Genomic DNA, 72,089 nt, shown 5'->3' with positions numbered 1-72,089 from the left:
TCTCACACTCTATAGCATTCTCTGTTCCTTGCAACTTCGGTGGTTTGAATGACTGGAATCGTTTCAAAAGTTTCTCCATCGGATTAGCATCACTGAACTCATCAGTAGACGTACTACCCTGTCCATGTTCAGACACTGTCACTGGGACCTGTGCAGCATTTGTCTGTTCAGGCTAATTCGTAGCCAATGTCTGCCTAACTCTCGGTGCTGGTCGGGGAGGCATATCTGATAATCAAACAGATTAGTGTACAGTTCATCATATCATAACACATTTCTGTTTCAGTTCCTCAATGCCTTCTCAAAAGATCGAATCAGATTCAGTCGTATTATTACATGCTTTCAATAATATCAGATAACGGATAACATGCAATTCTTAAAGCTGTAAATCAAGTCAGATAATAAACATGCTTCAAGAATACTTAAATCAGAGTAAAAGACTCGATCTACCCCACTCATCTATTCTTAGTCCGAGAAACTTAACGCTCTGATACCACCTGTTGTGGGGACCTCGGGTTGCTAATCTCAAATCTTAAGGGCAATTAAAGAATAAGCAATCACCAAGCATCTGAAGCTGTAACAAACAAAAAAAAAATATTTTTTTTTTAAAAATAGGCTGCGCTCGAGCGGCTGAAAAGCGCCGCTCGGGCGCGCCCTGCCCATTTTGAGGCAGAACTCTCTGCCCCGGGCCGCGCTCGGGCTGCTGTTTTCTGCAGCTCGGGCGCTGCCCTGGGCAGGTTCTTGCCCACACTTGACAGCTCCAAAACTTGGCAATTGACAACTTCAAAACTTGTTTCCTTTGATGTAACACAAACTTATACATCTAAACAAAGTCTTAAACAAGTATACATGCATTTTATTATATCAACCAAGTCTCTAAAGAAACGATAACGATAACGACACAAACTATCTCAAGTTTTATACATGTATTCCAAAACCAACAAGTTCTAAAGTTCCTTGCTTCTAACATTCAAAACATCATCTACAACCCGAGTCCTCACGTGCTAGACTCTCTCCCATCTGTCAATGACGTCGATGATCAGCTCTTGCCCTCTCTGTTGTCATGCACACATACAAAACAAGACAATAGCCGGATAAACTCCGGTGAGATACAAATCTCAGTATAACCAACATATCGAAAGCGTTAAATAAATCATATTAACTCTATTTCAAACTCGACTCAACAAATAGAGTACTCAAACGCTTTAAATACAAATTGATTCATATAACTTCGAAGCCATCAAGATTCATAAATGATCTTGACATGGATATCCATCTAACGAATTCGTAAACGACTCGCAAATAAGGTTAACCGCAACCTTGTCTTAGAATCAATTCAATATAGCATCATATCAACTCAAATATAAAGATCCACTACCTGAGATGGATCGACAACATCACAATCAAATCAAAACATAAACAAGTATGTGATTTTTGCGGGCCAACTCAAAGATAATCGTTCTTGAGTTTCAAAGTCCCTACTTCGCGATGTCGTCAATATACCTTTGTTTATTGAGGTTCTGAATTCTTCAAATCTGTAAGATATAATCAAAACACATATATCAAACTTCATATCAACCTATCATTTCAGAAACGAGTCAAAACCATCAAGATTTCATCAATCAAAACCAATTCAAACCTCAATCAGCTTTCTTCGGTTCAAAGTCGGCGTCTCGTGTTGTTAAGCCTTCAAACTCAACTGAAATTGAACAAGACACATACTTTAACATTTACAACAGCTTAATAACAACTTCAACTCAGAATTCGGCTATCAAAACAGTTCCAAAACTCGATTAAACGACGTAGCGATTCAAAATCGGTAACCGACGTAATCCCGACTTCGAAACGTGTAACTCAAACTCATATATCAGCATATATCTTATCAAACTCAATAGCATAACATCATTACAGCAACTAAAGTCATTGATATACATGATACAAATCATCATCAATCCCTTCAATCATCCAACTTTGATCCGGAGTCGAAACTAGACGCAATACAAATTGCAAAACATGATCGAAAACTCAATATCTGATATCTGTCAATTTTCGAAATTCAAACCATGCTAAAAGATATAAAATCTTACACCAAATCGAAGCTCTTGTCGTAAGAATTCCAGAACACTTTTCGGAATCGAAATCGGACAACCGGTTCAAAAGTTATGGCAATTCGAAAATCAAACTTTCAAAGGCAAAATGAAGAAATCGAGCTCTGTTCTTATTTTTCTGAAAATCATACTTCATACACGTGCATAAGCTGATTAATCAAGCCAAAATCTGATAACTTTCACCAAAATTGCACTTTAGTCCCTAAATTCTTCAATAATTGCAATTTGGTCCTCGGCCCTTATTTTAATTTAATTTCAATCCTAAATAATTTAAGAATATTAGAATTTAAATCAAAACTCTAAATATTCCCAAATTAAATATACTCGGATTAAAATTAAATAAATTCGGATTAATATTAATTAATCCCGGGCCTTACAGCGTTCATCATTTCCTTCAAAGTTTGATTTTTCCTTTTGGCAACTCCGTTTGACTTAGGTGAGTATGGTGCGATCGTTTGATGAATAATGTCGGATGAGGAACAAAAGTCATCAAAAGGTGTTCCGTACTCCCCACCTCTATCGCTGCGCATATTCTTTATTTGTTTTTCAAGTTGATTTTCAACTTCAATTTTATAAGTTTGAACGCATCTAGTGCTTCATCTTTACTTCTTAAAAGATATACATAACAATATCTTGTGCAATCATCTATAAATGTCACAAAATACTTTTTGCCTCCTCTTGTTTGTACGAATTTTAAATCACATAAGTCTGTGTGAATTAATTGTAAAGGAGTTGTACATCTTTCGACGGAATGAAATGGCGACTTGGTCATTTTTGCTTCAACACTTATCTCACATATATGTGTTTAATTAATTTTGTACTTCGACAATAATTCCAAATTCATTAAACGTCTCAGTGTATCATAATTTATTTGTCCTAAACAAACATGCCATAAATCAGAACACTCAACCAAGTAAATAGAATTATCAACTTTATTGCCATCAATCTTGCGGTGAACCGCGATTACATTTAACTTGAAGAGACTCTCATCGAGATACCCCTTTCCAACAAAATTACCATTCTTGGTCAGTGCAAATTTATTTGATTCAAAAACCAGCCTAAATCCATGTTTCACTAGTGATGATCCCGACACCAGATTTTTCCTTATTTCAGGAACATGTATCACTTCTGCGAGAGTCACCTCCACTCCAGACGTCATCTTCAAGACGAATTTTCCAATCCCCACAATGTCCGATGTGGCACAGTTTCCCATAAACAATTTTCTCCCAGAATTTGGAGTGTATGTGGAAAACATCTCCTTATCGGAGCATATGTGACAGGTAGCACTCGTATCAACCCAGCACTCATTGGGGTTGTCCACCACTTTTGTTTCAAACACAACTGCGGTTAAATCCAAATCTGATATATCAAATGGTACTGAACTTTCTTGAGCCATATTGGCTTGTTGTTTGCCTTTCTTTGGAATCCTGCAATATTTTGCTTTATGATTTGGTTTTCCGCAATTGTAGCAATTTTCTTGAAAATTCTTCTTCAGATTTGATTGATATTTTTCTTTCACACCCACGAACTTTCTCCTCTTCCCTCTATTATTACTGGTCTCCATGATATTCACTTTTGATGCTAATTTCTTGTTGCTTTTCTCGATGTTTCGATTGTCTTATTCGATCCTTAGTCTCACAATTAGATCTTCCAGACCCATCTCCTTTCGCTTGTGCTTTAAGTAGTTCTTGAAATCCTTCCACAACGGAGGGAGTTTGTGGATCAAAGCAGAAACTTGAAAGGACTCACTTAGACTCATCCATTCCGCATGAATCTCGTGCAATAGTACTTGTAGTTCTTGCACTTGACTCACAACAGATTTGGAGTCTATCATCTTGTAATCCAAAAACCGTATCACAATGAAATTTTTCAGACCGACATCTTCCGCCTTGTATTTCTTTTCAAGTGTTTCCCAAAGTTCCTTTGCTGTTTTGACTTGACAATACACATTGTACAATGCATTGTCCAATCCATTAAGTATGTATTTTTTGCGAAGGAAGTCTCTTTGGTTCCATGCATCAAACACTGCTCTCCTACGAGGATCTATCTCGTCTTCAGAAATGCTTGGAGGATCTTCCTTAAGGAACCTAGCCAAACTCAAGGTTGTGAGATAGAATAGAATTTTTTGTTGCCATCGCTTGAAATCTGTGCCACCGAATTTTTCCGGTTTCTCCCCATGCGTCGCAGAAACATTTGTTGTTGAAGTTTTAGCCATCTTCAATGATCGAAAATTCGAAAAATTTCTTAAGCTTGTAGAAATATAGAGATTGTATATTGTTGGGATTGATTTGAAGATGGTAGTAAACAGAAACATAATGAATATTTGTTGTGGCTCGTGTTGAACAAGATATCCTTAAGAAGTTTTTGCCCCGCTCTTGGTGCTGACGGAATTAGGCAAAATTCTCCCAAGATACAACAACAACAAACTTGTGATAAAAGAACAATAAATCACAAGTTCAATAACCAGAAATGATATGAACTCTCTTTTGTAAAAAGAAGAAGAAGCAAAATATATGCAGAATGTATTTGAAAATATGAGAATCTGAATATTAAAAATGATGTTTGATTCTCATATTTATATTGTTTATATGTAAAGACAAAACTTTTCAATCATGTGGTATGTCTTTTGGTAAAAATAAATGACAAAAGTCACCAAAAAAAATAAAAAATATCAAAAAAATTGGAAAAAAAGGATGCAACTTTTCGTGTGGCTTGAAGCACCGGTTTAAGTTAGTTATTTTGAGCTGGCTCATCTAATTCAAAATCGGCTCGCAAAGGTAATAATTTAATTTTGTTAACTTGTTGATTTGGTTTAGATATTTTTGAAAATGTTAATCTAAAGTCCGTGATCACAAATGTATAATATTTTATGGCCTCACATTGTGTTATACTTGAATGTATGTGAAACAAAGCTAAATTATTTTGTATTTTTTTACTAATATAGGGGATACAAATTGATTTTTGTTGTTTATGCATTCATCTATCTCGCCAAGTTTATACTTCTGAATAATAAAACGACATCACTTTTGATACACTACTATTTAGTGGTTAAATGGTGAGTAACGGACATTTAATTTATTTTCTTTCTTATAACGTAATTATTTTTTTTTATGGAATCATGATTTTTTTTAAGGGAAAACGTACGTTGTATTTGAAGGAAAAAACCTTGGTGGGTAGAAACACATTCTGAAGTCAACAAATACAAATGTTCTTTCTATCAGAAGTACTCGAGTAGGGCAGAAGCAATAAGAGCATTTGAGGAATACGTGAAAAAGTGATGTCCAACTACTTCATTCAAGCTAAATGGCGAGGAAATTTTGTGCAACTTCTAGTTCAAGCTTGCAAAGAACAGTTCTCTCTATTTTTCACATTCTTCGTCCATATTTTCAAAATATAACAGATGGGCAAAACAATGACATCCATAGAGTTAAACATCATCAAAGTATTCTTACACAAAATTTCCATTGTCACAAAATATGACAAGTACACTTTATTTCTTGAGTCTACTTATTGAACAACACATACCTCACCCTAGAGTGTTCATCATGAGATTTTACTTTCACCTTGATCCAATTCCAATCATTACCATAAAAAGATGGTGTTTCAACAAATTTGAAATTCAAGGAATTAACCAATTTCATTTCAAATAACTGATATATGGAAATCGTATACACATCAACATGATGAATTAACAATGGATTATTTTTCAAAATCTGTACAGGCTTACCATGACGACATCGTGTATCCTCGGCCTTCTCTTTCTCCCGCCATTTATTTTGAATCTTTGCATAATTCATCACAAATTCATACAAAGAACCGATTTTGTTACCTACTTTTTTCAAAGCCCTATTTGTGTCCTCTCTCCTCGAAGTAGTCAAAATCCCCGCACTAAACTTTTCAATACAAAAAGCATTGGCTCATTTTTTCTAAGTTTATGCATCCCATTCAACCATTTATGACCATCCAAATTATATGTATCAATCAAATTTCTCCATGTTACTTCAAATTCATCCTCGGATTCGCAATAAGTGATGCACTTATACCACTACTTTTTAAATGCTGAATTGTCATTTAAACTCCCAAAGTAAGAAGGAGCATTTTGATTTATATGCCATTGATATAAACGATGATGTGATTGAGGGAAAAATGTTTCAATGACATTTATCATGGCATGAAATTGATTTGAAAATATAGTTTGAGGTTTCTTTCCATTCATATAATCAAGAAATGTGCTAAACAACCAATCAAAATAACTTTTGGTTTCTGACATAAATTCCAAGACAAAAATCACATTCTACATGTGGTGATTTAGACCAACAAAAGGAACACATATCAAATTATATTTATTTGTTTGGTATGTTGTATCAACCGACAAGATATGTAAGGTCCAAAAAGTCCACTAGCTTAATCACGATAAATTAATTTAAATTATATGATTTAATGCATGTTATTTAGAAAATTTAATTATTATGTTTAATTATGTGATTTATTGTCATGCCTGGAATTTATGTGTTATGATGTTACTTTAAAAGTTTTCAGGTTTGGTATTTAATTTTGGATCGTAGGGATGAAACTAGCCTTCGAAAAAATTTGAGAAAAATATTTTATTTAATTAAGTTTAAGCTGATGCAGTGTATTTTATTAAATGGAAAGAGTTAAAGTTTTTAAAAATTTTTAATTATAATTAATGAGCCGTGTTGGGAGCCCACTAGTCACAAAATTATAAGCGTTCAAATTTTTTTTATTCTCTCATCTGGAACGCTTACTTTTCTCTTCCCCAATCTTCCTCTCATGTTCAAATGCAAGGCTAGGGTTCTTCAAATTCTAGAGACTAGATCGTACGCACCAGGTTTAATCCAAGCAAACGTTTTAGGAAAGTTTTTACTGTTTTGAAACTCATTCAATACTATATCTATTTTAAAGGTTTAACTCTAGGTGGTTTTCTGATGATCGATGCATGTTTCTTGTAAATTTTATGAGTATGATGTTTGAACGTGAAGCGTGAGGTGTTCCTGATGTCTTTGGTGTAAATGTATTGATGTTTATTTTTTTTATGGATTTTGAAGCATAGTTGCAGAATTTTGATGTTGGTAGTTTTTGGGACAAATCTTTTTCAAGTTTTGAAATTTTCTTGTCTAGGAATGATTTATTTTCAAGTGTAAAATAATTGATGGTGAAAGAGAGTCGTTTAGAGTAGAAAAATTAGAAAGGAAGAGTGTAAGGGAGTCCCGGCAGCGAGCCTCTCGCTCGAGCGCATTTTTTGCCGCTCGAGCGAGAGCGTTCACGCAGGGCTCGCTCGAGCGGCAAGTTCCTGCACTCGAGCAAGCAGGTTCTATCCCAAAAATTTTAGTTTTCTTGTGTCGGTTCAAAATTTAAGTTTTTGACTTTTTAAGCTCTTTTAAGTGTTTTTAAGATGTTACATAGGTAAAAGTTTCAAATTCAAATTTCCGGGACGGATGAAACGACTCACGTGGATCGATTATGCTATGTATTACATGTTTATGTGATTTCTTCCCCATGACAGATATTTTACCATGAAATGTTTTGAAGTATGTTATGCATGAATGAGTCATAGCATCATTTTTAGTTGCATGATGTTTCTCACGAAGTTTAAGAGCATGGAATGATGAAGTTATGGAACGTGTGAGAAGTATGATGATATGAATGATGCACGAAAATATTTTGATGTTGTATGTGAATTTATGGTGGCAAAACGAACGGATAATACAGGGTTTTGGATTTATGGGTTGAGCTCCGGAAGCTCCTTCCTAAAATATGTGCTCAAGAATGCAGGGTTTCGGATTTTTGGGATGAGCTCCGGAAGTGCCTTCCCAAAATACGTGCTCAACGCAGGGTTTTGGATTTTCGGGTTGATCCGAAAGTGTCTTCTCAAATTATGTGCTCAAACGACGGTTGTCACAAATTCATGCACTTCATTACCTAAGATGTCAAGTTTTCACAACATGTTCATGTTATTTCATAAATTTAAATCTCAAGATTTTTATGAAAAGTTTTATATGCAGTTTTTTGCTGAGTCTTTAGACTCACTATACTTGAATCGTGCAGGTAACTATGATATCGATTCCTTCATTGATGACTTTGTTGGTGGACATGAGGTTGAGCAGGGGGTCGGTCCAGCGGGTAATGCATTACTGCGAGGCTTAAGGATGAGAGTTCATCAAACAATTATTTTATTTTGATGGTTTTGTTGAGGGGAAAAATAAGTTTTATTATTTCTTTTGATGGCCATGTTTGGCAAACTTTGAAGAATTTTTATTTCATTATTTATGTTGCACTTTTTAATCCCCTTAATTATTGAAAAAGTTGTTTGCTTCCGCAAAATTTTTAATTTCCATAAATTTTAAGTACGGATATTTGAGTGACGTTCCGATAGAAATGTTGGGACGTTACAAGATATCACCAAAACATTCATAATAATAAGAAAATAAAATAAAAATTTATAACTCAATGTTAATATTAAAAACGATAAATATAAATATAAAAAATAATTATATGGTAGATAATTATAAAAAATTAATATTAAAACAAAATATTATTTAAAAAAATTCTATTTTTTTAATTTAAAAATATTATTAATATATTCGGGTCGAGCAGAGAATCTCGTCGGGTAGAGTTGCCTATCCCGATCCCGAAATTTATCGGGCTCAGGTCGGGAAAAATACGGGACGAGAACGGGTTGGGAATCGGGAAGGGTCGGGAATTTTCTGAATTTTGCCAGCCCTAGTTGATCTTAACAAGTGAGCTTGATCAGGTGCAAACATCTCATGACTATGCTCCTCCAAAAATCTACTCACTCTCCATTCACCCCTTTTTTCCTTTTAATTTTTAGTTTGGCCTTACAGTTAGTTATAGTGACTGGTTTCTGATAAACTACAATTTTTTTACTAGATCTTTTTTCATCTTTTGAACCTTCACATGAAAAATTAAATACCTTTGATCGAAGTTTATTTGTATGAGAAAAACATCATTGATCACCCTTCCTCACACTAATTTTCTTGACATGTGCGTATTGACAATACAAAAAATAAGCATCTTCCACAGTGTTCACAATCTTACCCACTTCTAGTTTACTCTCTAAAACATCGATAATAGAGTTTTTAATTTGTACCTCAACATTCTCTTGCCCAAAAAATCAGGAACTTCACATTTGGAATATGATCAGTTTCGACTTCTTCACCTTAGTCTCCCTCCAACTCTTAAAGTTACAATGAGTTTTCATATTCCATTTTCAAACAAAAATTATAGCTGAAATGAAATAAATAATTTCTCCACTGTCATTTTCGATGACTACAACAATATTTGGAAAAACAAATTTCATGACTACAATAACGTTGAGAACATCATGCAAATTCAAACTCCACTAACATCATGAGGCAGAAAATAAAAATGCCACTAACATAGAAAATCAGCCAAACAATTCTACAATAAATTTGTGAGTTATCACGATGTTTAGTTACATTTCTTCCGCCTTTTTTTTTATTAGGATTTCAGACCAAATATTATGCACCCACTTTTTTTGACAGTTTAATTTATGAAATGCGTCACAAATATTTTAAAGATTAGTGCAACATTTATTTCTCCACGCAGAAAATAATAAGCTGCGTCTTGATAACCTACCAAGTTTCAGACATTTTCAGGAATTCGATACTCTATTTGAGATGAAGTCTGATACCCCGTAAATTATTTTAACCCAAACCCGTTCCTTATGGGTTAGGAGGGTTGGCCCAATTATGTGATTATTATTATTAGGTAAAGTCCAGCCCAGTTTTCTACCTGTTAGGTCTTGTCATGACCTGGGCTGCTGTTAATGGGCCGACCCGAGCTGGGGCCCAATGGGCTGGGCATACATTTCTAGTTCAAGTAGGACTCGGATGCCTTGAAGATAAGCTTGATCATTTTACATATATTCATGAGATAGGGATAAGTTCGAGGATGGTCCAATGAATGCAGAGTCCTACTACATGACATGTTATAATTTGACTAGGTAACTTACTTTATTAATCCCTATAAATGCAGGTATTGTTATGGTTGTATTCATTCATCAACACTCATTCTCACTTTTACATTCACACACTCATATTCTCTTGTTTTCGCATTCATCATACTCTCTATCTTTAAGACACTGACTTAAGAATCGGAGGGGTCACGCCGAAAACATCTTCGGCACCCCCCTGACCTAGTTGTTGCTCGTGCAGAATACACTGGTGCCCGACCCGACCTGCTTCATAAAGGAGTTGGAGGATCCATTCTACCAGATCGAACCCGAGGTAAAATTCCGACATCATCAATTGGCGCAGTCTGTGGGAATTTTAAGAAAAAGAGTTTCAATGGCTAATCAGAATGGAGATAACCCAAATTTGGATCAGTTGATAAATCAAGCCGTCCAGAGGGCTTTGGCAGAAAGGGGTGAGGTTAATCCTTTGCACCCCGATCAAAACACTCACCCGGAGGAGATCAAAAAGTTGAAAGAGGAGATGGAGCAACTAAGGAAGAAGCAGGCTGGGTACCTAGCTACCACAACCCGAAACATTCCTTTCACTCAGGAGATATTGGATGCCAACCTCCCTAATCATTTTAAATTGCCTCACGTAGGGGAGTATGATGGTAAAGGAGATCCTGAAGAACATCTAGCACGCTTCGAGAATGCAGCACTGTTGCATAAATACTCTGACCAGATCAAGTGTAGGGCTTTCCTCACTACTCTTATAGGACCATCCCAGAAATGGTTCAATATGCTACGCCCTGGGGAGATCAAGGAATTCAAGGATTTTAGTATATCCTTTTTGCATCATTTTGCTAGTAGCAAAAAGCATCCTACTACTACTTTCACCCTCTTTGCAACGAAGCAACGTGAACATGAAAATTTGAGAGCATATATTCGCAGGTTTAGTGCCTTGGCTCTCGAGGTACCCATGGCTACGCCAGATCTGCTTATCAGTGTCGTCATGCAAGGGTTGGATACAAAAGACTTTCTCAAATCTCTAATAAAGAGGCCGCCTGAAACATACGAGGAATTACTCGCCCGTGCTGAGAAATATGTCAACATGGAAGAAATACAGGTCTCGCGAGCAGCTGTAAAGAGGGAACGACCCAAAATTCCAAAGATCAATAGGGTCCCGAGCAGTAATCTAGGGATGAAACAATCATCTCGACCCGCATTGTTGGGTAAATTCACCTCTTACACTAATTTGCGCATGAGCAAAGCCCGAGCTCTGCGAATTTGTGATGATTGGAAACTCACAGAAAGGCCTCCATGGACTGAGAAGGGACCTCAAAATCGAGAATCAGATAAATATTGTCACTTTCACAAGGAGTATGGGCATACTACGGAGAACTGTCGTAAATTAGATCAAGAAATTGAAAGGATAATGCAACAAAATTCTGAAGTAAAGAATATATTAACTCAACTAGAGGGATATCACCCGAATAGAAGACAACGAGTAAGATCTAGACAAGGAGCCAGAACTACTCCTCCCCAAGAAGATTTCAATCGTCCTAATCAAGACCAGTCCAGGAATGACCGAGCTCATCAAAGACCAGCTCTGCCTGCTCGAGGAGTTATTAACATGATTTCCGAAGGGCCCACTGATGGAGATTCCAACATAGCCAGGAAAACTAGCAGTAGAAAATTAACAAATATGGGGATTGACAATCAAATTGTCCATGCTGGCCCGACCCTCTCTTTTGGGCCGGAAGATTTGAAAGGGGTTTCTAGAAACCATAATGATGCACTGGTAATAAGGGCCATGGTCGCAAATTATGATGTGGCCCGGATATTCGTGGATTCGGGCAGTTCTGTCAACGTTCTCTTCCAGGAAGCAATAAATCAAATGGATTTGGGGCAGTACAAGATGGAGCCCGTCGTAACATCACTTTTTGGTTTCATGGGTTATGCAATCCAACCTGTTGGATTAGTGCATCTACCATTAACTTTGGGAACCAGCAATTCTCCTAAGACCAGGATTGTAAGTTTCATTATAGTAGATGCCCCATCTACCTATAATGCCATACTAGGCAAACCTTCCATGACCACTTTTATGGCTGTCGCATTAGCTCTGCATTAGAAAATAAAGTTCCCAGTGGGTTATGAGGTCGGCGAGGTAGAAGATGATCAAGTTATTGCTCGCAAGTGTTATGTGGAGGAGGTCAGAATAGAACAAAAAGTGGCCAGAACTGATAGCGTTGACCAACCTGGACCCTCTGGAATGGAACAAGTCAACCTGATAGAAGACACAGCCGTCACTACTGAAGAAGAAGTCAAGGAAATCATGATCTCCCCTCCTTCTGGGATGGTAAAAGTTGCTCTCACCCTTGAAGCACAGTTGAAGAAACCCTTATTGGAATGCTTGGAAAAGAATAAGGATGTTTTTGCATGGTTAGTTGCAGATCTGGTCAGTGTACGTCGGGAGTTAGCGGAACATAAACTCAATGTAATAAAGATTGTCGTCCTATTATTAAAAAGAAGCGTCATTTTGGTCCCGAAAAAGATGCGGTAATAAAGGAACAAGTCGACGAGTTAATCAGGGCTGGACACATCGAGGAAATACGCTTCCGACCTAGTTATCTAACATAGTCCTAGTTCCAAAGTCTACGGAAAAATGGCGTATGTGTGTAGATTTTCGAGATCTAAATAAGGCATGCCCTAAAGATTGCTACCCCCTACCTAGAATCGATCAGTTGGCCGATTCAACTTCAGGACATGAATTACTTAGCTTCTTGGATGTTTATCAAGGATATCATCAGATCCCTTTAGCAAAGGAAGGCAAAGACAAGGTGAGTTTTGTGACTTCCACATGAACTTATTGTTATGTGGTCATGCCGTTTGGGCTCAAAAATGCCGGGGCTACATATCAAAAATTGATGGATAAAGTATTTAAGCACCAAATTGGAAAAAACATTAAAGTCTATGTGGATGACATCCTGGTCAAGACCCGAGCTGCCGACCAGTTCATTGCCGACCTAACTCAAAACTTTCAGACGCTGAAAAATTACCAACTGAATTTAAATCCTAGCAAGTGCACTTTTGGAGTTCGGGCTGGAAAATTTCTGGGTTACATGGTTACAAGGAGGAAAATCGAGGCTAACCCTGAGAAGTCCAAGCCATCATCTCTATGAGCTCCCCCAGGAATATACAAGAAGTACAGAGATTAACAGGAAGAATTACAGCATTAGCTCGGTTTATAAGCAGATCTACAGATAAAAGCTTATCTTTCTTTAAAGCATTGCGGAAGACAAAAAATTTTGAATGGAATGATGAAAGTGAAAAGGTCTTTCAGGATTTGAAAGCCTACTTAAAGCAATTGCTCGTACTGAATAAGCCCACTCAGGGGGAATAACTATTGGCTGTTACTCCTCGAGTAGCCAGCTCAGTCCTGGTCAGAAAGGATGGAATAAATCATCGACCCGTTTACTTTGTGAGTCATGCCTTGAAAGGGGCCGAACTCAATTACTTAACTCAGGAAAAGCTTGCTTTAGCTTTGGTCATCACAGCAAGAAAATTAAGGCCTTACTTCCTCTCACATCCCATCACCGTGCTCACTAATAGTGCTCTGGGAAAAATTGTAGCTAACCCGGATGCATCAGGCAGACTGGTCAGATGGATCACAGAACTGAGCGAGTATGATATTAAATTTGAACCCCGAGCAGCCATAAAAGCGCAGGCCCTAGCTGACTTCTTGGCCGAGATGTACAGTTCAGTTAGAATAAGAAGAGTTATGGAGGATTTTTGTCGACAGGTCATCATGTAAAACAGGAAGCGGAGCTGGAATTGTCATCATATCTCCTTGGGGTGAAGAAACTAATATCTCTGTTAGGTTGGATTTCCGAGCCTCTAATAATGAAGCAGAATATGAGGCATTATTACTTGGACTAAAAGCAGCACGGAACTTGGGTATTTCCCGAGCTACTATATACTCCGATTCCCAATTAGCCATCCAACAGAGCAATGGAAAGTTTGAGATCAAAGATGAGAAGATGATGAAATATGCCAAGGCATTAGACAAAGTCAAAGAAAGATTCATCGAGCTGAACTTGGAGCTCATCCCCCGCGCTGAGAATATTAAGGCCGACCCATTTGGCTCGCCTGGATAGTGCCTTGAATGACCGGTCTGACCCCATTGTTTCAGGTCGGGAGCTCGTATCCCAGTTAGAACTCTAGATGACATTATAACTCAAGTACCATAAGGGGATTGGAGATATGATATACACAAATATCTGACCACGAAAGAATTACCGAGTGATAATAAGAAAGCTAAGGTGATAAAATGAAGGGCACTTCGTTTTGTCATGATCCACCAAATTCTGTTCAAAAGATTTTTCTCTCAACCTTTGTTAAAGTATTTGGGTCCCGACGAGGCGAATTATGTATTACGGCAAATTCATGATGGATCTTGCGGAAGTCACCTAGGCAGTCTTGCCCTAGCTCGGAAAGTCTTTTAGCTGGTTTTTTTTTGGCCCACTATGCAAAAGGACTCATCAACTCTGATTAATTCATGTTATAATTGCCAGAAACATGCTAACTTACAGTGGAGACCCGTAGAGTACATGAAGGCAGTTGTGGCTGCCTGTCCTTTTGATCAGTGGGGGATGGATATTGTTGGGGCATTCCCCGTCAGCACGGGACAAAGGAAGTTCTTGCTAGTTGCAGTTGATTATTTTTCTAAATGGGTAGAAGCCGAGCCTCTAGCTAACATTACAGAAAAAGAAGTGCTCAATTATTTGTGGAAAAACTTGGTGTGCCGTTTCGGGATCCCGTGCAGGTTGGTGTCAGACAATGGGAGACAATTCTGTGGAGCTAAAGTCCGAGCATGGTGTCAAGAAATGAAGATCGAGCAAGTTTTCACATCTGTAGTGTACCCGCAAGGGAATGGACAGGTGGAAGTTACCATCCGGACAATAGTTCAAGCTCTTAAAACACGACTGGACACAGACAGAGGTAAGTGGGTCGAAGAGCTCTCATCAGTATTGTGGTCATACAGAACTACAACCCAATCTGGGACGGGCGAAACACCGTTCAGCATGGTTTATGGCACTGAGGCTGTCCTTCCTGCAGAGATAGGGCAGGAAAGTGCACAGATAATGGCATATGGAGAAAACAATCAAGAGCTGCGGGAAATGGATTTAGACTTGCTGGAAGAGCATAGGACACGGGCAGCAATAAGGCTTGCAGCTTATAGCAAGCGAATGACCCAGGCCTACAATAAAAGAGTATACCCTAAGGTCTTCAAGGAAGGAGACCTGGTCATGGGAAAAATCCAACATCAAGGAGAGAGAGGAAAACTGGATGCAAAGTATGAAGGGCCATTCAAGGTAGTAGTAAAGGCCGGGGTAGCCGCTTATTACTTGGAGGATGCTCAAGGCAAGAAAGGGAAAAGGCCATGGAATGCTCAACACTTGAAAAGATACTACCCTTAACAGCTGAGTTCAGGTCTGTTTTTGTGATACTGAGCTGGTCTCTGTCTATTTAGTCATATTTTTGTATTTAGCTCAAAAATAATTATTTTATCTAATTATGTTTCAAGAGTCAGTCCTGTTGCCAGAAGTTAGTATGTTTTATTATAACTTTTGAGAAACATTCTCTTATTAGCATATTATCACTTGAAACATAACACAAAAACCCACATCAGTGGAACTCAAAGCCCAGGCAGGTCTGGCACTCAAAGTCCACATCAGTGGAACTCAAAGCCTAGGTAGGTCTGGTACTCAAAGTCCAAATCAGTGGAACTCAAAGCCCAGGAAGGTCTGACACTCAAAGTCCACATAAGTGGCCCACATCATTGTGACTCAAAGCCCAGGCAGGTCTGACACTCAAAGTTCACATCAGTGGCCCACATCAGTGGAACTCAATGCCCAGACAGGTCTGACACTCAAAGTCCACATCTGTGGCCCACATCAGTGGAACTCAAAGCCAAGGCAGGTCTGTCACTCAAATTCCACATCAGTGAAACTCAAAGCCCAGGCAGGTCTGACACTCAAAGTCCACATTAGTGGCCCACATCAGTGGAACTCAAAGCCCAGGCAGGTCTGGCACTCAAAGTTCACATCAGTGGCCCATATCAGTGGAACTCAAAGCCCAGGCAGGTCTGGCACTCAAAGTTCACATCAGTGGCCCACATCAGTGGAACTCAAAGCCCAGACAGGTCTGGCACTCAAAAACCCACGTGGATGGTAATTATAAAGTCCAAGTTTGGTCGGATCTCAAAGATGGCAGTAAGGCTTACATAGCTTTTTTTTGTGGCTTTACTTGAATTCGGCCAATACGGGTACATGTAGGTCGGGCCCTCAATGATTTACACTTGATAAATTGTGGCTTGACTGGTAGTCGGCCAGTCCGGGTACATGTAGGTCGGGCCCTCAAGGATTAACAATTAATATATTTTGGCTTGACTGTCATTCACATTTATAATAGTAAAAGCATGTTAGAATATAAGTATCATTGTAGAAACCCAAATTGGGCAAAAATATTCATTCATGGAAAACAGTAAGCAATGTATCAGCCCGACCTGGGCAACAACAAAAATCAATGACCGTGCAGGGTCTATAATACGGATCATGTTCAAAAAAAATAATTAAGCAGAGGCATCATGGGGCTTAGAGCTCTGGTCAGGATCTGTTGTTTTCTTCGGCTCGGCCTCCTCCAAATCCTCGTCGGGCATGTCATCAAGAGCCTTGGTACAGTCTAGGAAAAGGGAGGGGTGCTTGAAAGAGTGGGTGCTCGGTGAGCCAACTTGTGGCTAAGGACTTTGATGACTCTTTGTATAAAAAATCTTTTGTTTAATATAATTTACACTTTTATTAAAGGCAATGACTTTATCTTTCTTCATATTGTTATATTGTGATATACTATTGTTGTTTTGATAAAGACCTTGAATATACTATAGTGTATGTAAGATGTGGTAGTACATGGGGATGTCTATCATGAAACACATCTTATAGTCACTGTATATTCTAAATGGTTCCTAGTCGATTGAGCCGTCCGTTAATAAGGATAAGGATCGCTCGAGATTGAGACTAGCATTTGCGATGCCGAGTACCACGTTTCATTGGTATGGAACATATAGATGTTCAAAGCATGCAAATGGATATTCATACGATGAATGATCGAACTACCCTATCCGGACTTTCCAAGTGGTTATCACTTATCGAGTGGATGAAGTCCGCGGTTTTGGTTGTACACCATTAGTCCTTACTACTTGAAACATCATTGAGACTCTATATGCTAGTACTGTGTTTTGACTCGTTTACCAACTCTATTGGGGTCATCAGATGTCGGGATTGGGTACAGTTGCGACACATATAGGAGTCGATGCTTTGTTGTCAAGGATTCACCACATACTTGCGAGTGTGGATATCCTATGCAATCTGAGGAGATATTAGTGTGACGAATCTCTGGCCAGAGTATATGATGTGTTTTAAGAAATGGTTTCTTAGTAGCACATGCGATGTCACTATTTGATCTTCAAGATGCATTGCATAGTTATCGAATCTCGAACGACTCTCGATTTACCAATGGTTGTTGATTCGATCGGGATATATGGATGAAGGGACCGTACTGTACGCTAACCAAAATCTATTGGTTCTTGCAGGCACTATCAGTGATACCTAGGGAATCATGGGGCGATGTTGCTAGGCGCTCTTACCATGATTCGATGGGCAAGTCGGAAATTGTTGTTCCGAGTCACAAGGAGTTGTGAGCCCACGGCTAGCTGTATTCCTGAACCATTGAGGGTCACACAGAGTAATGGATTTTTAATCCCCATTGAGATAGTTAAATTTAAAGAGTTTAATTTAATGAACAAAGAAGTTGGACTTCTTATTTAAGAGTAGAGGAGTAAGATTTTCTAAAATGACATAGGGATGGGCATTTTTGGAAATCACTGAATTCAGATTCAGAAAAATTTATCTTGACTTTAAAAGGTGCAGAAATGGTTTCTGTGAACATTGGTAAAATCGGTTTATCAATCAGAGTCACGATGAATTTTATATTAATTTCTGAACATGCGGGCTTTGCTTGTCGGGCTTGAACTTATGACTAATGGGCCCTAAGCTGTTAGCGGCCTACATTATAAATAAGTTATTGCAGTACAAAAATTACACACAACAGGTCACAATTTTCGAAAAACCCTAGTTTTCTCTCTAAAAGTGGCCGCCCCCCTCCCCTCTGCTCGGGAAAAATCCAGCCTGTGAATTTTGAATTACAGTCTGGTTTAACGGATCAAATTCGTTAATTCTCTTCGTAGAAACTTCTGATAGATTTTCTAGTGCAATCTATCAGAGGGATTAAATCTCTGTTCGTGGACCTGATTGAAGAACAGTTCGTCCATCAGTTCCTGGGAGATACAACAAGAGCAGAGCAATCTGTTGGTGTCAATAATCTCAATTCAAGATTGGAGGTAAAAATTTATAATTGTTATTTAATTTTTACACACACAATTTAATCGTAAAAGTTTTGATACCCATTATGGAATCGTTCCATATAAAATTTTTAAACTTCCGCTATACCGGGTATCAATTCTGATTGATCTGATCGCCGTTCTTCAACAGTGCTCGGTATCTGAGTACCCATTAGCCCTGAACTGGGATAGGCCCCCCTTAAAACCCTCATCAAATAAGGTAGCCCGCCTTCTCCGCTACTGAATTAGCAAAGTCCGTGGAATTCAGGACTCCTTCTTCCCGACCTCCTTGGCAGCCTCAAGTTCTTTGGTCAGGGCCCGCACTTGGCTCTCTAACTCGATTTTGTCCACCTCTAGCTCAGCAATTTTAGTATTAGCAATTTCCAGAGCAGTATGGCATGACTCAACCTCAGCCTTCATCCCGACCTGTTCTTTTTCGTATTCCTTCTTCATCTCACGAGTCTTCCGCGTGAGTTCAGAAATCCGAGCTACAAAGGCCTACTGGTTCATGGTGTGTTCCTCCCGGGCTTTGAAAGCTCGGCTGGTGATCTCCCCTCCCCAAGCTAGAGCCTTTGATACATATACAAGGATAAATACCAGCTTGGTGTGCAAGTTAGGAATTGAAAAATAATTACATACCTGCAGGAAAGCCAAAGCAAAGTTATGTTCAGCTTCCAGGTGGGGCACAACTTGTAGGATTTTTACGTCAGATCGGGAGATCAAGTTTTGCATTATGCCTAGGCTCCCTTGGGGGTCGGGCTGCGAAAAGAAGTACATATCGGGCGTCCCGGGCTGGAGAGCCATACCCCGAGGCACGACATCTGGTAGAGATTCAAACTCCTCTACAGGGCCTTTACCATGGGCTCGGGATGGTAAAGTTGGATGTTGTGGGGGGAGCTCAGGAGCCGCAGTACAACCTTGCTCCTTGTATTTGGAGGATTTTTTCTTAGAGTGTGCAGTGGTGTTCGGCTCGGGTTGCGAGCTAGCCTCCGCATCCTCGGGTTTCTTCCTTTTCAGATTCTTTAAAGTAGCTCTGAAGTTGGCAGGAATGGTGGCAGATATGATCCTGTCGTATGAGCAAGTAGAAATACAATAAATAATAAATAAGTTTACAAAAGGTTAAATAAAGGTAGTACAGGTACGGGGGTACTACCTACATCCCCTTGGATCTCTACTCCCTTCCCACTGAAGCCGTAATGACAGAGCAGGTCATCCTCAATCAGGCTCTCGATATCAAAGGTTTGCGCGGACATTGTGTTGATAAAGTTTGTAAAGTAATGAGTGGGCAGAGCTGGGGGTTCAGGAGTTGTGAAATTCATTGCCCAATTGGACCGGCATTCCCAGGGCTGGTTTGGTTTAACAAAAAAATATCTGTTTGTCCAGCCTTTGTGTGAGCTAGGTTTACCCCTAAAAAATGGGTATTCGGGTCGCATGAAAATATAAAAACGGCCCTGGGTTATTTTCTTAATTTGCAGAAATTGGTTAAAATTTTCTATGTCCAATGGAATTCGAAAGAAACAAAAGAGGACACCTAGTGATAAAATCGAACTAAAAGAGTTCGGGGATAATTGACTTGGACACATGCAAAAATATTGACATAGGTGTGACACGCAGCTCGAGATGGGAAATCTTAAACCCATTTTTATCTGATCTAGGCCGAAACTTAAAAAATCAGGAAGTGGTTTGTGAGCCCGGTCTTTACGGCTCGGGATTATAAGGTCATAAGTATCGGGCATGCCCGATCTCTCTCTAATTAAGGGACCTAGGTCGGGACTTACATGGGAGGCCAATACCTCAAACCATTGTTTACCCTTAACAGTTAATCTGGCCTTGTCCGACCTAAGTCTATGTAGTCGCTTCAATTTTTCCTCTCGAGATTCAGATAAATCCAAATCTGAGCTTGGATTATCAGAGTCGGAAGGCTCAGGGTTATTAGGGGGAGAGTTGGGTGCTTCAAAAAAATCTACTATTTCTTTAACAGACGTCTCATCCAGGGAAGACATATTAGCTAACCTAGTGAAATGAAGGTAGGACTTACAGGAGGAAGGGTTGCTGCTCGATAATGATGTAAACAGTACGGGAGCAGGCAGTCCAGGTCGGGAGAGCTCTCGAAATTTTGACAGCGTAACAATACAAGTGAAAGGTGAAAATAAAAATTTTTACTGACCTATTTATAGAGGTGGTGAATTGATCTAGACCGTTTATTGTCACCTCGATCTACGGCTCAGGACGGGACAAGTCAAGGCCATCTAGCTTCGGGAAGTGAACCGTCAGAAGGCATCTGGGCCGTTCGTTGAAAGCACATCACACGGATCCTGATCTGGGCCGTTCACATGAAACACATTGTGCGGATTCAAATCTGAATTGTCCAAAAGAAACATGAGGAGTTCGGGGTCCGGTCCGCATCATTGGTCTAAATTCATTCTTCTTTTAGACCAGTTAGGGAGGTACTATTGATACCCCGTGAAATTATTTTAACCCAAACTCGTTCCTTATGGGTTAGGAGGGTTGGCCCAATTATGGAATTATTATTATTAGGTAAAGTCCAGCCCAGTTTTCTACCTGTTAGGTCTTGTCATGACCTGGGCTGCTGTTAATGGGCCGACCCGAGCTGGGGCCCAATGGGCTGGGCATACATTTCTAGTTCAAGTAGGACTCGGATGCCTTGAAGATAAGCTTGATCATTTTACATATATTCATGAGATAGGGATAAGTTCGAGGATGGTCCAATGAATGCAGAGTCCTACTACATGACATGTTATAATTTGACTAGGTAACTTACTTTATTAATCCCTATAAATGCAGGTATTGTTATGGTTGTATTCATTCATCAACACTCATTCTCACTTTTACATTCACACACTCATATTCTCTTGTTTTCGCATTCATCATACTCTCTATCTTTAAGACACTGACTTAAGAATCGGAGGGGTCACGCCGAAAACATCTTCGGCACCCCCCTGACCTAGTTGTTGCTCGTGCAAAATACACTGGTGCCCGACCCGACCTGCTTAATAAAGGAGTTGGAGGATCCATTCTAACCGACCGAACCCGAGGTAAAATTCCGACATCATCAAATTAATTTTATGGTATATATAGTCTACCAAGTGAAGAAATAAAAAATTGAAGTATAAAGGAACTTAATTTGATTGTTAATTAAAACGATTGATATTCTTACAATTTCCATAAACACAGTTGTTTTTTTTTAAATCAGAGGTTAAATCTTAAATAAATTTGACCAGACATATGCCATTAATTAATCTTAATTTATTTATTTTCTTTTGCTACAAGATAATATGCTCGATGAGAGTTCTTTCTGAATGCCCCAACCTTCACTATTATGCACTCTAGAAGAATTTAATCAAATCAAGTTGTTACATGTAGAATTTTCATTATGTTATCATGTTGGCTTGATTCAATGTAAGAACTAAACGAGTAACATTGATTTCTTTACAGACAATGGCCCTGTTTGGTATCAAAATCCAGGACAGAAAAACATTTTTTTTAAAAAAGCACTTTTTAGGTCAAAATTAGAGATTTTTCAAAAGCAAAAAATTATAGCTTAAAAAATTTCATAAATCCACAGACCTTGCTTAAAATTTCAAGATAATATGCTCGATGAGAGTTTTTCTGAATGCCCCAACCTTCACTATTATGTACTCTAGAAGAATTTGATCAAATCAAGTTGTTACATGTAGAATTTTCATTATGTTATCATGTTGGCTTGATTCAATGTAAGAACTAAACGAGTAACATTGATTTCTTGACAGACAATGGCCCCGTTTGGTATCAAAATCCAGGCCAAAAAAGCATTTTTTTTTAAAAAATGTTTTTTCCGTTAATAAGCTGTTTGGGTGACCAAATAAGTGCTTAAAAAAGTACTGTTTAAAGTCAAAATTAGAGCTTTTTCAAAAGCCAAAAATTATAGCTTAAAAAATTGCATGAATCCATAGACTTTGCATAAAATTGCAAGAAACACAAGGAAATCAATTTGTTCATAATTAACATGGATCCACAGACCTTGCAGAATTGTTTGGGTTATTTGTGACTTTTTCCCTCGTTTTTTCGTAGTGCGGGCCGAAAATATGGCGGGACGGTGAGTGGACATTGACAGCGAGTAAAAGAGATGCGAAGAGAAGTGTGTTAGACTGAGGGCCGAAAATATGACTGGCCAGTGAGTGGATGTTGACGACGAGGAGAAGTGACGCAAGGAGAAGAGAAATCTTGGGCGTCAACAGAGAGTTTACCCAGCGGCAGAGATGGTGTCGGAGGCAGGGGCAGGAAATAAGCAGTCGTGGAGTGAATTTTGATGGCAAGACGAAATGACGCGAGAAGAAATTGTTTGGCGTTTTGAATATTTTATTGTTACCAGTAAACCATGGTTGGTGGTGTAAGAGAGTAAATCAAACCCCATCCTATTTGTTTTTTGCCTTTTAAAAAAATGTAAATCAATTTCCACGTGTCAAAAGATGTGTGGTTAAAGGCAGTGCCATAAAAGATGTGTGGTTAAAGGCAGTGTCTTGAACGACAACATCAAATTAGCCGACAGACAGGAAAATTGGGTTAATGAGATCCTAACTTATGGGTAATACCCAAATCATTTATCCGAGGGTCTACATATCAACACATATGCATAATTAATATTATAGGGTTGAAGTGACAAATCATGAGTTATTAGATCTCTTATTAGTGTAGTACTTGTTTTAACTAAATCGGAAAATTGAGATAGTGTCAGCAAATGCAGGAATGAGAAATGAGTGGAGTTATGGACAGATGGATGTCGTTAGATGGTCCACAGTAAAGGGTTAGACATCACACTGTTTTACAGATCAATAAACTTCTCAAATCATCAAACTCATATTCAAAAGTAGGGGCAAAACAAATTAAACCAATCAATTAATAATTTACTTGTCCTAAAATAAATCAAAGAATTCATTCGAGAAGAACCAACTATGTCCCTGCAAACCAAACCCACTTCTATTGTGTAGCCCACACCTATGGAGTTTGACGCAACAATGACCACCTCTCTAATCTCAAGCATGCCTCTTACTCTGTTGTTGTTGATGGTGGTGGTGAGTAAATAAATAAATAAAACAAAACTAAGTTTGGAAAATTTCATACGACCAACTAACCTCAACATAAAATCCAACTGATCCAGACATCTCTCCTTAGCAATAAAACATGAACTACCTGTGATAGATTGCAATAACGAGGGGAACAAGAAAGAGCATATCACAACTGCACTTTTGTTCTCCACATTTCTTCGACTACTTTTATTGCTTGCGGGTTATCGGGTCCTCTGTCTCTCTATCCAGATGTAAAATAGAGCCACCCATTCCAGAAGCCAGCCAATGTAGTTTTTATGCGATATGGAAGCTTTCCAATAATAGACCATTTCTATAAAATTAACAGGAGTTTGATTCCTTGCTCCAGCAACATAAATGCGCTCAACACACCATCCAAATCTAGCAATAAATAAGAACTTTTCCAGTGTATCCAAATGAAATTGAAAAACCTCCCCAACCAGTATCATTCTTTTTGTCACCGGGTGTTTCTCTGTTGTTCCTCCCACGATAATTATGGAGTTGTTCAAAACCACCCAAGAAGATTCTATATGGGAGTTTGGTTTCGGCATGGGGTCAAAGTTTTCCACTTCATTTCACCATCAAGCATATACACATCCTCATAGACCACCTAAAGCAGCATTTGGAGAAATCTTGAGAAAATTAACCAAAGAACAGTAGCAGCTAGCGTGTAACAAAAATATGTACCTCATGCCTCCGAGAACATTTGAATATAGGCGACCCTGGTTTTGCCATAAAATCACCCTCTTGACCACCAATAACATAAAGCTTCTCATCAACAACAACGCAAGCCCTATTGAAACACCAACAGTTATGTGCTATAACATAATTTTGATGGTGAGAATGAAAGAAATGATGTCTGTAATCTCTGATACCTATGTGGTCCACCTCGGGGTATAGGTACTTCTTTTCGCCATTGCCTCTCAACAGCCTTACCATTCTTAACCAAAAGACTCCAATGGTCTACTCCAGATGTATAGCGATTCTCTTTGCTTCCACCGATCACATGGATCCTTCCCCTCCAAAGTTGAGTAGCCGGAGCATACCTGAAATCATTTATTTCTGAAATTTTGGTTATATAAGTTTTGCGTTGCTTAAATTTACAAGTTATACTTTGTGCTGAGGTCTCACAAGACGGGATGCATGAAGTAAATGCAGCACATACCTAGGGGTTGGTAAAAGTGGCAAGCTCTTCTACTTTTTGGTGACGGTATCCAGTGCAAATGTACGAGCTGTAGGTCCACGACACTGTGGGCCAGGTTGCCCAGATATAACATATATATATCTTCCATCACTTGCCATTCCCAAATGTGAATTTGCCATATCTTTTGGTGTATCAAATTTTCCACTCCAAGTATTATCCGTAAAGTTGTAGACATTAACATGAGAATGCACCTATCATGAAAAAATATAACAACACTAAATTCAATTCATTTTTGAAGAAAAAATATACTTTCTTCCAAGCCTGATTGCATAAATATAATATGATAGAAAAGATGGACCAAAACCTTACATAATCAAGACTTCCATATCCGGAGAACACATATAAAAGTTTCTTGATCTGAATTGCAAAACCATCCAAACGAGGGACAGGTGCTGTTGGCATCTGCTCCCATTCTAATGATGGAGCTGGCAAATCGGCAAATGTAGCTGATATGTTTTCTCCGATCTGGAATCATCAAAACATAATGTATTAGAATAATCTACATACAAATATTATGAATAAAAAATCCGACCTTTCGGATTTGAATGTCGTCTGTGGCGTTTGGCGCTTCAAAAATATAGTTATTATGGCAAGCCCAGCTTGTGGAAATTGTTAGATATGCCAAGGAAGAAGAAGATGAGGCCTAGAGGTAATCAACCACAAGAGCCACCCCAACAAAACATACAAGCAATAAAATTATGGCCGCTTTGTATTCGCCGGCAGATCTTGACTTATCATGCTTTCAAAGAACAATGCATTTCTGGACTCAATAGTCATCCCTTTTGTCATTCCAGAAATTTCAGAGTCGTGCACTATAAATCTATTGGCACTACTATTATGTGCATATCCAATGAATATGCATTCGACCGTCTTTGGTCCTTTTTTTACGTGCTTTGCTTTGGTATTTCAACATTTTCCAAGCAACCCCACACTTTGAGGTACTTATATGAAGGTTTGTAACTTTTCCATAACTCATATGGTGTTTTATCATTTTTTTTGTGTGGTTGCTTATTCAGAATATTATTAGCTGAAAGGATTGCTTCCCCCCCACAAGTTTTGGGGTAAGCCCGAACTTATTAACAATGCGTTCATCATTTCCATCAAAGTTCAATTTTTCCTTTCGGAAACTCCGTTTTACTGAGGTGAGTATGGTGCGGTCGTTTGTTGAATAATGCCGGATGAGGAAAAAATGTCATCAAAAGGTGTTCCGTACTCTCCACCTCTATCACTGCGCACATTATTTATTTGTTTTTCAATTTGATTTTCAACTTCTATTTTATAGGTTTTGAACGCATCTAGTGCTTCATCTTTACTTCTTAAAAGATATACATAACAATATCTTTTGCAATCATCTATAAATGTCACAAAATACTTTTTTCCTCCTCTTGTTTGTACAAATTTTAAATCACATAAGTATGTGTGAATTAATTGTAAAGGAGTTGTACATCTTTCGACTGAATGAAATGACAGCTTGGTCATTTTTGCTTCAACACATATCTCATATTTATGTGTTGGATTAATTTTGTACTTCGGCAATAATTCCAAATTCATTAAACGTATCAATGTATTATAATTTACGTGTCCTAAACGAACATGGCATAAATCAGAGCACTCAACCAAGTAAATAGAATTATCAGCTTTATTGCCATCAATCTTGCGGTGAACCGCGATTACATTTAACTTTAAGAGGCTCTCATCGAGATACCCCTTTCCAACAAAATGACCATTCTTGGTCAGTACAAATTTATTTGATTCAAAAACCAGCCTAAATCCATGTTTCACTAGTGTTGACCCCGACACCAGATTTTTCCTTATTTCAGGAACGTTTAGCACTTCTGCGAGAGTCATCTCCACTCCAGACGTAATCTTCAAGATGAATTTTCCAACCTCCACAATGTCCGATGTGGCAGAGTTTCCCATAAACAATTTTCTCCCAGAATTTGGAGTGTATGTGGAAAACATCTCCTTATCGGAGCATATGTGGCGGGTAGCACCCGTATCAACCCACAAATCATTGGGGTTGTCCACCATATTTGTTTCAAACAGAACTGCGGTTAAATCCAAATCTGATATATCAAATGGTACTGACCTTTCTTGAGCCACATTGGCTTGTTGTTTGCCTTTCTTTGGAAGCCTGCAATCTTTTGCTTTATGATTTGGTTGTCCGCAATTGTAGAAATTTTCTTGAAAATTCTTCTTTTGGTTTGATTGATATTTTTCTTTCACACCCACGAACTTTCTCTTCTTCCCTCTATTATTACTGGTCTCCATGATTTTCACTTTTTATGCTAACTTGTTGTTTCTTTTCTCGGTGTTTCGATTGTATTATTTGATCCTTAGTCTCACAATTAGATCTTCCAGACCCATCTCCTTTTGTTTGTGCTTTAAGTAGTTCTTGAAATCCTTCCACAACGGAAGGAGTTTCTCAATCAAAGAAGCAACTTGAAAGGACTCACTTAAACTCATCCCTTCCGCATGAATCTCGTGCAGTAGTACTTGTAGTTCTTGCACTTGACTCACAATAGATTTGGAGTCTATCATCTTGTAATCCAAAAACCATCTCACAATGAACTTTTTCAGACCGGCATCTTCCGCCTTGTATTTATTTTCAAGTGTTTCCCAAAGTTCCTTTGCTGGTTTGACTTGACAATACACATTGTACAATGCATTGTCCAATCCATTGAGTATGTATTTTTTGCAAAGGAAGTCGCTTTGGTTCCATGCATCAAACACTGCTCTCCTACAAGGATCTATCTCATCTTCAGAAATGATTGGAGGATCTTCCTTAAGGAACCTAGTCAAACTCAAGGTTGTGAGATAGAATAGCATATTTTGTTGTCATCGCTTGAAATCTGTGCCACCTGAATTTTTCCGGTTTCTCCCCATGCGTCGTAGAAACATTTGTTGTTGAAGTTGTAGCCATCTTCAATGATCGAAAATTCAAAAAACTTCTTAATCTTGTAATAATATAGAGATTGTATATTTTTGGGATTGATTTGAAAATGGTAGTAAACAGAAACATAATGAATATTTGTTGAGACTCGTGTTTAACACGATATCCTTAAGAACTTTTTGCCCCGCTCTTGGTGCTAATGGAATTTGGAAAACTTCTCCCGAGATACAACAACAAAAAACTTGTGATAAGAGCACAATAAATCACAAGTTCAATAACCAGAAATGATATGAACTCTCTTTTGTAAAAAGAAGAAGAAGCAAAATATATGCAGAATGTATTTGAAAATCTGAGAATCTGAATATTAAAAACGATGTTTGATTCACATATTTATATTGTTTATATGTAAAGAAAAAACTTTTCAATTATGTGGTATGTCTTTTGGTAAAAATAACTGACAAAAGTCACCAAAAAAAGTCAAAAATATCAGAAAATTCAAAAAAAAGATGCAAATTTTCGTGTGGCTACAAGCACCGGTGCATGGGCGCAATATATTGCGCCCTTGCACCACTCCAGGTGCATTGGAAAAGTTCAAGGCAGAAGCTCTAGTGTAGGGGCGCAATATATTGCGCCTCTGCGTTTGCCCAGGCAGCATGACTAGTGCAGGGGAGAAATTTTCGGCGCCCCTGCACCTCAATTTTCCAATTTTTTTTATTTTAGCTTCTCAATCCTTTTTCCTTTTCCGAACTTTGCAAACTTTGAATTTCTTAATTTTATTTCATTAAGCACAATCAAAATTTCCAACCGATTTAGTAAATCAAGTTTGAGGGAAAGTAGGAATAACGAAGCATTTCATTAAATATCCGGTAAATGTGTTTATATGATATGATTGTGTAATTTGTTTGTTTATGTTTAGGAATTCACGGGGTTGTGTATTGGTTATATTTAGCTACTGATGTGAAGAGGTTTTTTTATTATTTTAAGTTAGTTATTTTGAGCTGGCTCATGTAATTCAAAATCTGCTCGCAAAGGTAATATTTTAATTTTGTTAACTTGTTGATTTGGTTTAGATATTTTTGAAAAAGTTAATCTAAAGTCCATGATCATAAATGTATAATATTTTATGGCCTCACTTTGTGTTATAGTTGAATGTATGTGAAACAAAGCTAAATTATTTTGTATCTTTTACTAATATAGGGGATAAAAATTGATTGTTTTTGTTTATGCATTCATTTATCTCGCCAAGTTTATACTTCTAAATAATAAAATGACATCACTTTTGATACACTACTATTTAGTGGTTAAATGGTGAGTCACAGACATTTAATTTATTTTATTTCTTATAACGTGATTTTTTTTGTATGGAATCAGGAATTTTTTTTAAGGGAAAGCGTATGTTGTATTTGAAGGAAAAAACCTTGGTGTTTATGAGACTTGGGTAGAAACACATTTTGAAGTCAACAAATACAAATGTGCTTTCTATCAGAAGTACTCGAGTAGGGCAGAAGCGATAAGATCATTTGAGGATTACGTGAAAAAGTGATGTCCAACTACTTCATTCAAGCTAAATGGCGAGAAAAATTTATGTGCAACTTCTATTTCAAGCTCGCAAAGAACATTTCTCTCTATTTTTCACATTCTTTGTCCATATTTTCAAAATATAACAGATGGGCAAAACAATGACATCCATAGAGTTAAACATAATCAAAGCATGCTTACACAAAATATCCATTGTCACAAACATATGACAAGTACACTTTATTTTTTGAGTCTACTTATTGAACAACACATACCTCACCCTAGAGTGTTCATCATGAGATTTTACTTTCACCGCGATCCAATTCAAATCATTACCATAAAAAGCTGGTGTTTCAACAAATTTGAAATTCAAGGAATTAAACAATTTCATTTAAAATAACTGATATATGGAAATCGTATACACATCAACATGATGAATTAACAATGGATTATTTTTCAAAATCTGTACAGGCTTACCATGACGACATCGGGTATCCTCGGCCTTCTCTTTCTCCCGCCATTTATTTTGAATCTTTGCATAATTCATCACAAATTCATACAAAGAATCGATTTTGTTACCTTCTTTTTTTCAAAGCCATATTTGTGTCCTCTCTCCTCGAAGTAGTCAAAATCCCCGCCCTAAACTTTTCATTACAAAAAGCATTGGCTCTTTTTTTCAAAGTTTATGCATCACATTCAACCATTTATGACCATCCAAATTATATGTATCAATCAAATTTCTCCACGTGACTTCAAATTCATCCTCGGATTTGCAATAAGTGATGCACTTATACCACTACTTTTTAAATGTTGAATTGTCATTTAAACTCCCAAAGTAAGAAGGAGCATTTTTATTTATATTTCATTGACATAAACGATGATGTGATTGAGGAAAAAATGTTTCAATGACATTCATCATGGTTTGAAATTGATTTGAAAATATAGTTTGAAGTTGCTTTCCATTCATATAATCAAGAAATGTGCAAAACAACCATTCAAAAGAACTTTCGGTTTCTGACATAAATTCCAAGACAAAAACACATTCTTAATATGATGATTTATACCAACAAAAGGAACACATATCAAATTATACTTATTTATTCGGTATGTTGTTCAACCGACAAGATATGTAAGGTCCAAAAAGTCCACTAGCTTAATCACGATAAATTAATTAAAAGTATATGATTTAATGCATGTTATTTAGAAAATTTAATTATTATGTTTAATTATGTGATTTATTGTCATGCCTGAAATTTATGTGTTATGATGTTATTTTAAAGGTTTTCAGGTTTGGTATTTAATTCTGGACCGTAGGGACGAAACTAGCCTCCGAAAAGAGTTGAGAAAAATATTTTATTTAATTAAGTTTAAGATGATGCAGTGTATTTTATTAAATGGGGAGAGTTAAAGTTTTTTAAAACTTTTAATTATAATTAATGGGCCGTGTTGGGAGCCCACTAGTCACAAAATTATAAGCGTTCAAAATTCTTTTATTTCTCTCATCTGGAACGCTTACTCTTCTCTTTCCCAATCTTCCTCTCACGTTCAAACACAAGGTTAGGGTTCTTCAAATTCTAGAGACTAGATCATTACGCAGACCAGGTTAAATCCAAGAAAATGTTTCAGGAAAGTTTTTACTATTTTGAAACTCATTCAATACTATATCTATTTTAAATGTTTAACCCTAGGTGGTTTTCTGATGATCGATGCATGTTTCTTGTAAAATTCATGAGTATGATGTTTAAACGTGAAGCGTGAGGTGTTCCTGATGTCTTTAGTGTAAATGTATTGAGGTTTTTTTTATGGATTTTGAAGCATAGTTGCAGAATTTTGATGTTGGTAGTTTTTGGGACAAATCTTTTTCAAGTTTTGAAATTTTCTTGTCCAGGAATGGTTTCTTTTCAAGTGAAAAATAATTGATGGTGAAAGAGAGTCCTTTAGAGTAGAAAAATTAGAAAGGAAGAGTGTAAGGGAATCCCGGCAGCAAGCCTCTCGCTCAAGTGCATTTTTTGCCGCTCGAGGAGAGCGTTCACGCATGGCTCGCTCGAGCGGCAAGTTCCTGCGCTCGAGCGAGCAGGTTCTATCCCAAAAATTTTAGTTTTCATGTGTCGGTCCAAAATTTAAGTTTTTGACTTTTTAAGCTCTTTTAAGTGTTTTTAAGATGTTCCATAGGTAAAAGTTTCAAATTCGAATGTCCGGGACGGATGGAACAACTCACATGGATCGATTATGCTATGTATTAAATGTTTATGTGATTTCTTCCCCATGAAAGATATTTTACCACGAAATGTTTTGAAGTATGCTATGCATGAATGAGTCCTGACATCAGTTTTAGTTGCATGATGTTTATCACAAAGTTTAAGAGCATGGAATGATGAAGTTATGGAATGTGTGAGAAGTATGATTATATGAATGATGCACGAAAATATTTTGATGGTGTATGTTAATTTATGGTGGAAAAACGAGACGGATAATACAGGGTTTTGGATTTCTGGTTTGAGCTCTGGAAGTTCCTTCCCAAAATATGTGCTCAAGAATGCAGGGTTTCGGATTTCCGGGATGAGCTCCGGAAGTGCCTTCCCAATATACGTGCTCAACGCAGGGTTTGGAATGTTGGGTTGAGCTCCGAAAGTGCCTTCTCAAATTATATGCTCAAACGACGGTGGTGATAAATGCATGCACTTCATTACCTAAGATGTCAAGTTTTCACAACATGTTCATGTTATTTTATAAATATAAATCTCAAGCTTTTTATGAAAATTTTTATGTGCAGTTTTTTGTTGAATCTTTAGACTCACTATACTTGAATGGAGCAGATAACTATGATATCGCTGCCTTCATGTAACGCCCGGAATTATTTAATTTTAATTCGAAAATATTTAATTTGGGAATATTTAGAGTTTTGATTTAAATTCTAAAATTCTTAAATTATTTAAGATTGAAATTGAATAAAATAAAAGACTGAGGACTGAATTGAAAATTTTGAAGACTTGAGGGGCCAAAGTGCAAATATGGGAAAATTTGTTGGACACTTGTTATTCTTATGATTATTCACGTGTATGCTATCTTTTCCATCAGCAAATTCAGAGACAAGAACCGAGAGGGAGAATCAAGAACCCTCAAGTCTATTTTCATCTTCAAATTGCCATATCTTTTGTTCCGGTTATCCGAATTCGATTCCGAAAAGTGTTTTGGAATCCTTGTGACGAGGCCTTCGAATTGATGTAAGTTTTATTTTGTTTCATAATGATTTGAGAAGTCGAAAATGGCAGAGATCAGATGTGATTATGAATTGATGTTGTTGAACTTCTATGTTTTGTTATATCGAAGATGGTTCGGAGAACAGATGTTGTATCAGTTTGTTATGAATTTCCAGCATTTATTTCAAAATCTCTACCTTATGTTATGCTGGTTTTGAGTGATATACAGCTGATATATGATGTATATGGTGATAGACTTGACATAGTTGAGTTCGGATTGCCGAATTATGCCGATATGCCGTCGAACTTTTGATTTGAAGTTGTTTTGCTTGCTTATATTTAAGCTGCCATTAACATGAGTCCTAGCTGATATTTTTGGGCATTCAACACTTCATTTCAGATTTGTTTGGTTGCCATTGAACTCGATATCGTCAATTTCGAAACCGGTAGAAGAAAGAAGAAGGTTTGTAGTTTTTTGCTTGGAAGTTGGACTGTAACTTGAGCAGAATTTTAATACAAGATGATGTTGTTCTTGGTTCAGATTTGGACAGCTAGAAGACATCTTAAACATCACATTTGGAAGGTAAAAGTGAACTACTACTTTAATGGGATTAAAACTCGAGATGGTTTGTATCGAGTTCCCTAAATCACATACTTATTTGATTACTTGCTCTTATGTGAATTATTACATGAGTTTATGGTGTTAATGAATGCTATATTGATGTTATATATTGCATTCATCTTGTGAAACCTATTCTTTGGTTTTGAAATGAACGAAAACGTTCGATTAGACGATTTGAGGGATTATATATGTATGGCCTAGGTGGTTGAGTTAGCCTAGCGTCTGATTTATATATATAATGGCTTCAAAGTCTAGGGAAGTAAGATAAGTAACCCCACCTCGATCGATAGAGTCGGTGGTTTAGTTACGATATCTTTTTCTCGGGATCCCAAACGAAGAAATGAGGGATTCTTTAAGAGAAGCCTATTTTAAAACATGCATTGTCTTTTATTATATATTGAGTTTGATACATATGACATGATTTGCATGTTAGTTGCTTTTACTGGGAAATATGTTTCTCACCGGAGTTATTCGGCTATTGTTGTGTTGTATGTGTCATGGCAATAGGTAGGAGTGGAACAGGGCAGAAGCGAGCTTGAGGAACAGAGAATGAGGGATTAGCGTGATGATCCGGTATAGATGTTGAGTTGCTGTCACTTGTTTGATAAGATCAAGAACTATGTTTTATATTTAGTAGACTTGAATCTTGTCTACTTTACATTAGAAGTTGATCCTATGTTAGAGTTGAAATTGTACACTTGATAGACTTGAGTTTATGTCTAGATGTGTTACTTTGGTATTGAGATGTTAATGTATATGTTGTTTCCTTGTTAATGTTTCTTAGAATATGGTGAGGTGTTTTTGGACTTGATTCAACATGTCTAGAACTTGATCTTTATTTTGTGAATGTTTTTGTATCAAAGAATCTGCCCAGGGCAGCGCCCGAGCTGCAGAAAACAGCAGCCCGAGCGCACCCCTTTGGTGCTCACACCCGAGGGTGGGCGCTCGAGCGGCTGAAAAGAGCTGCCCGAGCGCACCCCCTCTCTAAAAAAAAAAAAATCTTTGCAGCTTCGGATGCTTGTTGATTTCTTATCTTTAATTCATGATCTTGGATTAATTTTTTGATTTGAGAGATTAAGAACCAGGTCATCACAACAGGTGGTATCAGAGACAGAAAATTCTGGACTGCGAAAGATAGTGAGTGGGGTAGAACGAGTCATCTTCCTTGCTTACTTATTTTGTTATGCTATGATTTATTTACATAATTGAATGACATGTTGTAAATGTTAGCATGCTTTACTTTCAAGTATTTGATTACATGATTCCGTAATTTAATTTGAAAGTATGTTTGACGATTGTTAAGATGCATGCTTACTGGAATATCTGAAACGATTAGCGGCATGTGTTCTGTGGTTTATGACATGCTACCTGATTATCTGAATTGATTGGAAGCATGTTTTATCTGAATACCTCGATTATTTATTTACGATTGAATCAGAACCGAGTCTTGATCAGAGGTAAGATGATCAGAGGAGGACTGAGATAGATTTGATGATTTTGGTATCATAACCCTTTTGATAATCAGATATGTCTCGATGACCAGGACGACCTCCTCTTAGACCACGGGTTCCTAATCCTATGCCAGAGCAGACAGTTCATACTCCTCTGCCAGAACAGACAGTAGTAACACCGATAGTGCTTCAAGTTGCAATTCCAAGCAATGAACAGGGAAGTACCTCTCGAGATATGACAGATATGACTGCCACTCCGATGGAAACATTACTGAAACGTTTTCAATCATACCATCCACCTACACTGAAAGGTACTGAAAATGCAGTTGAATGTGAAGGTTGGCTCGATGATATGGAGATGTTATTTGATTCTCTTGATTATGGTGATGAGCGGAGAGTCAGATTGATAGGGCACCAGTTGCATGAGGTTGCAAAGAGTTGGTGGTTCACAACAAAGAATGCTCTGGAGCGTAGAGGAACTGTAATTACCTGGAGCATCTTCAAAACTGAGTTTTACCAACGCTTCTTTCCGGTGTCTCACCGCAAAGATAAGGGAGCTGAATTTGCTAATTTAAAGCAGGGGAATTTAAACATTGAAGAATATGTTGCAAAGTTTTCTACCTTGCTACGTTTTGCTCCACATGTTGCTGATAGTGACGAGGCAATGGCTGATCAGTTCATTAATGGATTGAATCCAGACGTCTTTACTTTGGTAAACACAAGGCGACCGAATACTTTTGTTGAGGCTCTGAATAATGCCAAGGGAGCGGAAGCTGGTTTGATCCAACAGCGAGGAGCTTCGTATGCCGCACAGCCTCAGAGACAGCCACAACCTTCGGTTTAGACTCCACAACAATCTTCTCGATTTGAAAGTGGTAGTGGCAGTGGAAAGAAGGGGTATTTGCAAGCACGAGGGAAAAAATTTAAAAAGCTGGGGAGCAGTTCTTCGAGTTCCAGTGGCTCAAAACAGAAGTCAGGAGTGTTTTGTAACAGTTGTGGTGGAGGTCATCCAACCGATCAGTGCCGAGGTGTATCTGGGAGGTGCCATATATGCCATCAGACTGGCCATTTTGCGAGGGTATGTCCTCAGAGAGGTTCTGGACAATCACGAGGTACAGAGTCATCACGATCAGTGGCTCAACCTGCGAGACAAGCCTCTTCTGTTCATTCCTCTCAACCATCACATCCACAGCAACAGACAAGGCCAGGAGGGAGTCAGACAGGTAGTCAGCCTTCGAGACAACAGGCTCATGTCTTTGCACTGACAGAAGAACAGGCACAGGGAGCACCAGATGATGTTATTGCAGGTAACTGTTCTCTTTATGGTTATCCAGCTTATGTATTGATAGATACTGGTGCATCTCATATGTTTATCTCTGCACGATTTGCATCATTACATGCTTTGCCTGTTGAGTCATTACCTGTTGTAGTATATGTCTCTTCACCTTTGGGGAGAGGTCTTATATCTATGCAGATGGTGAGAAATTGTTTGCTACAGTATGATGGCAATGAGATAGAGATAGACTGTATTGTTCTTGATTTGTCTGATTTTGACTGCATTATCGGAATTGATATGCTAACCAAGTACAAAGCTACCGTATACTGTTTTCAGAAGGTAGTGAGATGGCTGGAGAATGGAAATTCTATGGTAAGGGTTCTCGTGCTAAGATTCCTCTGATTTCAGTATTATCTATGACTCGACTTTTGCAGAAAGGAGCAGAGGGATTTATTGTTTATACAGCTGATGTTCTGGAAGCTAGCCCGAACCTGGCTGATTTGTCAGTGGTTAGTGAATTTGCGGATGTTTTTCCCGATGAAATTCCAGGACTACCTCCGTATCGTGAGATTGATTTCAACATAGAACTGATGCCAGGTACTGCACCGATTTCTAAAGCACCCTATTGAATGGCACCAGTGGAATTGAAAGAGTTGAAAGATCAGTTGGAAGATTTACTGGCCAAGGGATACATTCGACCCAGTGTTTCTCCTTGGGGAGCTCCAGTATTATTTGTCAGAAAGAAAGACGATTCAATGAGATTGTGTATTGATTACCGGCAACTGAACAAGGCAACGGTAAAGAACAAATACCATTTGCCTCGTATTGATGATTTATTTGATCAGTTGCAGGGTTCTTCTGTGTATTCCAAGATCGATCTGAGATCTGGATATCATCAGCTGAGAGTTAGAGATTCTGATATTCCGAAAACTGCTTTCAGAACCAGGTATGGCCACTATGAGTTTATAGTTATGCCATTTGGTCTGACAAATGCTCCAGCTGTGTTTATGGCTTTGATGAACCGTATTTTTCAGAAATATCTTGATGACTTCGTGATAATTTTTATTGATGATATTTTGATATATTCGAAGAATCTGATTGATCATTCAGAGCATTTGAGAACTGTGTTAAAGACCTTGAGAGCTGAGAAACTGTATGCTAAACTGTCGAAGTGTGAGTTTTGGCTGAAACAGGTTGTTTTTCTTGGGCATATCATATCTGGAGATGGTATATTTGTTGATCCAAACAAAGTCGAAGCAGTGATCAGTTGGTCTAGACCCACATCTGTTTCTGAGATACGTAGTTTCATGGGTTTGGCTGGGTATTATCGCCGATTCATTAAAGATTTTTCCAGTATTGCAAAGCCGATTACTCAATTAACTCAGAAGAATGCCCCATTTATCTGGTCTGAAGCCTGTGAATCCAGTTTTCTTGAGTTGAAGAAACGATTGACCAGTGCACCAGTCTTGACGATTCCTTCAGGTACTGGTGGTTTCACTGTGTATTGTGATGCATCTCATCGAGGCTTGGGATGTGTATTGATGCAACGAGGGCATGTGATTTCTTATGCCTCGAGACAGTTGAAGCCTCACGAGACCAGATACCCGATTCATGATCTTGAATTGGCCGCCATCATATTTGCTTTGAAAATTTGGCGACATTATTTGTACGGGGAACAGTTTGAGATTTATTCTGATCACAAGAGTCTGAAATATTTTTTTTCACATTCAGAACTGAATATGAGACAACGTAGATGGCTTGATTTGCTTAAAGATTTTGATTGTGAGATTAAATACTATCCGGGGAAATCGAATGCAGCTGCTGATGCACTGAGTTGAAAGGTATGTTCTTTATCTCTATCGACGGTTGGTGTATCAAATTTGATTGAAGAATGTTGTTTTTCTGGATTAGTATTTGATATGAATTGTCAGCCTCTTCGACTTTATCAAATTCAAGTTGAACCAGCGCTATTGTTGCGAATTAAAGAAGCGCAGAAACTTGATCAGAATGTGCAGAATTCGATTGAGAAAGTCCGATCAGGGCATGTATCTGAATACCAGGTTCGAGATGATCTTTTATATGTACGTAATCGCCTTGTAGTGCCTGATATTTTTGATGTACGATAACAACTATTGAAAGAGGCGCATTGTAGCCGTTATAGTATTCATCCTGGTGGTAGGAAGATGTACAACGATTTGAAAATGCAATATTGGTGGAAACAAATGAAATCAGATATCACTGATTTTGTTTCTCGATGTCTGAATTGCCAACAGGTGAAGGCTGAAAGAAAGAAACCGCCTGGTTTGTTACAGAGTTTATCAGTTCCTGAGTGGAAATGGGATCATATTTCCATGGACTTTGTGACGAAGTTACCTTGATTTTCTAGAGGTTGCGATGCTATCTGGGTGATTATCGACAGATTGATGAAGTCAGCGTGTTTTATTCCTTATCGTATGACATATAGACACGATCAGATGACAGAGATTTATGTTCGAGAAGTTGTCAGATTGCATGGAGTGCCGAAATCTATTGTATCAGATCGTGATCCTCGATTTACATCTCACTTTTGGCACAGTTTACAGAGTGCTTTGGGTACTCAGTTACACTTGAGCACAGCCTATCATCCACAGACAGACGGACAGTCTGAGCATACCATTCAGACATTGGAGGACATGTTGAGAGCTGTGGTGCTTGATTTTGGCACTAGTTGGCAAGATTCACTACCTCTTTGTGAATTTTTGTACAACAACAGCTATCAATCGAGTATTGAAATGGCTCCGTTTGAAGCTTTGTATGGAAAAAGGTGTCGATCTCCTCTTTACTAGGATGATATTTCTGAGGTACCTGATATTGGACCTGATATGATTCGAGATATGACTGAACAAGTAAAAGTTATTCAGAGAAGAATGAAGACAGCTCAGGACAGACAAGCAAAGTATGCCAATGTTCGACGTCGACCTTTGTCTTTTGAATAGGGGGATCGTGTATTTCTGAAGATTTCTCCGTTCAGAGGTACTGTACGATTTGGCAAGCGAGGGAAGTTGTCTCCACGCTATATTGGTCCATATGAAGTTCTTGAGAAGATAGGCAATCTTGCCTACCGATTAGCTCTTCCTCCATCCTTATCTGGAATACATGATGTCTTTCATGTATCGATGCTTCAAAAATATCTTGTTGATGAATCTCATGTGCTTCAATCTGATGAGGCTGAACTCGACGAAACCTTGAGTTATTTTGAAAAGCCAATTCAGATTCTTGATCGTAAGGAGAAGCAACTTCGAACGAAGACTATTCCACTTGTGAAAGTTCAGTGGAGTCGTCATGGTATTGAGGAAGCAACCTGGGAGACGGAATCGGACATGCGACAACGATTTCCAGAGATGTTTCAATGATGTGAGTTCTCCTTTAGTCTTTCTGTTATCTGATATGTCTTACATGCTGATAGTACTTGAGATTTCGAGGACGAAATCGTGTCTTAGTGGGGGAGAATTGTAACGCCCGGAATTATTTAATTTTAATTCGAAAATATTTAATTTGGGAATATTTAGAGTTTTGATTTAAATTCTAATATTCTTAAATTATTTAGGATTGAAATTGAATAAAATGAAAGACTGAGGACTGAATTGCAAATTTTGAAGACTTGAGGGGCCAAAGTGCAAATATGGGAAAATTTGTTGGACACTTGTTATTCTTATGATTATTCACGTGTATGCTATCTTTTTCATCAGCAAATTCAGAGACAAGAACCGAGAGGGAGAATCAAGAACCCTCAAGTCTATTTTCATCTTCAAATTGCCATATCTTTTGTTCCGGTTATCCGAATTCGATTCGGAAAAGTGTTTTGGAATCCTTGTGACGAGGCCTTCGAATTGATGTAAGTTTTATTTTGTTTCATAATGATTTGAGAAGTCGAAAATGGCAGAGATCAGATGTGATTATGAATTGATGTTGTTGAACTTCTATGTTTTGTTATATCGAAGATGGTTCGGAGAACGGATGTTGTATCAGTTTGTTATGAATTTCCAGCATTTATTTCGAAATCTCTACCTTATGTTATGCTGGTTTTGAGTGATATACAGATGATATATGATGTATATGGTGATAGACTTGACATAGTTGAGTTCGGATTGCCGAATTATGCCGATATGCCGTCGAACTTTTGATTTGAAGTTGTTTTTCTTACTTATATTTAAGCTGCCATTGACATGAGTCCTAGCTGATATTTGTGGGCTTTCAACACTTCATTTCAGATTTGTTTGGTTGCCATTGAACTCGATATCGTCAATTTCGAAACCGGTAGAAGAAAGAAGAAGGTTTGTAGTATTTTTGCTTGGAAGTTGGACTGTAACTTGAGCAGAATTTTAATACAAGATGATGTTGTTCTTGGTTTAGATTTGGACAGCTAGAAGACATCTTAAACATCACATTTGGAACGTAAAAGTGGACTACTACTTGAATGGGATTAAAACTCGAGATGGTTTGTATCGAGTTCCTTAAATCACATACTTATTTGATTACTTGCTCTTATGTGAATTATTACATGAGTTTATGGTGTTAATGAATGCTATATTTATGTTATATATTGCATTCATCTTGTGAAACCTATTCTTTGGTTTTGAAATGAACCGAAACGTTCGATTAGACGATTTGAGGGATTATATATGTATGGCCTAGGTGGTTGAGTTAGCCTAGCGTCTGATTTATATATATAATGGCTTCAAAGTCTAGAGAAGTAAGATAAGTAACCCCACCTCGATCGGGAGAGTCGGTGGTTTAGTTACGATATCTTTTTCTCGGTATCCCAAACGATGAAATGAGAGATTCTTTAAGAGAAGACTATTTTAAAACATGCATTGTCTTTTATTATATATTGAGTTTGATATATATGACATGATTTGCATGTTAGTTGCTTTTACTGGGCAATATGTTTTTCACCGGAGTTATCCGGCTATTGTTGTGTTGTATGTGTCATGGCAATAGGCGGGAGTGGAACAGGGCAGAAGCGAGCTTGAGGAACAGAGAATGAGGGATTAGCGTGATGATTCGGTATATATGTTGAGTTGCTGTCACTTGTTTGATAAGATCAAGAACTATGTTGTATATTTAGTAGAGTTGAATCTTGTCTACTTTACATTAGAAGTTGATCCTATGTTAGAGTTGAAATTGTACACTTGATAGACTTGAGTTTATGTCTAGATGTGTTACTTTGGTATTGAGATGTTAATGTATATGTTGTTGCCTTGTTAATGTTTCTTAGAATATGGTGAGGTGTTTTTGGACTTGATTCAACATGTCTAGAACTTGATCTTTATTTTGTGCATGTTTTTGTATCAAAGAATCAAGTTGGGAAGCAATTTTCAGAACAAGTATGAGCTGCAATTCTAGGAAAAGAATCTGCCCAGGGCAGCGCCCGAGCTGCAGAAAACAGCAGCCCGAGCGCACCCTTTTGGTGCTCACACCCGAGGGTGGGCGCTCGAGCGGCTGAAAAGAGCCGCCCGAGCGCACCCCCCCTCTAAAAAAAAAAAATATCTTTGCAGCTTCGGATGCTTGTTGATTGCTTATCTTTAATTCATGATCTTGGATTAATTTTGTGATTTGAGAGATTAAGAACCGGGTCGTCACACTTCATTGATGACTTTGTTGGTGGACATGAGGAGGAGCAGGGGGTTGGTCCAGCGGGCGATGCATGACTGCGAGGCTTAAGGATGAGAATTCATCAAAAAATTATTTTATTTTGACGGTTTCGTTTAGGGGAAAAACAAGTTTTATTATCTATTTTGATGGCCATGTTTGGCAAAATTTGAAAAATTTGTATTTCATTATTTCTGTTGCACTTTTTAATCCCCTTAATTATTGAAAAGGTTGTTTGCTTCCGCAAAATTTTTAATTTCTGCAAATTTTAAGTACGAATATTTGAGTGACATTCTGATAGAAATGTTGGGACGTTACAAGATATCACCAAAATATTCATAATCAATCACACATGTATAATCCATGAAGAAAAAGTTCATCACTCTATCATCATCATCAAATTGCATATTCTAATAAAAATAATTCTCCTTGCTCGCCTTATTCATAAAATATTGAATAAGTGTTGTGACATCTCCATTCTTAAATTTGGTGTATTTTTTCAACCGAATCATATGATCATATGCATCATTTTAATAAAAGCTATGTTTTTCAGGACCACATGCTTCATTTTCCATAAAAAAAAACAACATTAGAGACAGAAATCCCAGCATTCGCCATTTCTTCTAGAATAGACCTATTTGCATGTGATATATTTCGTGTTGATCTTAGGGGTGGGATCAGGTCGGGACCCGTCCCATAACCCCTTTACCCGATTCTCGTCCTGATAAGAATTGGGATATTTTGTTTCTCCCGATCCCACACCCGAGAAGTGTCGGGACCCAAATTTTCGGGATCCCAAACTTTCGAGATCCCATCGGGTCGGGAGAGGATAATCCCGAACAAAATTTTTTAAAAAAAAAAATTCTATGAAAATATTTTTTAAAAAAAAATTTTATGAAGAAACTCAAATAAATTAAAATTTTTATGAAGAAACTCAAATAAATTAATATTTATTTATATATAACCATTACAAATAAACTAAAACAACTAATTTATTAATACAATAAAAACATATAATTATTCATAACAATAAAAAAATAAAATAAAAATTTATAACTCAATGTTAATATTAAAAATGATAAATATAAATATAAAAAATAATTATATGGTAGATAGTTATAAAACATTAATATTAAAACAGAAAATTATTAAAAAAATTCTATTTTTTTTTAATTTAAAAATATTATTAATATATTCGAGTCGGGTCGAGAATCTCGTCGGGTAGAGTTGCCTATCCCGATCCCAAAATTGATCGGGTCAGGAAAAATCCAGACCACTCAGGTCGGGAAAAATTTGGGACGGGAACGAGTTGGAAATCGGGAAGGGTCGGGAATTTTCTGAATTTTGCCAGCCCTAGTTGATCTTAACAAGTGAGCTTGATCAGGTGCAAACATCTCATGACTATGCTCCTCCACAAATCTACTCACCCTCCATTCACTCCTTTTTGTCCTTTTAATTTTCAATTTGGCCTTACAGTTAGTTTTAGTGACCGGTTTCTGATAAACTACAATCTTTTTACTAGATCTTTTTTCATCTTTCGAACCTTCACATGAAAAATTAAATACCTTTGATCGAAGTTTATTTGAATGAGAAAAACATCATTGATCACCCTTCCTCACACTAATTTCCTTGACATGTGCGTATTGATAATACAACAAATAAACATCTTCCACAGTGTTCACAATCTTACCCACTTCTAGTTTACTCCCTAAAACTTCGATAATAGAGTTTTTAATTTGTACCTCAACATTCTCTTGCACAAATAAATCAGGAACTTTACATTTGGAATATGATCAGTTTCGGCTTCTTCACCTTAGTCTCCCTCCAACTCTTCAAGTTACAATGAGTTATCATCTTCCATTTTCAAACAAGAATTATAGCTGAAATGAAATAAATAATTTCTCCACTGTCATTTTGGATGACTACAACAACATTTGGAAAAAAAAATTTGCATGACTACAATAACGTTGAGAACATCATGCAAATTCAAACTCCACTAACATCATGAGGCAGAAAATAAAAATGCCACTAACATAGAAAATCAGCCAAACAATTCTGAAATAAATTTGTGAGTTATCATGATGTTTAGTTAAATTTCTTCTGCTTTTTTTTATTAGGATTTCAGACCAAATATTATGCACCCACTTTTTTTGACAGTTTAATTTATGAAATGCGATACAAATATTTTAAAGATTAGTGCAATATTTATTGCTCCACGCAGAAAATAATAAGCTGCGTCTTGATAACCTACCAAGTTTCAGACATTTTCAGGAATTCGATATTCTGTTTGAGAACAAGTCATTTTCTGGTATATATAGTCTACCAAGTGAAGACATAAAAAATTGAAGTATAGATGAACTTAATTTGATTGTTAATTGAAACGATTGATATTCTTACAATTTCCATAAACACAGTTTTTTTTTTAATTCAAAGGTTAAATCTTAAAGATAGTTGACCAGACACATGCTACTAATTAATCTTAATTATTTATTTTCTTTTGCTACAAGATAATATGCTCGATGAGAGTTCTTTTTGAATGCCCCAACCTTCACTATTATGTACTCTAGAAGAATTTGATCAAATCAAGTTGTTACATGCAGAATTTTCATTATGTTATCATGTTGGCTTGATTCAATGTAAGAACTAAACGAGTAACATTGATTTCTTGACAGACAATGGCTCCTTTTGGTATCAAAAGCCAGACCAAAAAACATTTTTTTTAAATGTTTTTTCCGTTAATAGGGTGTTTGGATTACCAAATAAGTGCTTAAAAAAGCAAATTTTTAAGTCAAAATTAGAGATTTTTTAAAAGCAAAAAATTATAGCTTAAAAAATTTCATAAATCCACAGACCTTGCATAAAATTGCAAGATAATATGCTCGATGAGAGTTCTTTCTGAATGCCCCAACCTTCACTATTATGTACTCTAGAAGAATTTGATCAAATCAAGTTGTTACATGTATAATTTTCATTATGTTATCATGTTGGCTTGATTCAACGTAAGAACTAAACGAGAAACATTGATTTCTTGACAGACAATGGCCCCGTTTGGTATCAAAAGTCAGGCCAAAAAAGTACTCTTTTTTTAAAAAAATGCTTTTTCCGTTAATAAGGTATTTGGGTGACCAAATAAGTATTTAAAAAAGCACTTTTTAAAGTCAAAATTAGAGCTTTTTCAAAAGCCAAAAATTATAGCTTAAAAAATTGCATAAATCCACAGACCTTGCATAAAATTGCAAGAAACACAAGGAAATCAATATGTTCATAATTAACATGGATCCACGGTGTAGCGACCCTACCCGGATCCACTACCTAATCAGATTAATTAGCACATGCAATAAATACTTAAAGCGTAAAGAGCGGATAATTTAAAATACAACAAATCCAATCGGCAGAATACAATCGACGATAACAAAAGTGTATAAATACTCTTATACAACCAAATCGAAAGTCTTAGGGTCACAAGCCCTACCGCTAAACTTTCACTGCAACAGGTAACAACTCAACCCTGTTGCGAGTCACCTGGACCATCCAGCCTCAAACCTGCCTCGCCACAAGGTACCCAAAATACCAAACACAGGGACGTGAGCGACAACGCTCAATACGAAAGCAATGATATATAAACTAATATGCAGCAAGCAAATGACTTTAAAATACTGGGTAAAATAGTCTACTCAGGGCGCAATGAATACACAGTACCGTGCTAAGAGAGCGACTCCGCGGGGTACTCGTGTATTCCCCTATCCACTATAGCGTCTACTCCACCGTCGTGGTCGCTCCTAGTGATAGCAAAACCAGGGGCTGAGCCTTCCCAAACATGAATCCATAAGGAGTAACTCATTACCGATGGAAACTGTCATGTCTCACATCATACCCGATGCAGTCCAGTGTAAAAACATGCATGTGCTAAAGCAGTAAAACATGATAACATATATAGCACATATTCATGCAACATATAAGCATATATATCATGTCGGCTATCTCGGTCAGTACTTACGTACCTCTATCACTGCTGGTCAAAGCCTAGCTCCACTGGCCTAGACTCCAAGCCTACTAGTCCAGTTTACTGAGCCTACAATGCAATTACCCATGCATTACTAAATAAGCTCTAAAAGCCTTAACTAAGATATTCTATACTCCTAAATATTTTAGGAAGCCAAATCTATACATGCGTCCGTCGTCAGCCCTTTGTTGTCGCTTGTCTCAAAACTAGGCCACAGCTTAGCTACGACGCCTGGATCGCTCCGCTACTTCCGGATTCCCAATAGGACGCCTAGAATCTCCTAGATCTAAGTTAGAAGGCTAAAGAAAAGAGAGACAAAAGAGAGAAGGTGTGAGTGAAATGAGCTCTCGGACCCTTTATTTATAGACCACGATCAAACCATCCGAACTTCGTTCGGAGCCTCCGAACACGATCAGAGCATTCGATCCCGACGGATCATCCAATCACGATCGGAGCCTCCGATCTCCACTTTGGAGCGTCCGATCTACCCTAGCCCAGTTTTTTTTACTTTTCATTAATTATTACTTAATTACCTTATTGAGTTACGGGTTACTACACACAGAACTTGCAGAATTGTTTGGGTGATTTGTGACTTTTTCTTTCGTTTTTTCGGATTAAGGGTAGGAAATATGGCAGGACGGTGAGTGGACGTTGACAGCGAGTAGAAGAGACGCGAGGATAAGTGTTTTAGACTGAGGGCCGAAAATATGGAGGGCCGGTGAGTGGATGTTGATGACGAGGAGAAGTGACGCGAGGAGAAGAGAAATCTGGGGCGTCAACAGCGAGTTTACCCTGCGGCAGAGATGGTGTCGGAGGCAGGGGCAAGAAATAAGCAATCGTGGAGTGAATTTTGATGGCAAGACGAAACGATGCGAGAAGAAATTGTTTGGCGTTTTGAATATTTTATTGTTACCAGTCAACCATGGTTGGTGGTGTAAGAGAGTAAATCAAACCCCATCCTATTTGTTTTTTGCCTTTTAAAAAAATGTAAATCAATTTCCACGTGTCAAAAGATGTGTGGTTAAAGGCAATGTCATAAAAGATGTGTGGTTAAAGGCATTGTCTTGAACGACAACATCGAATTAGCCAACACACAGGAAAATCGGGTTAATGAGATCCTACCATATGGGTAATACCCAAATCATTTATCCGAGGGTCTACATCTCAACACATATGCATAATTAATATTATATGGTTGACGTGACAAATCATGGGTTGTTAGATATCTTATTAGGGTACTACTTGTTTTAACTAAATCGAAAAATCGAGATAGTGTCAGCAAATGCAGGAATGAGAAATGAGTGGAGTTATGGATAGATGGATGTCGTTAGATGGTCCACAGTAAAGGGTTAGACATCACACTATTTTACAGATCAATAAACTTCTCAAATCATTAAACTCATATTCAAAAGTAGGGGGAAAGAAAATAAACCAATCAATTAATAATTTACTTGTCCTAAAATAAATCAAAGAATTCATTCGAGAAGAACCAACTATGTCCCTGCAAACCAAACCCACTTCTATTGTGTAGCCCACACCATTGGAGTTTGACGCGACAATGACCACCTCTCTAATCTCAAGCATGCCTCTTACTCTGTTGTTGTTGATGGTGGTGGTGAGTAAATAAATATATAAAACAAAACTACGTTTGGAAAATTTCATACGACCAACTAACCTCAACATAAAATCCAACTGATCCAGACATCTCTCCTTAGCACTAAAACATGAACTACTTGTGATAGATTGCAATAATGAGGGGAACAAGAAAGAGCATATCACAACTGCACTTTTGTTCTCCACATTTCTCCGACTACTTTTCTTGGTTGCGGGTTATTGGGTCCTCTGTCTCTCTGTCCAGATGTAAAATAGAGCCACCCATTCCAGAAGCCAGCCAATGTAGTTTTTATGCGATATGGAAGCTTTCCAATAATAGACCATTGCTATAAAATTAACAGGAGTTTGAGTCCTTGCTCCAGTAACATAAATGCGCTCAACACACCATCCAAATCTAGCAATAAATAAGAACGTTACCAGTGTATCCAAATGAAATTGAAAAACCTCCCCAACCAATATCATTCTTTTTGTCACCGGGTGTTTCTCTGTTGTGCCTCCCACGATAATTATGGAGTTGTTCAAAACCACCCAAGAAGATTCTATATGGGAGTTTGGTTTCGGCATGGGGGTCAAAGTTTTCCACTTCATTTCACCATCAAGCATATACACATCCTCATAGACCACCTAAAGCAGCATTTGGAGCAATCTTGAGAAAATTAACCAAAGAACAGTAGCAGCTAGTGTGTAACAGAAATATATACCTCATGCCTCCGAGAACATTTGAATATAGGCGACCCTGGTTTTGCCATAAAATCACCCTCTTGACCACCAATAACATAAAGCTTCTCATCAACAACAACGCAAGCCCTATTGAAACACCAACAGTTATGTGCTATAACATAATTTTGATGGTGAGAATGAAAGAAATGATGTCTATAATCTCTCATACCTATGTGGTCCACCTCGGGGTATAGGTACTTCTTTTTGCCATTGCCTCTCAACGGCCTTACCATTCTTAACCAAAAGACTCCAATGGTCTACTCCAGGTGTATAGCGATTCTCTTTGCTTCCACCGATCACATGGAGCCTTCCCCTCCAAAGTTGAGTAGCCGGAGCATACCTGAAATCATTTATTTCTGAAATTTTGGTTATATAAGTTTCGCGTTGCTTAAATTTACAAGTTATACTTTGTGCTGAGGTCTCACAAGACGGGATGCATGAAGTAAATGCAGCACATACCTAGGGGCTGGTAAAGGTGGCAAGCTCTTCCACTTTTTGGTGACGGTATCCAGTGCAAATGTACGAGCTGTAGGTCCACGACACTGTGGGCCAGGTTGCCCAGATATAACATATATATATCTTCCATCACTTGCCATTCCCAAATGTGAATTTGCCATATCTTTTGGTGTATCAAATTTTCCACTCCAAGTATTATCCGTAAAGTTGTAGACATCAACATGAGAATGCACCTATCATGAAAAAATATAACAACACTAGATTCAATTCATTTTTGAATAAAAAATATACTTTCTTCCAAGCCTGATTGCATAAATATAATATGATAGAAAAAGATGGACCAAAACCTTACATAATCAAGGCTTCCATATCCGGAGAACACATATAAAAGATTCTTGATCTGAATTGCGAAACCATCCAAACGAGGGACAGGCGCTGTTGGCATCTGCTCCCATTCTAATGATGGAGCTGGCAAATCGGCAAATGTAGCTGATATGTTTTCTCCGATCTGTAATCGTCAAAACATAATGTATTAGAATAATCTACATACAAATATTATGAATAAAAAATCCGACCTTTCGGATTTGAACGTCGTCTGTGGCGTTTGGCGCTTTAAAAATATAGTTATTATGGCGAGCCCAGCTGGTGGCAATTGTTAGATATGCCAAGGACGAAAAAGATGAAGCCCAGAGGTAATCCACCACAAGAGCCACCCCAACAAGAAATACAAGCGATAAAATTATGGCCACTTTGTGTTGGCCGACAGATCTTGACTTATCATGGATCACATGAAATGCCATCGTTCAACAAGAATGCATAAGAGAGGAAATAATTAAGCATAGTCAAAATATAAAATGAATTAGTATATAATTATATTTTATATAATTTTCTTTCGTTGTATTTAATATCTATAATAAAGTTATATAATATATGTGATTAAAAATTTATTTATAAAATTAAGTCTCTATGTATACCGATTACTGATGATGCTGAGAAACGTGGTCTCTTGGCCGAGCTAAGAGATATTTTCCAACTTGAAGAGAGCCTGCAACCAACAAGAGTGTTAGAAGGGGCCGGAAGATATTTTCGGCGTATCTCTTTCGACGCTCAGGTCAGATGCGAGCACAAGTAAACATGGCTTTAGAGACAGATTTATGAAACGGAAATAAAATTTGTTTCAGATTTGTGTAAATCATAGACATATTTTCTACGGAAATTATAACCCGTTTCATTATAATAAAGTCCAATGTTTGAAAAGAAATTTGACACGAAATTTGAAACTGGTTTGTGACTGAACTGCATATAAATTTTTATAAACAAGATTAAATACGGATTGCAAATGGAATTTGAAACTATTTTATTTCCGTCTGAATTTTTTTTTAAAAATGTAATCAAAATTTGAGACGGTAAAATAATCCGACTCAGAGTTATGTAGATTATTAAATAATTTACTACAGAATTAGTAATCCGTTTTGCTTCAACATAATATAATTAATGCTGGGAACAATTTTTGAGATAAAATTTGTGATAGATTTGAGACCGAACTGCATATGAATTTTTATAAACATAAATATATACTGATTATAAACAGGCTTCCAAACCGTATTATGTTGGTGAAAGAAGGCATTTAAATTTTTTTGAAAAATTGAGATGGAAAATAATCCGTCTCAGAATTATGTAGATTATTAAATATTGATGTTTGAAAACAAATTTGACTATATTTGAAACAGATTTGATACCAAATTGCATTCATTTTATAAAAAAAATAAAAAAAAATAATTAAATGGAATTTGTAACTATATTATTTAATTTAAAACATTTGTTTAAGATGTAATTGAAAAATTACATCTCCTATTTATGTAAATCAGAGACATATTTGTTAGGCATTTAGTTTTATAACCTCACTTGAAAAGCTAATTTGATTAAAGACCTTAAATTTTTTTTATTTTGGTAAATGACCTTCTTTTTATATTTTCACATATTTAATTCCTTCAAAAAAATTAAAATAATAATAATAATTGGGAAATTTTGGTCGGGTAATTTGATCGGGTCATATCCACGTTTTCTCTACAATTCTTTCTTCCCGCTTTTTTCCCACTTTCTTCCTCGCACCTTTCTTCCGGCAGAGTCATATTCTCTTTTTTCAAGGTAGCAAGAAGCAGATTTCACCCATTTAAAAGTGAGTTTATTTAGTTTAATCATCTGGTTTGCCATTCTATTTTCTGGTTTTACTGAGACATTTTTGGAATATGTATTATATCTAAACATCGTATCGGTCGCCATGAACGTGATTTCGGTCACCGAAAACACAGTGTCTTTCGCCTCATATCAGTCATATGTAGTATCGGTCGCCTTTCATGTCATTTTTATTTTTAAAAACTTTTTTCCAGATACATAGTTTTCTTTTTGTTGATCAATTCCAGCAATATGCTTCTGATTATTCTATTGTGTTTTATACAGGAAATGACATTTACCAAAATTATATTTGAATTTGATGGTGAGTGGAGAATAGATGAACAAGGCATATATACGTGGTGTCTGGGATCCAATTCAAAATGGGCTGCAATAACTGTGGATGAGGATAATTGTTCATGTGAAGAAGTGGTGAATTTGATAAGTAAAGTTTTGGGATTGAATACAGATGAATCGAAAATGACATTAAGTTATCTGTCAGTTGTACATGGTTGTAATCCTCGTCCTATTTATATTAACAATGCTGCAGGTGTAAAGACATATTTATGTTTTGGGGATTCACAGAATAGTCCTGTGCTTCATGCGAAATTGTCAAAAAATATTGATGTTGAAATTGATATGTTTGTAGATGTTGCAAGGGTTGAAAGCATCAAAGATAGATTTGTTGATGTGAATGATGGAAGATTATCATGTGATATGTTAGTTGATGATAATGAGAAAAAGTTGCATGATGGATATTTTGATCGGGTTTTATCCTAGACGATGTCTCCAACATGCAAAAAGTAAATGATGAAGTCAATGACGACACAGTTGCAAGATATAGCAATAAAGCCACTCTGACAAATTCGCCAAGCCAATATGATGAACCTGATCAGCCTGTTGAGGATGAACAAATATTTTGCTTGCTGGTGACAACGGATACTGTTTCACAGATGGAACAAAGTTAGAAATTGGTCAAGAATTTGATACCAAGGAAGAGGTTAAAATGTATTGTCCAAACTTGAAATTAGTTTTCCTTTTGAATTTGATATTGTGAAATCAACTAAATCACTTTAGTCAATCAAATGTGTAAGTGATAAATGCAGCTGGAGAGTACAGGTTGCAAAACAAATAAAGTCGACCCGATTCTCCATTCAAAAGTAATATTGCAATACACACACTTGTGATCTTGCTGACAGACATAAAAGGCATCGCCAAGCGAGTGCTGCTGTGGTATCAAAAATGTTGCTGGAGAATTTTAGTGGGCAACAGGTCACCCCAACACCTAAAACAATAATGAAGATGATGCATAATAGGGGTATTAATATCACCTATTACAAGACTTGGAAAGGTAAAGAACTAGCACATAATCAGCTAAGAGATGATTCTGATGAGAGTTTCCATATGTTGCTTTCATATTTGAACATGGTCAAGCAGGCCAATCCAGGTAGCATCACACATCTTGTTGTTGACGATAATAATAGGTTTAGATACATGTTCTTAGCATATGGTGCTTGTATAAATGGATATAAATTCATGCGAAAAGTAGTTGCAGTTGATGGAACCTTTCTAAAGGGTAAATACAATGGTGTTTTGCTTGTTGCTACAACACAAGATGGTGAATTCTACCAATTTTCTATTGCATGGGGTGTTGTAGAATCCGAGACTGTGGAGTCATGGACATGGTTTATGTTGAAGTTGCAGGAATTGGTACCAGATGATGAAGAACTAGTAATAATCTAAGACCGACATCAGGGTATAATTTCTGCTGTGGAAAATGTTTACAAACAAGCACATCATGGTTATTGTGTGTGGCACTTATCACAAAATATAAAAACTAGGAGTAAACAAAAAGGTTCTACAGAGTTGTTCATGTGTATAGCATATGCATACAAACAAAGTAAATTTGATTCGTTGTACAGTGATATGAGAAACAGGTACCCACAAGTTGCAAAATATTTGGATGAGCACACTTCCCGAAAAAGTGGTCTAGATCTAATTGCCCAAGAACACGATACAACATAATGACAAACAATGGAGTGGAGTCAATAAATTTTATATTGCGAGCTGAAAGGGATCTTCCAATTGTTTCAATGTTAGATGCACTTCAAAAATTGACTTCATGTTGGTTTAGCCGATATCGTAATGTCGCTACTTGCATCTACAACTGTAGTAGTAACTCCTGCTGTTGAGTCAATTTTTCGTGAAAGGTTCAATGCTTCTCAAAAAAATCACGTCTATGAGTTGAAAAACTTGAAGTATCATGTTTATGCCCAAGATGACAATGAAACTGTTTATTTTGCTAGTAATTCATGTAGTTGTAGAGTTTATGATTTAGATAGAATTCTATGTTCTCATGTCATATCAGCTAGTTATGCAGCAAATTTGAGAATTTATGACTTATGCTCGGAGCACTATACTTCTCGTACACGGGCGCTTGCTTACTCTAGTACTATATATCATGTGCCTCAATGTAGTGAATGGACGAAGACAACTGACCCATTGGCACAAAAGTTGTTGCCACCTAATGTGAAATGAAAGCGTGGAAGGAGAAAAGTGAATAGAAATCCATCTATTGGTGAGTTTGGGAAACGCTGAGATTGAATGCTTGTTTGATGTTTGTTATTGACCTGTTATATGTTAGGTTAATTTTGGCTTTTAGCGTACATTTCAATTATTTTTACATGTGTAGTACATAAATGATGTTATTTGATGATTGAATTTCAGAATTACACTTTCATTATTATTTGAAGAGCTAATTTATGGTTACTGATTTTTATGTTCAAGGCAACTATTTTCATGTTCATGGTTACTGATGCAAAGTAATTGTTCATGTTAATGGCAATTGTTTCCATGTTCATGGCTATTGATGCAAAGTAATTTACAACCGTTTTTCATATTAATGGCAACTGTTTCCATGTTCATTTTAAAAGTTTGATTATATAAGAATCGTGATCAAGATTTAAATATAAATAGTAAAACGAGGCTGAAAGACCAAAGAGTTAGTTGACAACTGAGTTTCACGTATTGGGCAACCGATATACCACTCACATCAACTGAATTTATATCAACGACGACCGCTTATATCGAGGCTAATTTTTACAATCAACATTTATTTTCATCGATTTTATAATTATATTATGTTTTACTTAATATAGATATATATTATATAGCACATCATCAGATCTATATATTATATTGTGATTGAAAATAATTTATATTATAGCACATCATCAGATCTATATATTATATTATATAGCACATCATCAGATCTATATAATTTATATCAACGACGGCCGCTTATATCGAGGCTAATTTTTACAATCAACATGTATTTTCATCGATTTTATAACTATATTATGTTTTACTTAATATAGATATATATTATATAGCACATCATCAGATCTATATATTATATTGTGATTGAAAAAATTATGTTATACATCACGTATATTGAAGCAAATAAAACTATAGCATATCACATGGTGTGTGATTATTTTCTTTGTTACTTAAAGTTTTAACAATTTAATTTCAATTTTACATTTGCATGAATATTATTTGAATTCAATTTTAAATTTGCATGATTATTTGAAATTAATGATTATATAAAAACAACGATTTGTTAAATAAAAAAATATAGTAAAACGATGCTGAAAACTGAAAGGTTAGTTGGCAACTGAGGCTTACATATTGGGCAACCAATATACCATTCACATGAACCGAATATTTGTGAGCGGCAATCGCTTATATATCGAGGCTAATTTTCACAATCGACGTGTATTTTCATCAATTTTATCACTTATATCATATTAAAGTTATAACACATCATCAAAATATATCTTTATATATTATGATTAATAAATCATCTTATACTATTTGAAAATCAGGCAACCCTTTATTGGAAAAAATAAAGCTATAACATGTTATATGATTATTACTTGTTACTTAACATTTTAACAATTGAATTTCAATTTTACATTTGTATGATTATTTCAAAGGCTTGATTATATAAAAATCACGATCAAGTGTTTAAAAAAAGAGTAAAACGAGGTAGAAAATTGAAAAGTTAGTTGGCAACTGAGGCTCACATATTGGGCAACCTATATACCATTCAAAGCAACTGAATATTTGTGAGCGGCAACCGCTTATATATATATCGAGAATAATTTTCACAATCGGCGTGTATTTTCATCAATTTTATCACTTATATCATATTAAAGTTATAACACATCATCAAAATATATCTTTACCTATTGTGATTAAAGAAATCATCTTATACTATTTGAAAATCAGGCAACCCTTTATTGGAGAAAATAAAACTATAACATGTTATATGATAATTACTTGTTACTTAACATTTTAACAATTGAATTTCAAATTTACATTTGTATGATTATTTCAAAGGCTTGATTATATAAAAATCACGATCAAGTGTTTAAAAAAAGGAGTAAAACGAGGTAGAAAATTGAAAAGTTAGTTGGCGACCAAATCTCACATATTGGGCAACCGATATACCAGTCACAGCAACTAAATTTATATCAACGGCGATCGCTTATATATCGAGGCTAATTTTTACAATCAACATGTATTTTCATCGATTTTATAACTATATTATGTTTTACTTAATATAGATATATTTATATTATATAGCACATCATCAGATCTATATATTATATTGTGATTGAAAAAATTATATAACATTTGTATGATTATTTCAAAGGCTTGATTATATAAAAATCACGATCAAGTGTTTAAAAAATTATTATCATAAACATTTATTTAGTTATATAATTATTACTATAAAAAAATTCAATGTGATTTTTTTAGTTGAAATTTGAAGCTTGTATTATGCTTTATTAATATGTACATGCTACTACTCTTAGGCAATATTTGATACAAGGGATTAGCTAGGTTATGGGTGAGTTTTATTTTTATCTATTGTTTGGTTAGGTTTTTAATAATACAACTCAATCTATTCTAGGAGAGATAATGTAGTATTGAAGTGGGTTAATTAAACCTTCCCCACCCCCTGGTATAACTTCTCTTAGCGTTTATCATTCTCCTAAATTCCAAGAATACCCTTCTTCCCTCAACACAAAATCACAGATGAGAAAGATGTTCCAACCGACTCGACATAGAAAAGAAGACCGGGCTCATTGGGGTTTCTTCTCTCCACGGTGAATCTTTCGAAGGTTGGTAATCCACTCCATAAATCTTTTTTTGCGAGATTTTGACTGGGTTATGGTGCTAATATTTTGTTGTTTCTTGCATTTTTTTACACGGTTGAAAATTTTGCAGAAGACGGAGGAAGTAATTCCTCATCGATACCGATGAAACACTTTCGTACGGAACCACTTCCCATTGTTTTGCACTTGTATACACCTCTGGAACTTTCAAGAACTGATGCAATGGAAAACTTCTTTTCTCAGCCTATTTCTCACCATAAATTCATATTGATCTTTCGCTTTCCAATTGTATTATGATCTTCCCCTTTCAAATCGACGCAGAGAGCTTTGGGAAAATTAAAATGTCGGCAAGGTTTTCTAAAAGAATGCGAAGAAGATTGGGGAAAACTAAAAAATATAAATTAATGTAATTATTATCGAAAAATATCAAAGGAAATTTTTGGTACATCAATTATAAACCATTATTTAATCTCATTCCTAAAAATCAAATCAAACACAATATTATTTTCAACACAAATTATCAATCCTTATTTATCATATCTTTTATCATTCGTCTACTAATCATTCGATAATCCTATCAATTAAACCAAATACTGCCTTAGTAGCATGCACTTTTCATTTAAGTAGTTTTTTTAACAAAATTTTTGAATTTTTAAAACATAACAAAATACTCTATATCATATTTAAAATATTTTAATTAACATTTAGTTTAAAGATTATTTTTTATCAAGTGTTTAAAAAATAGTAAAAAGAGGCAGAAAAATTTAAAAGTTAGTTGGCGACCGATCAAGTGTTTAAAAAAATAGTAAAACGAGGCAGAAAAATTCAAAAGTTAGTTGGAGACCGAGCCTCGCATATTGGGCAACTGATATACCATTCACAACTACCACATTTTATAATTGACAACCACTTATATATCGAGACTAATTATCTCAATTGACGTGTATTTTAATAAATTTTATAACTTAGATAATATTATTTTCCATAAATACGTAGTACATCATCAAATTATAACTTTATCAATTGTTATTAAAACAAAACCATGATATATATACTGATTGAAAACCATGAATCAAAATATATTAATGTCCTATGATGTGTGATACTTTTAAAATTGTTATTGAATTTCAATTTTACATTTGCATGAATTTACAAATGATTTTTTGAAACTAAAACACATATTTGTATGTGTGTGCATATTCTTTTAAGTGAACTATAATATTTTTTTTCACATTTTACATTGAATAAAATTTGTTTTCAAACATATATTTAAAATTAGTAAAATAATCAATGTAGAATGGACTAACCCAAAGTAATACTTCTGAATCTTTGAAACAAAATAATTAAGTAGTGCCTCGGCTAAGATACCATTACAATATGTCATAAAATCTACCATATATAACCGTTCAAAAAGTAATCACACCATCAGATCATTAAATGCAAGCTACAATTTTCCCTCATTTTTGCAAAAAAATACCATCAAAGATTTCCAAAGAACTCATATCATTATCATACAGCAAACATGGATTACCATTGCATAACTCTGTAGCTACACTTTTCAAAACATAGACACCATATTCCCTTGCGAAGAACAAATTAACTCACTTTAATCAACACCAACCTTAACCCACGTTTGGCTAAATGGGTAGCAAACTTGAAATGGATTGTGATGGAGAAATAACTGCTTCGTCCAATGCAACCATCACCCGTTGATCTGTTAATATTTTTAAATCACGTAAAATTCGTAACAGAAATATGGGAAAACAAAATCAAAACTACCTTTGCGGGCCTCTTTTAGAGGTGTGTATTGTAGTAGACTTTCTATCTTTCGTCGTTTCTCTGGTGGAATCACAAAGTCCAATTCAACAACACCATGATCTGTTGTTATTCTTAAATCACATAAAAATGCAATAACATAAATATGAAAAAAAAAGAATCAAAATTACCTTTGAGGGTTTCTTGTACTGGTGTGTGCTCTAGTACTCTAGTGGACTTTCTCATATGCTCCATCACTATTTGCAAATTTTTCTCTAATTGTGAAAATATTTGGTTGAAGTGGAGTTCCATCCGTTTAATACGGGATTCCATCTTTTCTAGTTTGGAGTCAATATGATGCATCGTTTCCAAAATGGCACTCTTTGTTTCAACATAATCATGGATTTTTTATGTACCATTTACAGTAGACTTGTGTTGAGGACATGGTTGGATAGATGCACCATCATCTACACGGGACTGGCTACAATAAACAGTCTTTCCCTGTAACATAAGCTCAACAATTTTCTCCACAACTACATCTGGGGAAGAATCTATAAATTCACCATTTATATAATACGAGGACAATAATTCATCGGCGGTTGGTGTCAACATACCAATAATATCCCGCTCCATATCATATAATCTCAACTACATATATTAAATAATTTAATACTTACCTTTTCAGATGAGTTTTCAGCTGCAACTATCTTCACATGTGTCGGTGCTGCTTTTTTATTCCATTTGTTAGTCGTCCATCGACACATTCGAGGAAGTTGCAAGTGATTGCCCTCTTTCCACTTAGCAATGGTGCTTGCAATACCACGTATACATTCATAGGCAAGTATTTAAATTAGTAAATAATAAGATAAGTTAATAGACATATAAACATTAACATAAACCATACCGAACAGTACATTAATTTCACTTACTTGTAATGGTTGGAGGAATCCACTGAGATTATAACTTGCACCTTTGGCACATTTTTTTGATTTCTTTGATATTATAAGTTATTTTTCTTTTTCACTCATGTTTTTTCTCAAACTCCTCAAAAATTCCTTAAATTCTACTGTACCCCATGAGTACTTGTTAAAATTTTCTAAATCTTCAACCAGTTGCATCAACTTCATAGCTATAGGTGGATCCTTTTTTTTCCTTATGGGCCAAAGAACACAAGCAACAAAAAACAAACAGGTCAACTTCACCTTTTCTAGATTTACATCATCTGCAATTTTACAATTGATTTCTAATAATCAAGCCTTTACATCATTCAAAAAGACTTGCTTCATTCCATTGAAATGTCTCTGATAAAATTTCATGTTATCCACAATCATCGAAAAATTATTAGAACAATCAAGTCCTGTTATCAAACCATACTCCAACATCGAAAACCTTATCGGCCTCTTGCGAACAACCATCCAAAACTCTTTTTTGTTTCTTATATATGTGTGTCGGAGCATTAAATACCACAAAATTTGATTAGATATATTGAAATCTTTAGCACACTTTATGAGATTCCCAAATTGAGTCCTCAAATTCATGAAATCAAGCTCAGCCTCATTCAAAGTTAATTTGCAATATAGTTTCTGATACTTCATTATAACGTGACTGCACTGAAAGTTTACAATCAAAGTGTGTACTTCTTGATAATTGTGTCTTTAGTTGTATCTGCATGCATATTGATTAACAAAATAAATTTTAATCAAACATATTCAACACTAAAAATGTATCAATTGTCGTCGAGAACTGATTTTAATTTTAGGTGGCTGAAAAATCTATTCACAACAACCTAGGAATTAATATCTTGACCTTTTTTATATGTTCAACAAGGAAACAAAACTAAATCTCCATGATAAGATGATCCAACAGCAAAACGTAATCGTGACATTAAAGATTCCGCAAGATTAGCAAACTTAAATCCAATTAAAAGTGCATAAAAAAATTCTGGAAACTTTGTTCAACCCCAAAAATACATTCACGTCATCCACATTATATTTACCAAGACATTATTGTTGTGGAGTGCTTTAGAAGCTTGTTACAGACACAACATGGAACACTTCAGTGATGTGAAAGTACATAAAATAAAAATAAAAATAAATAATGTTTTGTTTATTCAATTTATTATTTATCTTTCTGTCTAAAGTTAACTGTGTCTGAATGTAGCTGGCTCGGTGGTCCAACAAATCATGGGCAAATAAAATTTCTTCAAGATAAATCTTAGGTTCCTATAAGACTATTTACACACTTACCCAAACTTTTTCTGCTCCATTCTTCAACAAATCATGGGTAAATAAAATTTCTTCAAAATTCAAAGATCAGAGTTTCTGTTCATTGTTCTTGTTTTCTGCTCTATTCATAAACTTTAATCGTCTCTACAGAAGTTAGATGTAGATTCATTTTCTAGTTATTGCTTTGTTTTTATGCTCTGTTTTCTTGATTCCCCCTCCAAATTCGGTTAAACATGTATAACAAAAGTAAGAGAAAACCGGTGCCTATAGCCTTATATTTACGCTTACCCAAACTTTTTCTTGCTCCATTCTCACTTTTCTCTGATTTATCTTCACTTGTTACCCTTTCCAACCAAAAAACAAAAATTATACACCAAAATATAAGAACAACTCTGAAATAAAAATCCACATGGTAAAGAGCAGTAAATAACAAGAAAAATCTTGGATCCCAATATTATCTCCTTGCAATCAACGATTTTTGAACGTGAAAACCAGAAAATTGGTGTGGTTGTTGGAAAAGATTTCAAGGGAGAGAAAGAGAGGCGCCGAGAGACGGAATGAGGGGGTAGGGTTATATATAATGACCTGTTTCATTTCCTCTTCTTTTGTTTTGTTTGACCCGTTAAAAAAATAATTGGTATTCAAATATAGATATGATAGTTTAATATAAATATATGGAGGGCAATTTTGGCCTATCATGTCAATTTTAAAAAAGAGGTCATTTTTTTAAAGAGCAAATTGGTGATAAATCCCCAAACCCAAACTTGACTTTGCCCTATCTTCCTACCCATAAGATTCTTTGCAATAGCTCCCTAGGACCACAAAACTTGAATATTTAATTGTTTAATTCTTGTACTGGATTTATGCTTTTTTATGCTTAAAATCTAAAGACTTTATGCTAAAATCTGAAGATTTTGTGCTTATTCATGGTACAAAGAATTATCCGTAAAAATAGTATCATAGCCTTAGGTTAATTATTCAGACATAATATTATTCGATAATTCATGCTTTTATTTGTTGAGGAGAATATTTAAAAAAAAAAAGATGACTTCAAACGAAAGTTTGAATCAAGAGGATTTTATTCATATGAAATCCTATAAACAAGTTAATCTATTCACAATAGATTACTTACAACAGGTTGTGATTAATGCTCTTAATTTTGAAGAGATAAAGAAAAATGATTTCTAACTCTCAATTTTTAGAGATTACCCCAGATTCCTCTAAACTCTCCGGAGATCTTAGAGAAATTCAAAAGACGGTACAATATTACAGCAATCAGCTGTATGAAATACCTCAGCAAATTAAAGAAATCCTTAAGAAACAAGAAAAAATTCTTGGAAACCTAAAAGATCTTCAAAATAAAATCATAAATCTAGAACACACTTCGGGTTCTAGAAAAGGAAATACAGGAGGAAGGTTACCACTCTCATTTGGTACCGAACCTTTGTTACATCAGAAAGGTAAAACCAAAATGGTCCAAAAACCTTTAACCAATGATGAAATGATGATTAATCTTATAAAAGCAGTATCAGAGAAAAACACTATCTGATGACTACTTTAGAAAGATTAAATCTCGAGGATCTACAAGATCTTGCGGATTCTTTTGCGAATCTCAAAGTAGTAAATCTAAAAATGAATTCCCCTGAGGGTGAACAACCCATAGGGAATCACCCAAGATATGTGGTTAAAACAGAAGAACCACATAGTGAGTTCCAGGTTGGAGAAAATTCACATCCAGCAGGAACCAGATCAAGAAGGAGTAAAATCCCACTCCATCAAACTCCTTACGGAAAAACTGTTTTAGATCCAATACATCCTTACGGGGTTATGTTAAACCTTGATGTTTTGGACTTCAAAAACAGAGAAGATCTTATAGATGATTGAACGTCAGCTATGAGAATAGCAGCAGGGACATTAGATCTCAATAAAGAAGGATTCATTAAACTTCTAGAAATGAGTCTAATGGGATCTGTTAAGATTGCATGGGAGATGACTATGCCAGAAACTAAGGAATCAATCTTAGCAGGAGAATCCCTCAGCGAGATTGGAGAAAGAATGGCCACCCTATTTAAAGCACAATTCATAGGGGTAAACTATTTCAATAATCAAGATACAGAGAAAAAGGAAAGATATTGTGACGCCCGGGGCTGAGGAGGCGGGAGTGATCGCCGGTGCCAAGAGGTTGCACGGACAATGAGCGGCTCCTGAAAGGCTTCTAGGCGGAGGGAGACATGAATGAACCGATTCTGTCGGAATGAGAGGGATTCTGAGACTGTGTAGGTATGGGACTGCATAGTTGAGGAGAGTTTAAAAGATTTCATATGTGCTACTCATATCAAGAAGGTGCATCTTCTTTTTGGAAGCTCATCACATAAGAACTTCAAAGTTAAGCGTGCTTGACTTGGGGAAATTATAGGATGGGTGACCCTCAGGGAAGTTTCTCAGGGTGCGTATGAGTGAGAACGTAAGCACGCTGAAAAGACCCGTCTTGATACAGTGGGGCGTTACAAATGGTATCAAAGCCGACCTCTCTTAGTACGGTATGGTTCGGGGACGAACCAAGCGAAAGCTGGTGGGCATCTGACGCCCGGGGCTGAGGAGGCGGGAGTGATCGCCGGTGCCAAGAGGTTGCACGGACAATGAGCGGCTCCTGAAAGGCTTCTAGGCGGAGGGAGACATGAATGAACCGATTCTGCCGGAATGAGAGGGATTCTGAGACTGTGTAGGTATGGGACTGCATAGTTGAGGAGAGCTTAAAAGATTTCATATGTGCTACTCATATCAAGAAGGTGCATCTTCTTTTCGGAAGCTCATCACATAAGAACTTCAAAGTTAAGCGTGCTTGACTTGGGGAAATTATAGGATGGGTGACCCCCTGGGAAGTTTCTCAGGGTGCGTGTGAGTGAGGACATAAGCACGCTGAAAAGATCCGTCTTGATACAGTGGGGCGTTACAGATATACTCAAGCTCTTTATAGCCTCGAGTTATATGATATCTTCTTAGTTGATGAATACATTATGTTATTCACTAAATACAGATGAAATTCGGGATTCGAGAAAAATATAGCTATTCAGCTATTTTTTGCAAAAATGCCAAGTCCTTGGAGAGAAATGCTGATTAAAGAATATGTTCCAGGCAATCTTGATACATTGGCAAGACGTGCCTCCTTTTTGAAAGGAAAATTAGCAGAATGGTGCCATATGGCAGCATTACAGAAGAACTACAAAAAAATAAGGGGTATAGATAAGCGTACACCTTTGTGTTGTAGAGAAAATGATCTTCCAACGATCATTGGAAACAGATCACAGGGATTTAAAAGGAAGAAATTCAGAAATAATCCATATAATAAAAGAATGAAAAGTTCTTGGAAACCAAGAACATTTTGGTCCAAACAAAAGGCCAGATCCTATAGATCAAGTAGAAGAAGTGGACCTACAAGAACATCCCCAGCAACAGGCTCATCACAAAGCAGGAGAAGAACACCATCAAGAAGAACTTTCAGAAGAACTCATACAAGAGCAAGTGAAAGTTTCAAGGATTGCAACTGCTGGACATGTGGAGCAAGAGGACATATATCTACAAATTGTCCATAAAACGAGAAAAAAGGAGTTAAACTCTTTGAAGCAACACCAGATATGGATGATGCGGTCTTCTTTCAAGATCTAGTCCAAGTATATCAATTTGAGGATATCCCCTCAGATGAAAGCATATACGAAGAAGAGATATTGTTTAGTCGAGAAGTTTCTGAAGATGAATCAGAATCAGAATCAGAGTAAAGAGGAAGTGTTTCGCCATGAAACACATGAAAGTTTGGCTGGGTTCTTTAGTCAAACCACGATATCTCATAATATGGTCCAAAGGATTATGAGAGAAAATCCAACATTACAGAAGTATCAAGGATTTTCGGCAGGACAAGTTGAAAGAGTCTTAGGAAACCTAGGGCTAAGATAAAGAAGACATAATTTGATTTATAAGGTATCCAGAAGGGAAATGGCGATCCCTATGGAACTAACCAGTAATCAAATTGAAATGCAGTTAATTCCCTTTGAAGAAATTCGAGAAGAATTACATAAATTAAAAGCAGAAGTAGCAAAGACAATGTCTTGGATTCATATTGGAGCAATCCAGATTATGATCAAGGCTACTTTTAAAGAGGGAATAGATTCACCCATAGATATCGTAGTATGCGATAAAAGAATGGGGAATATACAAGATGCGGTTCTAGGAACTATCTCGGGAAATTTATGTGCAGGAAAAATTGTGGGAGTTATTTATCTAAGAATAGCCTACAATTTAGCTGATAGAGATTTTAGTCGAGCCTTGACTTTGCATCAAAACTTCAAGGAAAAAAGACTAATGAAGGAAGGTAATAGGCCATATTCTATTACGTATCAAATTTCATATGCTCTTTCTAATACTTACCATTCTGAATTATTTATTAGAAATGAGTTCATTGAAATTCCAGAGATCTTTGGAAAAGTTGCTCAAGCAATATATCCGGAAAGAATCGAGTTTCCTTTAATTCAGGAAACAAAAATTCAAATTCAAGACAGACCGGTTCTATACAGAGACCTTAAAATAGAACCCCGAAGGTTATCTTTCCAAGGAGACAGAATGACAAGCAGGAGATGGGACAAATCTCCTATTCAAGAAATTCCACCAGAAGAAAAGAAGTTTTCTATAATAGAAAAACTTAGATCTTCATAAGGATGGAAAGAAGTGAAAATAGTATTCGAAATTACAAGTCATCGGAACTTGTTCCCTTGTAACTCGATTTACTATTTGGAACAACAGGAAAAAGGAACTTACCAAGGAGTGATAAATATTAGAGAATTGGAAGTTCAAATCTGGGGAATTACAAGAAAAGAAATAGATCAACTCATTCTTGGTCTAGAATTCCTAGGGGACCATAAACCATGGAAATGCCTTGAAAAAGGAATAGAGTTCATGGCAAAAAAAAAACTTGGAGAATTCAATAAGAATTCTACGAAATGGAAAACCAAAAGAATTGGATAAGGACAATCCCTTAATCAGATTCGAGAACTCTGTTCACAGACAGAGGAAGAAGCAACAGTTGAAATTAGTAAGTCATGAACATGATTTACTAGAATGCATTGAAGAAGTAGAAAGGAGCAACCATACTCTACCTTCTGAGGCCTTAGGGAAACTAAAGGTAAATAGTCTTAATCGGATTACTGAGTTACAACACAGTCTGTTAAAAATGGCGGGGCCATTTAGTAATCCCTTTAAAAAATGACAACAAGTCCTTTCTCCATATAAATTTCGATAGGGATGTTATATGAACAATATAAGGCTGAGTATTTTGCAGCTTATATTGACTCGGGAGCAGGAATTTGTACAGCAAAAAGAGGAGTCTTCCCTGAAGAATGTGAATAGGAATTGCCAAAAATTGCTGGACGAGATTTCTCTAGAAGAATTTTAATTCTTTGCAAAGGAATAAAACAAGAAGAGATCCTTATGGGAGGTGCAGGTCAAACACCTTGGTACAAGGTAAAAACACCACCAATCTATTTCCATGATACAGGAGCTGATATCCTGTTAGGAAATAACTTCTTACAAATGTTTAAGAAGTACACACAAGACAATGAGTCAAGAAGACTTATGTTCACTACAATTTGTGAGCATAAAATTATCGTTCAAAGACTCAAGGTTGCTTTTTATCGACAATTGCCAATAATATTTTGCAGCCAGCGTGGTGATAAAGGACAACTTTTTCACCCAAAAATGAAAGATCCAAGAAGGTTTGGAGAAACCATGTTGAAAATAACAACATAACAAGAACTCCAAACAGAGGATATAGAGCTTCTCAAGGTAACTCTAAATCACAGAGATATAGAGTTAGAGAATAAAGTATCCCTTGAAGATGTCAAAAAGAGGCTCAAAGAAAGTTACAACGAGCATCCATTGGCATGGTGGGATAGAAATCAACTCAAAGCCAGTCTTACTCTAAAGGAAGGCAAAGAGTATGAATTCGTCAGATATAAGCCTATCCTGATGAACATAACAGATCAAAGGGATATGAGAATGATTATCAAGGAATATTTGGACCTTGGTTTAATCAAAGAAGGAGTTTCACCATATAGCAGCCCAGGTTTTCTGGTTAGAAATCATGGTGAAATAAAAAGAGGGAAACCCAGGCTAGTTATTAACTACCAAGGTATTAATAAAATCCTGGAGTTTGATGGGTACTTCATACCGAGTAGAGAACACCTAATTAGTTGTGTACGAAATGCTAGAGTATTCTCAAAATTTGATTGTAAGTCTAGATTTTACCAGATTCGAATGGAAGAAGGAAGTAAGAAATTCACAGCCTTCTCTACTCCACAAGGACACTATATTTGGGAAGTTATGCCTATGGGATTAGCTAATGCACCCCAGATATTTCAAAGAAAGATGGATAACCTTTTTAAAGATTATTTCAACTTTATGTTTGTTTATATTGATGATATTCTTATAGCATCAAAAAATATAGACGAACACGCTAAACACTTAGAGATTTTCTCTAAAATTTGTAAACAAGAAGGACTGGTTTTATCTGAAAAGAAAGCAGTCATAGCAACGAGGAAAATTGAATTCCTCGGTATTGAGATTGTTGAAACTGGAATAATTCTACAACCCTATATTGTGGAAAAGGTAAAGAATTTTCCAGATAAACTCAAATATGTAAAACAACTCCAGAGATTTCTTAGAGTAGTTAATTTTGCAGGGATGTTCATTAACAATCTAGCAATGTACAGAAAGGTGTTCAGTCCTTTGTTAAAAAAGGATGCTAGGTTTATATGGATCGATGACCATACTAAAGGGGTAAACCAATTAAAAGAGATATGTAAGAATCTCCCAAAAATGGCTATACCCGTAGATGAAGATGATCTGGTATTATTTACGGATGCCAGCGACGATTGGTGGGCAGCAGTCCTTACCAAGATCACTCCAGATGGGGAAATACCATGCAGATACTGTAACGATATTTTTTCAGAATCTGAGGCCATTAGATGGCATATCAACGAGAAGGAATTTTATGCAGTTAAAAGGGCTTTTGAAAAATGGCCATTATTTTTACTTGCTAAAAAATTCACTCTGAAGGTTGATAACACCCAGGTAAAAGCTTTCCTAAAAAATAAGATTGAATCTAAACCTGAGAAAGCTAGGTTATTAAGATGGCAAGCATCATGTCAAAATTATATTTTTGATATTGTTATTATTAAATCTCATGAAATATTCTTGCAGATTTTTTAACAAGAGATGGAAGGCAATGACGTGGATTCCATCATGAAAATGCAGAGGGATCTTAGGGAACACCTTGGGTTGCTTCAAAACGAGTTCAACTAGTTAGCCATTAATGCTGAAATGGCCGGCATGTTACAAAAAGCTGATCGGATCAAAGTATCTAATCGAATTACAGGATGTATGCAAGCTCAAACACAACTATGGGCTGCTATCCAAGGGCCAATTGTGAAGGCTATAGAAAAACCATTGGTTTCTCATAAACAAGATATGCTAAAACCATTAGTTTTACAAGAACAAGAAATACAACCACCGGTTATGAAACAAGATGTTGAGGAATCCAAAACTCAAGAAACAAGTGCTAATCTATCATCAGCCTTTGATGATCTGGATGAAGCAACAATTGATGAGGATAACTCATCAAGTCAACCCTCCGCCTCTGGGGTAAAAGAGAAAGAGATCAATCTTAGGCCCAACACTGACAAGGGCAAATCTAAGATTGATACTAATCCATATATTATTTCTCCATTCCAGGTTTATCAACAAAGGTGGGAGAAATTGAATACAAGGAGTGAAATTAACCCGAACACTTACAGGGTTGATGTTGCAGGAATATATCCAAGGGTTTGGCTAAAAAATAATGTCAATCCTAAAGATGTAAAACTCTGGTATGAATTTGGGGCTTTGGCCTCAGTTTATACAACGTCACCAAGCTTCCCGGAGATATCACAGTTACCAAAATGGATCCAGAAAGAAGTCCAAGAAACATGGGCAAATAATGATCATTTGTCCAGAGGAGATATGCTTGAGTTATACTTTTTTAGTGCAGCTCCAAAACCAACAGTGAAAGGATCACACGAACCCTTTCATTTAATCAAGCTGAGGAGACCTGATATAAACAGTCATAAATTTATCAAGGATCCTAAAACTGAAGAAATACCCTTGGTGTCCACTTTTGGGGAAAATGAGATCTCAACCAGAAGGGCATGGGGTATTTGGGTCTATCTTACTGAGATGGACAAAGTCAAGTTTCCATTCAAATTTTATCAGAATTCTGTAAATGGATCGTTCCTGTTGAACACAATGACAGGAAAAACTACAGCATTTGCAGAAGAACTCTTCGAAAAGAAGAGAAATCTTTTGTGGAACAGCAAGCTGCCGGGGAGTAAAAAAACTCGCCGAAAATTTTGTAACATGGCTCATATTGGACGATGGTCAGAGAATATCTGCCCGGAATGCCCAAATCAGAAGGAGCCAGAATTTGAAAAAACCTTTAGACCCCGAACGGATCGAAAGGATTTTTTCGAGACAAGCAAAGGTGGACAAGGATCACCGAAGATGCGTTTTCACAGGGGCCTACTTCAAAAGAAAAAGATGCCCCGACAACAATAAAGCAGACATGTGAGGAGAATGAAGCCAAAAGAAAGTGGCAGGCATGTGATTCCTCCACTAGTAAAAAATGCCATCAATAATGACATAAAAAATTCCAGACAGCTGCCTCCTCCACTAGTAAAAGATGTCATCAATAATGGCATAAAGAAATACAAGACAGCTGTGAGATTCCATAAAGTTTCTCGGTGAAACGAGTGAAACTACAACTATAAATACATGCATTTGAGGAAGATGAAGATATCGATCATTCCCTTCAGTTTTCTTACAAATAAATTGTTGTAATATTTCTCTTTCTATTGTATTAAGTTTTTTTTTTATGTATTTCAAGAACAAGGCTACTATGAGTAGCTAAACAAGTTATCTTCTCCTCTTCAAAGGAGTTGATTTATGTAATAATATTATGTCTAAATAAATTTCCTAAATCTCTCGTTTTTCATGCTCATATTTTATAATTAAATTTATATACCATACGCCTTAAGGTAGAAAATGAATTAAGGCTGTGCTGGGTGTCGTTGAAGGAGTTTGTGCAGAAACCATCTGTTGCGACTGCGTGGTTGGAGTGTGAGGAGCACTTCGTAAAATTCGGCAGGTATGACCCGACGACATTATGGTCAAAGAGGTATTTAAATTTAATTCATCTTACGTAAGCATGTTGGACCCTAATCTGGAGTATATCGGCTGGAAACCTTGCGTAACTAATAGTCTTGCATGGCCGGGACTAGTTCGATAGGTATAACAAAGCCACGCACAAAGGATTAGTTTTAATTATATTTTAATTCAAATATGGGGACCACTAGGGAGTGAAAATAAAGAAAAAAGTGGGTAGGGAGTTAAGTTAAAGAGAAGTTTGGTAGTGGGGAGTTTAAAATAATTTGCCCTTTTTTAAATAGTCAGTGTATGGAGGTCATGTATCTAAATTTCCTATTTGTTAGGGAACTGCAACTCTTTTTTATTTTTTAAAAAAACATTTATATGATTTGCTAAGATCGTGCTGATGCAATGCATATTTAAACAATCTGATGAATGAGAAAAGCTTGTAAACTGGTGGAGAATGTCTGAAAAAATTATCGTGTAAAGCTGATAAATGAGATAAAATAAAGAGACACAAATTTATTTATAAAAGTTCAAATGCCAAATAATTTTATATCTCCCTTTCTTTCATTGTTGGGAATGATTCAAGTATATATATATAGTAATTTTGATCACCTGCATCCTAGGAAGCAGGGTTTTTCGTGTGCGACCACTAAAATCCGATACCGTGTTTTATTGTAAAAAAAAAAACACTAAAACCCGGTTTTAGTGGTCGCACACGAAAATCCCTGCATCCTAGGGTGCAGATGATCTAGAGTTTTGTTATGCTACCCACCTCCGGTGCCCACATATGAGGTGTCAATCATCCAATGGATGAGATGAATCATATACAAATGGTTCATCCAATGGATGAGTGCCACCTCATAGATGGGCATGAAGGTGGGCACCGAAAGTGGGCAGCATAACAAAACTCTATATATATATATATATAACTTCTATCACAATGTCAATGTTCTTTTAGCCACATTAGATGTTTTTGTCCTGCGTGTTGTCAATGTGACAATGTATAGTTGAATGTGTCATTGCATCTATTCATCGATCGATTTTGGCTTTTACTGATAAATCTTTTTAGTTTTTTTTAAAATTGATCGATGATTATTCAAAGTTGATCACTTGATTCAAGTGTTCTTTGTTCAAACCAAACATTGAAACACAGAATCCTATCGATAGCTAAACAAGATTTGCGATGAAATATGAAACAAATTTAAGCCCATATTTCATATAAAAAATTTAGAAAAAAATTCATATGACATAAGCAGAATAAAAAATCATATTATTTCCATTTAAAAATCAATGTACCTTTAATTAAAAATCTCGAGACATCTCGAAATTGGTTACAAAATATATGGATTTGTAAATTTATTTATGTCATAAAATATGAAAAGAAGATAAATATCTAAAAAAAATATAAGATAAGATTATATACCAAATTAATTAAGCGTAGAAATATATTTCACTCCCTTTTGCAAGCGGGCCGGGAACGGATCCCCTGCTGTCCACAAAACAACAGCACACCGTGCTGACCGACCACAAAACAGTGTCGTTTCTTTACTGTCAATTTTATTTATTTTTTTTTTTTTTGGCTTTTGTTTTCCTTGTCTGTTCTGTATGCTTTTAAACTTTTCTCAAATCGTAATAAATTCTTCTCAAATTGCAATCTACTATTATTATTTGATTTTAGTACTGTCCAAAGTTTTTGAATTCCAACAGCATTACGTAGGCACCTACTCAACTCAAACATCCCATTTTTCATTATCTGAAAATTCTGGCCGACTCGGTCATCAATTGTAACGTCCACTGTATCAAAACGAGTTTTTTCAGCATGCTTATGTAACCTCTCATTTCGGTGTGGGTTCAGTTCATTCATGTCACCCGTCGCCCATTCTTTTTGGTGGGATTTTCATCTTTTAAGTATTAACCACTCATATTGCAGATCATGTATCGCCCTAGACTTTTTAGCTCAGAATGTCATGCAATCCAAATCAAACTGGAAATCTGATTAAATTCTGGATTTAATTTGTTTAAGCCAATATTTCTGAACTATGTACTTATAAAAACCCATGAATGCTTTGAGAAGAATTACATTAACGCCAACGGCACCAAAAATGTATGTTACACGATCACTTTCTAAACTGCGAAAAACACCAGAATTAGGATTGGAGTATCTTGGATTCCGGAGGGCCTGAATTCGGTGTACTTGTTATACAAGATGAAGAATCTGAAAGACTGAAACCTATTGTTCTTTTGGACTGTGCAAGACTGATAGAACTTCCATTTACTCGTAACAAGGGGTTGACTGTTCGATATGCAATGGCTCGGGGGAAAACAAAAGCAAAAAAAGAAAATGGGACAGCAAAGAAACAACATCGTTTTATGGACAACATATGGTGCTCTTGTTTTGGCACAGCAGGGGATCCGTTCCAAATTTCCCTCCCTTCTCTGATTTCTTCCCCTTTTTTACGCTCACGTAGGGTTGCAAACAAACCGAATCGAGCCGAATAATGGTAAAATTTTAAGGTTCGAATTCGACTTGATAAGAGTATATTCGAGTTCGAGCTCGATTCGAAGTTCGATAATTTCAAATATTTTGGCTCGAGCTCGGCTCGAAATGAAGTTCGAGTTCGAGTTCGGCTCGAAATATTCGAACCTATTCGTGAACTATTCAAATATTATGGTTCGAAAAGCTCGAAATGTTTGAAAAAGTTCGAAATGTATATATATTTATTATATAATTATATTATATTAATTAAATATTAATGCTCGCGAACTATTCGCGAACTATCGAACAAAATAATTTTGGTTCGAGCTCGGCTCGAAAAAAAAATTCGAACATGTTTGAATTCGGCTCGAGTTCGATAAGCTCGAATACAAATCAAATATTTATCGAGCGGACTCGTAAAGCTCGTGAACAGGTTCGGTTCGTTTGCACCCCTACGCTCACGGCTCTAAATTCCCTCATTTCTTTAATTATCTTCTTCATTTTTACGCCAAAATTGCAAATCCCCAATTCTTGCCCGTCTTGTCTACAACAATTGATCGTGATATTGAAGAAATTTATATCTTTCTTTCCCCTCTTTTAAATCACAGTTAAATTGTAAATCCCCAATTGTGGCTTGTATGATTTTCATACTTTCCTATAATAGGTTTGGTGCTTATGAATATTTAGGGTTTATATCTTGAATCCTAGGTGTTAAATCTTGTTTCAATCGAACACTTATTTTGGTGCTTATTAATACATAATATTAGTTATTTTTTTTTATTAGTTACAAATTTCTGAAATAATTCAAAAATATTTCTCGGGGCAAGAGACCACCGGGAATGTCATCCACTATGA

General features: G+C 36.4%; 2 protein-coding genes and 1 pseudogene across 3 annotated transcripts; 1 reads left to right on the top strand and 2 right to left on the bottom strand.

Moving 5' to 3' along the window:
* The first annotated feature begins 10,453 nt into the window (after positions 1-10,453).
* On the top strand, positions 10,454-14,216 carry LOC140889961 (uncharacterized). Its single transcript, XM_073297707.1, has 5 exons — positions 10,454-12,091; positions 12,191-12,517; positions 12,762-12,899; positions 13,586-13,743; positions 13,862-14,216. Exons 1-5 carry the CDS (start codon positions 10,454-10,456, stop codon positions 14,214-14,216), a joined length of 2,616 nt encoding a protein of 871 aa, XP_073153808.1.
* Positions 14,217-23,749: 9,533 nt separating this feature from the next.
* On the bottom strand, positions 23,750-27,076 carry LOC140889960 (kelch repeat-containing protein At3g27220-like; annotated as a pseudogene).
* A 19,783-nt stretch (positions 27,077-46,859) lies between these two features.
* LOC140893000 (kelch repeat-containing protein At3g27220-like) lies at positions 46,860-48,880 on the bottom strand. 2 transcript variants are annotated; one of them, XR_012152969.1, is made up of 8 exons: positions 48,765-48,880; positions 48,542-48,697; positions 48,193-48,422; positions 47,903-48,073; positions 47,715-47,820; positions 47,431-47,637; positions 47,075-47,339; positions 46,860-46,993 (listed from the first exon to the last, which is right to left on the bottom strand). XR_012152969.1 is itself a non-coding variant. In XM_073302067.1 (7 exons), exons 2-7 carry the CDS (start codon positions 48,632-48,634, stop codon positions 47,175-47,177), a joined length of 972 nt encoding a protein of 323 aa, XP_073158168.1. In that variant the 5' UTR covers positions 48,635-48,697; positions 48,765-48,880; the 3' UTR covers positions 46,966-47,174. The 2 variants fall into 2 exon arrangements, 1 of the variants encoding a protein (XP_073158168.1); XM_073302067.1 differs by having other exon boundaries at positions 46,966-47,339.
* Positions 48,881-72,089: the final 23,209 nt, after the last annotated feature.

The sequence above is a fragment of the Henckelia pumila genome, chromosome 3 (assembly GCF_033568475.1).
Source record: "Henckelia pumila isolate YLH828 chromosome 3, ASM3356847v2, whole genome shotgun sequence".
Taxonomy (NCBI): Eukaryota; Viridiplantae; Streptophyta; class Magnoliopsida; order Lamiales; family Gesneriaceae; genus Henckelia; species Henckelia pumila.
This window is presented reverse-complemented; position numbering and strand designations above follow the sequence as displayed.

Bases quoted from the DNA above. Each gene is read 5' to 3' on its own strand.
- LOC140889961 (XM_073297707.1), top strand. From the start codon at position 10,454: ATGGCTAATCAGAATGGAGATAACCCAAATTTGGATCAGTTGATAAAT. The intron at 12,092-12,190 runs GTAAGTTTCATT...GCTCTGCATTAG, and splicing joins ATTCTCCTAAGACCAGGATT to AAAATAAAGTTCCCAGTGGG. The intron at 13,744-13,861 runs GTATGATATTAA...TTTTGTCGACAG, and splicing joins TGGATCACAGAACTGAGCGA to GTCATCATGTAAAACAGGAA.
- LOC140893000 (XM_073302067.1), bottom strand. From the start codon at position 48,634: ATGCCAACAGCGCCTGTCCCTCGTTTGGATGGTTTCGCAATTCAGATC. The intron at 47,821-47,902 runs GTATGAGAGATT...GTGTTTCAATAG, and splicing joins CCCCGAGGTGGACCACATAG to GGCTTGCGTTGTTGTTGATG. The intron at 47,340-47,430 runs GTAACGTTCTTA...TTAATTTTATAG, and splicing joins AATTTCATTTGGATACACTG to CAATGGTCTATTATTGGAAA.